Consider the following 72,089-nt stretch of genomic DNA (forward strand, 5'->3'; position numbering starts at 1 on the left):
GCACCCATGTGGCTTCAATCTTCTTTCAAACTTGGGCCTCTTGGTATGAAATGCAAGAAACAAGCCTTGGATCATCTTCTAATACATAATCTCCTACACCCATGTAGCTAAAGTATATCTTGCTTATAATATCTCCATGAATGAATACAAGGCAGCCTTGAACCTCTTGCTTCTAATCTCGTCATTGGACCTTCATATTTGAATGGATCATCTTTAGCCTTGCTAGGTGAAATCCTTACCTTAGTTGCATCATTTTCTTCTTCCTCAAGAGAATTCATCCTCGAATCAAGATCTTCATCAATCTCAAAAGTTTTAGTGAAATCAGGAAGTGAAAGAATAGGAGAAGAAGTAAGTTTATCCTTGAGCATGTCAAATGCTCGTTCTTGAGATTCTCCCCACTTAAACTTCACATCTTTCTTCACAAGCTCATTTAGTGGTGCAGCTATGGTGCTAAAGTTCTTTACAAACCGCCTATAGAAGCTTCCAAGTCCATGGAAACTTCAGACTTCACTAACACTTTTGGATGTTGGCCATTCTTTGATTGTTTCACCTTTTCTTGATCGACTTCAACTCCTTTTGCACTAACAATAAAACCAAGAAACACAAGCTTGTTTGTGCAAAAATCACACTTTTTAAGGTTAGCAAACTTTTGCGTAAGATTTCTAAAACCAAACACACATGTTCTACATCTTCATCATAAGACCGATTATAAATAAGTATATCATCAAAATAAACCACAACGAATTTCCTATATAAGCACGCAAAACATGGTTCATTAATTTCATGAATGTACTAAGTGCATTGGTTAAACCAAATGACATGACTAACCATTCATACAAACCAAACTTAGTTTTAAATGCAGTTTTTCATTCATCTCTCTCTTTCATTCTAATTTGATGATAACCACTTTTCAAGTCAATCTTAGTAAATATGATTGCCCCATACAATTCATCAAGCATATCATCTAACCTAGAAATATGATGATGATATTTAACAGTTATTTTGTTATTGCACGACAATTAAAACATATATGCTAAGAACCATCTCTCTTAAGGACAAGTATAACAGGAACAACATATGGACTTAAACTTTTCCTAACATAACCTTTACTCATGAGGTCTTCAACTTAGTGTTTTAACTCTTTTGTTTCCTTAGGATTAGCCCGATACGCCTGCCTATTAGGTATAATAGAACTAGGTACAAAGTCAATTTGATAATCAATTCTACGAATGGGAGGCAAACCATTTGGAATTTCTTTTGGAAACAAGTCTTCAAACTCCTGTAGAAGAGAAAATAAAACCACTAGGCAAAGAGGGGTTAAGTTCGTTAGTTGAGTACATAAGTGTAAGTACTTGCCTATTTTCGCTCATTGCTTTCCATACATTTCTCTCTCTTACAAGAAAACTCACTTTTCTCTCTTTACTCATCTCTTCTTTTTCTTGCGCATCACATATTAGACTATTCTCCCTTTTGTGCAAACTCTCTTTATTCTCTCCTTTTTCCTCTCTTTTCTCACACCTCTCATTATTTTCCACTCTACTCTCATTTTGCTTGTGGACCTTTTCTTTTTTTCTTTGTGCACTCTCACGCTCTCTTTTCTCTTTTTCATATGCTTCTATATGCTGTTTCAACACCTTTTTAATCTTCAAACACTTCATTAGGTATTAAAGGTACAAGAGTATAGAATTTTCTATGTAAAATGAGTGAGTAAAAATTGGCACGCCCATCGTTCATTATAGACCTATCATACAACCATGGTCTACCTAACAAGTTATGACATGCTTGCATTGGAATCACATCACAAATTACCTCATCATGGAACTTTTTAACTTTGAATGCAATCTTAACTTGCTTAGTCACCCTAATACCCGCATTTTCATTAAGCCAATGTAGAGTGTATGGCCTAGGATGTCTCATAGTTGGTAACTTAAGCTTATCCACCATCATGGTACTTGCAATATTAGTACAACTACCCCCATCTATTATCATGCAACAAATTTTTTCTTGTACTAAACAACGAGTATGGAAGATGTTTTCCTTTTGTACCTATGTAGCAAGTTTAAAGCTCTAAGAGTTACAAGAACGTCACCTTCTTCGCCATCTTGTTGAGCTTCATCATGGTTCATCTCACTTGGATCACAGTCTTCCAATTCAAGCATCTCATCACTATCACTTTATTCATCCCTAGCAAACACCAATTCGCCACCTTTAATCTCCATAGTGTGTTTGTTTAGACATTGAGAGGAGATGTGTCCATAACCCAAGCACTTGAAGCATTGAATCTTCTTGGGCTTGTCACCTTGCGTTTTTCCCTTAGGATTAGTATCAAACTTTGCTTCTCCCTTAGTGTCTTTTGCTACATCTTCCCCCTTGCTATAGGGTTGATTGCCACCTTTCTAATTGGAATTTGTTTTCCAATTTAAAATCTTGGAGGTCTTGCTTTTATTCTTCAATTGCTTCTTAATTTTAATCGCCATTTGCAATATATCTTCCATCTCTATATAATGCTGCAATTCAACAAGGTTAGCAATATCTTTATTCGAACCATGCAAGAATCGAGCCATGGTGGATTCCCTATCTTCCTCTATCCCATGCACATGCATGCAAACCCATGCAAATGTGTTTACACTTATGCACGTGCATGCATAATTCGGCCAAATAAAGGGCAGTCCCATGTGTTATCTCTTTATTAGTCCATGTTGCACCCATGTGGCTTCAATATTCTTTCAAACTTGGTCCTCTTAGTATGAAATGCAAGAAACAAGCCTTGGATCATCTTCTAATGCATAATCTCTCACATTGATGTAGCTAAAGTACATCTTGCTTGTAATATGCTCCATGAATGAATACAAGGCAGCCTTGAACCTCTTGCTTCTAGATCTCATCATTGGACCTTCATACTTCAATGGATCATATTCAGCCTTGCTAGGTGAAGTCCTTGCCTTGGTTGCATCATTATCACCCATCTTCTTAGCTTTCAAACTGTCATAAATCCCATCAAAGCAATACCTAACATAGGCAAACTTGTAGCAAGGATCTGTAACAACAACAACAAATAATAAAAAGTTGAGATTATCATCATTTTCCCAATACTTATCCAACTTCTTCTTCATTTGGACAACCATAGAATCCAAAAGCCAATTCCCACTACTTATTAATGATTGTAACTTATTTATCAATGCCATTAGCTCATAAAAAAAGTACTTGATGTGATATACAAAGAACTAGAAAATTGCGAAGTGACAATATAAAAGAGCCTAAAAAACTTGACCAAAACTCTAGTACTATTCCAATCATCTTTATCTGGAGACCAATGTTCTTGTTTTTATCAAAATAGGAAAGATATTTTGAATCTTCAATCTCTAACTTGTCAAAAGTCTTCTCAAACTTCTCAGCATTTTTTAACATTTTATAGGTGGAATTCCACTTAGTTTCAATATCAAGACAAACAAGGCCCTTGCTTTCTATCTTAACTTTCTCCACACACATCTTAAAAGTTTGATACCTTGAAGGAGATGACCTTACATACCTTATTGCATTTCTAATTTGAGAATTGATTGGTTATATTCATCTAAACCCTCTTTAACAACAAGATTTAGAATATGAGCACAACAACTCACATGTAAGAAATCATGACTCAAGATAGTGTCAGTATCCATTTTCTGAATCTAGATATCGAGGAAATTACAGAAAGCCCCATGATGAAAGTTACTGCCTTCTTGGATCTCGTAGACGAAGGACGGGCAAATCCGACAAAAATCATGTTTTTGAATTTGATTTGGAGTTAATTGTCAAGAAAAATGCAGTTTGAGGGTCAAAACAATAAATTTCACAAGTTCAGAGACTAAATTTTAAACTTTTTACAAACTTCCCATATTTAGAGCCAATCGGCTCTACGTAGAGCTAATCAGCTCTACGTAGAGCTGATCGATAGTGTCGATTTGGTTTTTCTTAGTTCGACGTCTTTTTTTGACACTCTTACATCCAGATATAGATTCTAGAAGGTATTTGACGATAATTGATAGATTTTAATAATATTTATTTGAATTTTAAAGACTTAATTTATTGGATATTAGTAAATGATTATCGATTCTTTAATAATGGAGTTTAAAATAAAATTGAAGTCTATCTGCTCCTCTAGGATTCTCTTAAAACCCTATCTCTATAAGTAAAAAGTGATGACCTCAGAAAAAAAACATCAATTAGAATACTATGATTGCAAACCTACATTTATTTTTTTAAAGCAGAGAGTGTTTTTGGTAACTAAGAAGCAAGGTCACTAAGAAAGAACTCAAAACTTGGAAAGTTTTTTGAAATGAACAAAAGCTTTTCAATACCTCATCCAATACTAGATTCCCAACTGATTTTCGACTCAACTGATTCATTCATGTCCTCAGACTTGTACAACATTCAACAATAGTGACAACCTTAGGGTTACTCAAGATCCATCATCATCATCATCAACATCACTCTCCCATTAAATTGGTTTTCCTATTCTTTTATATTTTTTTTAGAAACATGAATAGGGTTTCTTTCATGTATTATTTTCATGCTTGATGTGATTAGTTTAGGGTTTCTTATGGATTATAATATGTTACTGATTTTATTGGGTTTGGATCTGATAATAAGAACACTAGGGGTTTGAATATGATAATATGTCTACCTTTGGATTTTGAATCTGATTAATCACATGATTAGGATTACATGATTAGATTTGTATTTTCTTTATAATTTTATAATGAGATTAGTTTATTAGGATTATATGATTAATCTGCCATGTTTGTTCACTATATGTTTAGCCTTTTAAGGTCTGCATAACTTTTAGGGTTTCTGGTTTAATATGATATTATTTATATCTTTTATTTTATTTTTATTTTTTTCATGTTCTAATTAATTTTTCTACCTTACGTGCATATGAAATTATTTTTGGGACGTGAGAATTATAAAGAAATTGAAGAAACCAGCCTGAAGAAGCCTTATAGTTGATCACTTAGCTCATCTCAGTCTTGATATTTAGATTTTTACGAGTTTTTGATGTTTTTTTGATGATTTTATGTACTGTAATTTAGTTTTAGGATTTTTCTTTATAATTTTTAGTTGTAGGCCGAATTGTAATAGCTAGATTTACTTTTTGCACTTTATGTTTATTAATTTTTTTGGGTTTAATGTATGTCAAATAACTGTAACATAACTACTCAATCAAAATGGAACACATAGACTTTAGGTTAAAATTAGACCTAATATGAAAACTGTAGTCTATTTGGTTAATCAATATTAATTAGGCTTAAGTTCTAAAATCAAAGTAGACTTAGTGGGCTTCACCATGTTTTAGTTAGGATTGGACCATAATAGAATTATATTCACACAATTGAGCCTTATCATAATTAGTAGTCCATCTAGGATTAAAGGCTTGGTGAAATATAACTTATAATTGGACTAGACTAGGAAGGATTTGTATGTAACTAACTAGCAAGCGAGATTAATAACCTTAATATGGGCTGGGCTTAATAAGAATAGGCTAGACTTATGTGAACTATATTTGTTATTTGGTATGCTTGTATATGAACTGCTATGTTTATAGGGAATGATTTGTTAAATAACAAAATTAAAGGTTAAGATACACTAATAAGAAAGTTGGCTTCTGGATCCATATCTGGATTTGTGGCATAAGCTTTCTTATGGAATATAAGAAACGTCAGTCATTAGTAAAAGTATCTCGGTGAATACCCGGATGGCGACTCCCATCCCTATGCTAGTCTTAATGACTAGCTAGCGTGTTCCTGATTAGGTTGAAAAACCTTATAGTGTCGTAGTCGCTAAAGATACTTAAGTGCACGCCCGAAACTATCGCCCACAGTGGCAAATCCACTAGGGATAAGAGAAGCTGATTCTAGTGTATGTCTGTCTTTAATTTTATTATTTAACGGGTGGTTCTTACATTACTATATTTTCACACATTGTCCATAGGGCCGATTCGCACTGCCCACAGCCGATCGGTTCTATAGGCTAGGGCATGCAATATTTCAATTTTTTCGTAATTTTTATATATTTTAGATAAATAACATGTATATCTAGTGTATAAGTCACATGAAACAAAGTTTAAAGCTAGAAAAATACCTCTTTGATGGCTGAAAACTCCTAGTGGGTGTTCAATTTCGCCAAAAGGGGGAATTTTCTCTCCCTTCACAAGCCCAAAGTTGTTTTGGCGAGAAATTGGAGGAGAAAACTCTCAATTTGGTGTGACTGGGGGTGTGTCCAACAAATCTAAAGGAAGAGCCTGCCATTTCAGGATTGTTTTTGTCGAATTTGGTTAAGAAATCAGAGAAATCAAAGAGTGAAAAAGAATTTGAGAGAAAAGTGAAGAAGTAATATATAAAGTGAATAATATAAAGATAAATACATGTCCTGAAGAGGTAAAAAATGCCGTTTAGGTCCCCGACCTATCAAAATCACATTTTAGTCCAAAAATCGATCAAAGTCTCCAAAACACACATAGAAGGCTAGTTGGCATCCTGAAGAGAAGAGGAATTTTTTAGAAATTATAAATTTGGTCCCTAACCCATCAAAATTACACCATAGTCTCTGATCGGGCTAAGTACTACTATAGCTTCCAAAAGACATCAATACAAATCAAATCGCAGCCTGAGCCGGGAAATTCTAACTAAAAGTATCCAAAATTGAAAAATTACTGAATTGACCTGAAGTGGTAAATGGTCTCCTGAAATGGAAAATAGTCAAAGGAAAGTCTCTGCAATCATGAAATCAACGGGCGTGGTTCCTATGTCAATAGACGTGGTTCCAAAATCAACAGACATGGTTCTAAAATCAACAGACGTGGCTCCGAAATCAACGGATGTGGCTCCAAAATCAACAGACGCAGTCTCGAAATCAATGGATGCGGTTCCCAAATAACAGGCGAAGTCCTAAAAAATTCAAGCAAGCATGGTCTCCATATCAAATTAATAATCAAAGTTTGAGCTTATGAGATGTAGATTTTACAGCTCACAAAGATATCCGTATCCTTCATATTATGATTCATCTCAATTTATTTAAATGCATTGCATGCTTATAAATTTCAACAAACTAAGAGTAGCTGTCAACATCCATTCTCCATATCTAGATATCGAGGGAATTATGAAAAATTCCATGATGAAAGTTACTGCCTTCTTAGGTCTCAAGAGACAAAGGACTGGCAAATTTGACCAAAATCACCTTTTTGAAATCAATTTGGAGTTAATTATCAAGAAAATAAAGTTTGAGGGTGAAAATGATGAATTTCGCAAGTTCAGGGACTAAATTGAAAACTATCACAAACTTCCCATATTTAGAGCCAATCAGCTTTGCATAGAGCCAATCGAATCTGTGTAGAGCTGACCAACTCTATGTTGTGTCGATTTGGTTTTTCTTGGTTCGACTTTTTTTGACACTTTTAGGTCTAGATACAGATTCTAGAAGGTCTTTGACAATAATTGATAAATTTTAATAAATAAAGACTTGAGTTATTGAATATTGGTAAATGATTATCGATCCTTTAAAAAATGATTTTAAAATAAAATTGAAGTCTATTTGCTCCTTTAAGGTTTTCTTAAAAATCTATCTCTATAAATGAAAAGTGATGACCTAAAAAAATTAACAATATCAATTATAATACAGTGATCTAAAAATCTGATAATATGTCTACTTTTGGATTTTGAATCTGATTAGTCACATGATTAGGATTATATGATTAGATTTGTATTCTCTTTAAAGTTCTGTAATGAGATTAGTTTATTAGGGTTATATGATTGATCTGCCATGTTTATTCACTGTATGTTTAGCCTTTTAGGATTTGCATAACTTTTAGGGTTTCTGATTTAATATGATATTATTTATATTTTTTATTTTATTTTATCTTTTCTTTCATGTTCTAATTAATTTTTCTATCTTATGTGCATATGAAATTATTTTTGGAACGTGAGAATTGCAAAGAAATTGAAGAAACCAGCCTGAAGAAACCCTATAGCCGGTAGGCTAAGCTCCCATCAGCCTTGATTTTTAAATTTTTGCAATTTTATGTATTGTAATTTGGTTTTAGGATTTTTATTTATAGTTTTTAGTTATAGGCCGAGTTGTATTAACTAGATTTTTTTTTTGCACTTTATGTTTGTTGATTTCTTGATTTAATATATGTCAAATAACTGTAACATGACTGCTTAATTAAAATGGGATACATAGACTTTAAGATAAAATTGGACCCAACATGAAAACTATATAGTCCATTAGATTAATCAATATTAATTGGGTTTAAGTTCTAAATCCAAATTAGACTTAGTGGGCTTCACCGTGTTTTAATTAGGATTAGGCCATATTAGAATTAGGTTCATAAAATTGGGCCTTATCATAATAACTAGTCCATCTAGAATTAAAGGCTTGATAAAATATAACTTATAATTGGGCTAGACTAGAAAAAACTTATACATAACTAACTAGCAAGCTAGATTAATAACCTTAATATGGGCTGGGCTTAATAAAAATGGGCTAGCCTTAGGTGAACTATATGTGTTATTTGGTATGCCTATATAAGAACTGCTATGTTTATAGGGAATGATTTGTTAAACAATAAAATTAAAGGCTAAGATACACAAATAAGGAAGTTAACTTCCGAATCTATCTCTGGATTTGTAGTGTAAGCTTCCATATAGAATCTGAGAAACGTCACTTATTAGTAAAAGTGTCCTGGTGAATTACTCGAGTGGCGACTCCCATCTCCGCGTTAGCATGTTTCTGATTAAGTTGAAAAGGCTTGCAGTGTCGTAGTCGCTAAAGACACTTGGGTGCGCTCCTGAAACCGTCGCTCATAAATAGTACCCTTTCAATCTTTTGTTTCCCTTTTCAAATACCTAATAGCACCATCATTTTGTCTTGCATTAGGAACTATGAGTGTAAAAACATGATCTATCCCCGAATTTAGCAAGTAATCCTCAACCATCCTACCAATTGTTTCCCCTTTGTGATTTGGAGTCAAACAAAAGTTTAAAATATTTTTATGCTAGTTCCACTCATTATCAATCCAATGGGTAGTCAAACACATACAGTTAAGATTTTGAATTGATGACCGAGTGTCAATGGTAAGACAAACACGTTGAGATTGTAGAATGTGTTTCAATTTTAATCTCTCTTCTTCATAAATCTTTAAACAATCTCTAGCAACAGTTATAGGAGATGGAATCTTAAATCTAGGTTCTAAGGCATGAGAATAGCTTCTAAACCCCTCACCTTCAACAATTCTAAAAGGCAACTCATCAATTATAATCATTTTAGCAAGTTCCCTTCTAAGTTCTTCCATATCAAAGGTCTTTAATTTAGGCTAGTAGCACCAACTACTTCATGTGACTCAGAATGTGCTCCCTTTTGCTTTTTATTTACCTTACAAAAATATTGATTATTTAAATGAGCCCACAAATTACTAGCCCTATAATTTTTGGAGCCACAAGCATAAGTTTTTCCACAATTTACACATGCTGCCCTAGTTTTATCACCATAATCTACAATCTTAAAATGGTCCCAAATAGTTGAAAATCTTCCAAAAGCTTCTTTAGCTCCAATTCTAGAGTAGATTTACTGTTCATCTCTTCCTCCATCTAGAAAAAAAAATAAAAGAAAGTATAATTAATTTGGATTTTGGATAAAGGACACAAATAAAAATTACAATACTTTCATTTTGAAAAGGACACTAGTACTAATTCTACAAGTGATGGAAATAAAGAATAATAAACAAATTATTTTTTTAACCTTAAGAATAAATAATTTAGCAGCAAAGAACACAAATTATAACCAAGTTTATAGATAATGTGCAATTTGCAATGCGATAAACTTTTCTGAGGAAAACTGTAATAGAAACCTTCCATCTACAATAGTAAATAGCAGAAAATGATGGGGTTAAATCAAGCACAAAATAGAAGAAGAAAAAAAAGTCAATGTTGAAAGAAAGAGTTATTATCTTTTATATTAATTGACTTGACATTACGAGATGAGATGAAAGAAATGCATTGCACATGATTTGTCTATCTATTTACAAAACCAAAAGTAAGCTTCAATGCCACAATAACTAAAACTAGACTTTCTCTTTTATATTATTGATTTTTCATTGGATCTTTGATAGACTTTGCATCCACTGTTCCACTTCAAACAATCCCAATACCACCATTTAACTAATTTTTGGAAATATCATCTCGGATGATGCTCCAAAACCATAAATAAAGAAATCAAGTAGTCATGAAGAAATTAAATAGAGAAATCAAATAGTCATGATATACAACTTGACCTTTCAAATATTGCTAAATTTCTCAATTAAATGATACTATATATATATATTAAGCCGCCGAATCAAACAGGTATTCCCGACAAACATTTATTAACCTAAAACTATAATGATTGATTTCTTTAAATTATTTACATGAAATCATATAATACACATTGTTCACAAAATGATTAATTTTTAAGTTCTGCATGCACTATTAATGATTGCTGTAGGCAAAATCTAACTAACCAACTAAAATACGGATGTACCATAAATTAAACCTCACTAACATTCAAGTTCCAATTATACTACATTCAAAACTCAGAGGTGCTCCTATACACTAATACATTGAGTTGTTGGTTAGTCCCATATTTCCCATGTTATAGAAACCAATGGGTTTGGAATCAAAGAGAGGTCTTGTATCTTTTAGGGAAGAACATTATAGAAAATGACACGAAAAGAACATTTCTCCAAGCAGCCATACACAATTTTCAACTGTAGAAAATTTGAACCAATTAGCGCAAAGACACTGGCATGTATATCCTAATCCTCGAATTACACGAGTGTTCCAGTTTGGTTAATGTAAAGTGGGAAAGAGAAACAAGAGCAGCATCAAGCAGTCAAATGAAGAGTAAAACAAAGCAATAAACGTGCCAGACTCAATTGTCTAATGATACTAAAATAATATAAGATATATCTTCAAATTATTGTACGAAAACCCAAGCTATTTTAGAAAATCATGGGGATAAAAGCTTAAATTTGAGTAGATATGTGTGTATCCTGAAAAACTTTAGCACTATATAATATATGGAAGCTGAAAATTAAATATATTTTGCATCCATCTCTATGGTTGATTGTCAATTTGTCTTGCTTGTTAATTAGGCTGCAGCTTCACATGTGAAATTGCTATAATTATCTTATCACCCACTCCCCCGTGTGATTAGCTGACCTGTTCATGGTTGTTCCTATCTATTTAATTTATATATATATCAACTTGACTAACTCATTGGCATTTTCTATTTTTTTTAAATATATTTAACCATATTTTTGAAGGAAGGAGCTTCTAGTGTTTGTTGCTAGTATTTTATTTTTAATCATACATGTCTATATGAACTGCTTAACTGCAATTTCAAAAAAATCTATATTAAACTAAATCATAATCCCAAAATCTCCATGAACAAAATTTGTAATTCTTACAGTGCTTCTGATTTATGTCTAATTAGCCTACTCTTAGTGCAGTTACATAAAGTTGGAACTTACCTATAACATAAACAAAAACTCTAGTGAAAATAGCTTGAAAGATGTGGTCAGTTTCCTGTTACACAACAGCAAATGCCAATAACCCTGCTAGAAGCATCCTTAGACCTCCATTAAGTTCTTTGCACAAGGTTGCGAGCAGGAGCAGCGAGGTTGGAGACTGCGAGTAGGAGTAGCGAGGTTGAAAAGATGATTACAGTTTCAGGTAGTAACTATCTAACTTGAAGAAGAAGAGAAAAGATGACTACTGTGAGGGAGGTGAGGATCAATGAAGGTGAGGGAGGTGAAGGGGTGAGGGGCAAGTTTTAGGATTTCAAATTCATAAACCCTAATTTAGGTTATGAGGTTTTGGTTTAAGATCTCAAACTAACTAATAATTCAATAAATAAGGCTTTGACCCATTAAAATTTGAATTTAAATTCAACCCACCAACCCAACTAAATAATTTAAAATATCTCATTTTATGTTTGGGTTTGGGTTGGGCTGGGTTGGTTAATTAAATTTGATTGGATGTTAGTTTGAACAGCCCTAGTTTTAAGAATGGGTCTCTTAATATTGAACCGAAGTTCATTGGTACTTTTACAATGATTGAGTTGAGTAAATAAATAATTGAAAAGGAAACAAAAGAAGTCAAAATCTTAAAAAAATAATGTAATTTTGTTGTCTTATATATAGAGCTTGGCTGTGATAATGATTTTGGGATGTTCTAAATATTAATAGGCTTAAATATTAAGTAGCATTATACATTTGATGTTTAATAAATAATTTACTTTTGAAATAAAAGATTTTAAGTTCAAGTAATTTTTTCTTACTACACATTATTACTTTACTATTAACTTTTTATATGAACTTGTTTTGCTTTCATAATCTTGGATTTAAGTTACATTCTTCATCTTAAATAAATAAAACAAGATATACATTGCAATTATGCAATCATTGAAATTAATATGAGATAAATTGCATGAATCTTTCTTTCGATTTACTGTAAAATAATTTATTAGTATCCAATACAATATACACTCAACTTGTTGTCAAATAAACAAATTATCAAATTATGTTCCATTTTTATTAATATTTTGATTTATATACTAAATTTTAATTATAATAATTAGTTTAATTGTTTATTATTAGATTATTAAAAAGAATTTTCCTCCTTTACCATAAAAATACCTCCGCATGGTTAATTTAATAGTAAACTAATATAAATGATGTTTCAACCCTATGATATAATTACTATCTTTTTAACCTAATGGGCTATAAATTAAAAGCCAAAGTTCAATTAAAAGCCCTAAGTCAACATGTGCCTTTTTTAATTATTAATCACATAAGCAGACATTTGTCCATCAAATTAAGATCACAAAACATGAAGCAAAAAAAAAAAAAAGCAAAAGTAAAAGACATTAATAAAACTAAGCTATTATAACCCTCATACAACTAATTAACTCGAAAATAAATGAAAATATGCGAAAACGGGCAAAATTCCTTGGGAATAAGTAAAACAAGCGACTAACGGACGAACAACCATTAGCTGTGTCACATAGCAAATCTTTACATACATCCGATCAATTGTTTATAGAGCAGATCGACTTTAGGACTTTTCATAGGCCAGTTTCAACACTTCAATGCTCCAAACTCTCATGCGTCCGAGATCCATGCACAAAAAATATATGAAAAATGATTAATACATGTGCAAAACACAATAAAGCACACCATTGAACTTATTTTTAAAGCAAGAAAACACAAATTAACTAAAAAAAATTTACAGTAAATAAAATTTCCTAAGCATGATAGTTTCCTAAACGCATGAACACTAAGCTAATCATGTGAAATCAATAAAATATAGATCTAATCATACAAACATATGTGAATTATCATCAAAGAAAACTAACATTATGATCTATTCAATATGATTGTCAGATTCGAAACTCAAGAACACAAAAATTATCAAATTCAAAATATAAAAAGAAGAGAAATATAATGAGAAGAACATAAACTTAATGAAATGATCAATTGATAGATCATAAAGTTATACTTATTGTGTTTCATTCCCTTATATTTTGATTGGATATTGTGCTTAATTGTGAAAATTGTGTTTGTTCTGATCTAGGTGGTGAAATATTAAGGATTGAGTGGAATTCAGCCTAAAGACATGTTTTAAAGCATAACTTGTCAAAAACCAAATTTTTTGGAGGAAGAGTGAAAATTTATGCAGAAGGTCATTTTCAATAGGGCATTGACCACGCCCTACAATCTGTGAGCTGCTAGAATCTGTTGAAGAGAATTTTGAATTTTTAGTTAAATTCGTGGTGGACCCACTTTTATGTTATTTTCTTTATTTTGGAAGTGTTGGATAAGGAAAACTGACTCCTATATTATTTAGGATTTTAATTTGTTTAGATTACCCTTTATCTTATCCTTCCTTATAGGATTAAGATCATATAGGAAGTTTATTTCTTTTTAGATAAGGATTATCTTATTAGAATTTAGATTTGACTTCCTACATATGGAGGCTAGTTCTACAAAGTAAAGGACGGCTGAGAGAGCTTTGATTTATTTATTATTTTTCTTCTTCTATTCCCAATAACTCTTATGAATTTTTACTCCACTATGTGTGGCTAAGCTTTTAGTTTCTGATTCAAGAGTGAATAAATTCCAATTGTGATTTTATGAGGCTTTGTGCTTAACAGAATTCTTCTTTAATTCAAGTATTCTTTATTTCTTATTTTTATTATTTATGAATTTTTGATATTGATTGAACTGACGACTTAATTTGATATTGATTTTTCTATTACTAAACTTTGAGTTTATGATCCGTAATTGTCATGAACGATTGACACAAGTAGCAAGGAGCTGGCACATGTGTGTGTGATTGCGGCCTTTTCGAATTACATAGTTTGCATGATAGGCTCTATGGAAATAAAGGAACAAGATTAATTCAATTGCGGCTATCTTGATTAATTAGTGTTGGTTTAGTCATTCTCATTATTCTTAATGCTATCATTTAGTTGATATGGAACGCTATCGTGCCCAATTGAGTAATAGTAAATTTTGATTTGGATGCTGGGTTTGAGTTAATTATATTAGGAGAATTTACACTTGTTGCGGCTTTTTCCGAATAAGTAGACTAAGTACTTAAATAGAAAAATTGATATTTAAGCCTATGATCATGATTACAATTGGATGGAATTAGCACTCTTGAATTGGAAGTTGTTAAGATTGATTTTTATTTACTTTAATTTTTAGCCTTCATTATTTTCTATTTATTTAAAATTTTGATTCAAACATTTAAAATTCTCCCATTTTTATTTAACTTTGAGGAGCTATTCATATTGGTTCCCTTGGAATTCAACCTGGTTTCGCTATTTCTACAAGTTAGTTTAGGAAAATCAGTAATTTATTTTGAAGGGCTTCGACAATCCGTTCAAAACTTGGCGCCGTTGCCGGGGAGCCTATTTTAGTTTCTCATTGTTTAATTTATTTGTTTATGACTCGTTCTTCTCAGGCCATTGATTTGCAGTATAATCCTAAAATTGATAAGACAACGCGTCGATTAAGAAAGGAGACTAGGCAAAGAAAAAGTTGTCTCATAGAGGAATTGGAGATAGATTTGGCTATTGGTGACACATCTATTTTTTAAGAAATTGCAGGAAATATGGCAAACAGAACTCTTAAAGAGCTAGCCGTGCTGGATTTGAATCAACAACCTTTATGCATTACATTTCCTAACATTGCAGTTGATTTTGAACTAAAATCTAGGTTAATTCACTTACTCCCTTCTTTTCATGGATGTGCAGGTGAAGATCCTCATAAACACTTGAAAGAATTCCATATTGTATGCTCCGGAATGAAGCCACATGGTGTGACCGAAGAGTAAATAAATCTTAGAGCTTTTCCCTTTTCTTTGAAGGATAAAGCAAAAGATTGGCTCTATTATCTACCCTCCGGTTCAATAACAACATGGAATGAGATGAAAATATTATTCTTAGATAAGTTTTTCCCTGCAACAAGAGCTGCCATCATCAGAAAAGAAATCTGTGGCATAACACAGTTCATTGGAGAAACAATGTATGAGTATTGGGAGAGGTTCAAGCAACTATGTGCTAGTTGCCCCCATCACCAAATTTCTCAGCAACTCTTATTGTAATACTTCTATAAAGGATTGTCGCCAATGGATAGGAGTATGATTGATGCAACAAGTGGTGGAGCTTTGGTAGACAAGACACCTGAATAAGCTAAGTAATTGATTTCAAACATGGCTGAAAATGCTCAGCAATTTGGTACAAGAGCTGATGGAGCTACTAGGCGAGTTAATGAGGTAAGCACTAAAAATCTTGAAAATCAAATTTCTGATTTAACTGCTTTGGTTCGTCAAATGGTTGTAGGGAAATTGCAAAAAGTTTGTGGAATATGCTCAGTTCAAGGACATCCCACGGATATGTGCCCAACCTTGCAACAAGACTCTATGCAAGAGGCTAATGCTTTAGACGGGTTTACTGGTCAACCTCAAAGGAAGTATGACCCCTTTTACAATCAATATAATCTTGGATGGAGAGATCACCCGAATTTGAACTATGGAAACCAAGGAGGATAACAAAAGTATCCTTCCCAGAATTTCATTAGACCACCTCAAGCTTCAAATTCAGGTATGTCTTTGGAAGATATTGTTAAAAATCTTGCTAATAATGCTCTTTAATTTCAACAGAAAACAAGGTTAAGCATTTAGAATTTAGGCAATCAAATTACTCAATTGGCTACGTCGGTTAGTAAATTGGAGGCTCAAAATTCTAGAAAACTACCTTCACAACTAGAGATAATTCCAAAGGAGAACGTTAGTACAACTTCTCTAAGAAGTGGAAAGGAGATTCCTTTAGGGTAGATTCCACATAAGGAAAGTGAACCGAGCAAGGAAAAAGAAGAAGAAGCTTCCTTTAAAGCATCACTTGGGGTAAAATTTGATCCTCCTCTATCTCTTTCATCTCACACACCATTACCTCCTTTTCCTAGCAGATTAGCAAAGCCAAAAGAAGCTGAGCAAGAAAAAGAGATCTTAGATACATTTAGGAAGGTGCAAATAAATATCCCATTATTAGATGCTATCAAGAAAATTTCTAAGTATGCAAAGTTCTTGAAGGAATTGTGCACAAAAAAAAAAGAAGGATGAAAGAAAAAGAGAAAGTGGTGGTAAGTAAGAATGTGTCGGCTATCTTGCCAAAAAAAAAATGCTAGATAAATGCAAAGATCCAAGTATATTTTCATTACCTTGTGTTATTGGTAATATAAAAATTGAGCATGCCATGTTAGATTTGGGAGCTTTCATTAATGTCATGCCATTTTCTATTTATCAAGAGTTGAAATTAAATGACTTGCAAAAGACTGGTGTAGTGATTCAACTAGCTGATCGTTCTTCTATTCATCCCCTTGGAGTTGTTGAAGATGTTTTGGTGCAAGTTAATGAGCTTATATTTCCTGTCGACTTTTACATTTTAGAAATGGATGGTAATTCTTCATCAAAATTAGCTTTGATTTTGTTAGGATGATGATGGGTTCTTTATACAACCTACACCTAAGGCAGTGAACCTACCGATGCAGCCTAGCACTAGTGAGTATCAAGGTCGTATCCCTGGAGATCGGGTGAACCTAGAGTTACTACTGCTTGCTATGTTATCTAGTCTGAAATAGGGTGTGAAAGTTCTAACATACCAGCTAATGGTTATGAGTGCAATTAAGTAAATGAAGGACAACAATGGACAATTAAAAGACAATTGTAAAGAGAGAAATAAATCCAAAAGGGAGCCTAAGTGATGGAATTCTAAAGATGAATTTTATGGATTGCCGATCTTGCTTACCCGTGCCTAAATCCTGAATTGAATCCCGGTTCCTCTCTCGAGCTTACCGGATTCCTAAACCTGCACTAACCTAATGGAATCTCTTCCTATCAGATTACTACAAATTAGCATTAAGTATGATTTAAGACTATTAAGAGTTGTTAGTTCTTAATCCAGCGAGTAAATCAACCTCATCTCTAAGTGTTAACTACCGGTCCTTACTATTCAAAATCCAGTTGTAACAAGCATTTCTCAATGTCAAGAAACAACCTAATAAACAATTAATCCAACGTCTCAAATTAACTGCATCAAACTTTTATTACTGAATAGCAAGAAGATTGCAAGAATGACAATTATAAAAAACTAACAATTAAGCATAATCCATCAACAAAGGTGAACCCTAATGGATTCAAAAGATCTAGCTGCTCATGTTCATAGTCAAAGCAATTAAAGAACAAAATAAGGAAAAACAAATTAAAGGTATGTACACCCTTCTCTTTCAAGCTGAATGAGAAACCCTAAATTTGCAAATTCAAAATCTCAAACCCTAGTTGCCTCTTGAATGCTCCCAAAGTTTGTCTTGATCTTCAATTCGATGTTGGAATAAGTGGAATCCCCCCTTCAATTGATGAAAATTGATCTCTTCAGGTCTACAATTGAGGTATAGGAAATATTTGATTAAGTGTGTGTCTTGGAATTGAGTCCAAAAATCGTCTTTTTCAATTAGAATTCAAAATCGCCTATATAATTGATTCAAGCCGAGTCCAGTGTCTTGAATCTGCGGAGTCTGTTGTCTTGAGCCACCACAGTACGTGCCCAAGGCGGTCTTGATCCACCACAGGCCGTCTTTGGAGGCCGTGGTAGCTCTGGAAAAGCGTCTTTGAAATGGCACAATTGGGGATAGCCTCTTGATAATTCAGCACGGCCGGAGTCCAGCCGTGCTCAACCCTTGGGGTGCTTGTTCTCGCCCAATTTGATGGATTTTGCTCCGTAATCCCGTGATTTCCCTCGATTCACCGATGGTGTCCTTCGAAATGACACGAAGCGAAAGGGAAACAAAAGACAGTGATTCTAGCATAAAACGGGATAATCATGCATAAAAATGTGAACAATCGGGCATGAAAACATGTGTAGTATGATGCTTATCAAATTACCCCATGCTTAAACTTTTGCTTGTCCTCGAAGCAATTTACAACTCACTCCTCAAAAGATATCAAATAACTCAATCAAACTGCATTGCGGAGGTTAGCTCAAAATAAATTTCAAAACTCCGTAATGATTTTTCCCAAAATCCCCAAATCACTAAATCCTTAAGAGAAAGAGCAAACTTAATAAAGTTGCTAAAGTTAAAATGATAAACCATCTAAATTAAGAAATTGAGAATCATGCCTCACAAGATATCACTCAAAACACACAAGTGTATATAGGTGAAAGAAGATCGCCAAGCTCTCAACGCAAAAATACAGAAAAAGTGCTTACCATAGGCTTGCTTATGGATTCAATCTCCACTACTACGAAATAATCAATAATCATGATCAAAGGGTCTTGAGCCAGGTTGTAATGGGGTTAAGGTAAGGTACGTATAAATATGGAAAGTAGGCTACAAGTTCTTTGGAAGTTAAGCAAGTAATGCAAGAAAGTAATGAAGGATCAAGTCGTACCAAAATGAACACTAAGTTGCTCTAAAAATAAGATGATGCTCGAAATGAACTAAATTAATACTTTCTACTTTTTTTTTTATATATATAAATATATATACTATGTATATATATTACAACAGCTTATGTAGGAGTTGTTGGTTATTGACACATACAATAATTGAAGGAAGCATCTATGAAAAATCTAGCAACTTAGTGAAATATATGAATGCAGATTGATCCAAAGTAAAATGCAGCATAACTTATATAATTTCCAGCAACAATGGTAGAAAGAATGGTCAAATGAATAGAAGTGATAAGATGAGTGTCACTGTTATTATTGTCAAGAAAGGAATGGTTAAGGCTCAAAATTGGTTCACTAAGGGAAAAATAGGGTTAGGCTTTTTTGGCCAAATTGTGTAAATCCTAAGTGCCCAAATCATCTCACGATTATTGACAATTCATGTAATTTCAACAGATATCGTAAAGCAAGTTCTAGAAACAGAGATTCTGTAAAATGCTCACTAATGAAGAAAAAGGGAGCATAATAGTGATGCACCAATTGGCTCAAAATCTCACCATTTGAGTGATTTAAAATTGCATGAATTCTCAACCCAAAGTTTAAATAGTCAATCACAATAATAAGCAGCAATATTAACAGTGTTCTATATCTACGATAAAGTAATATGGAAGAATTAAGGAAAAATACCAGTTTTACCTGGCTGGATTGTAGTTGAGAGATTTATTCATTGCCTTCTTCCGAACAAGGTTCGATAAAAGCTATAAGGGAATCCATTCAAAGGAGAAAAAAGTCATCAACTACTTAATTAAAACAAAACTCAAGATAGGCACAACATCGGTAGGTCCCTACCCCACATTTTAGTATAACACTGTCCACAGTGTTAGAGAGATTTAGACTGAGGAAGCATATGATTCACACATTATGGTTATGGAAGATCATGCTGAAATTTTTTTTTTTTAATTAAAAAGGCATAATGTTCTACTTAACATAAACAAACAAGTGCAAGGAAATAACATAAAAGTAAACAAGCTACAAGCAAGAAAGTAAAAGGAGATAACAAATTGAAAGAAAAAAAAAAAATAAAATAAAATAAAATAAAGAAAAAGGATGGAGGAAAATATCACAAATTTTTTTCTTTCCGCTAGGAGTCTGCTGACGGTGTATCCTCACTGGTTGGATCTGCTGGAAGTTGGGGGGCAGGGAAATTTGTTGAGGGAGGTTGCGGTGGTGGATCAGGGTCTGTGAAGCATGTCGCCAAATCGAACTCCATATCATTAATGAGCCGTTGATTTTGTGCTCCAGCCTCTTGCATCTTTTGAATCTGCACTACTATGAAGTCACATGCGGGTGGCTGTCTTTCTAAACCACTCGGGAATTGTTGAAGTGCTCTTGTTCAAACTTCCCAACTGTGCCTTCGTTTCTTCTTGAAACCGCACAAACTCGCATGTCTTCTGCTGCTGTAGATCGAGACTCGATCTAGACGGTCGGCCAAAAAGCGATCTGGACGCTCGATGGCTCTACCGAATGAGAGGATGAGGCTCCGGATGAAGGTATAAACACTCTAGGCCGGGTTAGGAATCCTAACATCCGGAATCCCGGTAGGCGGATGTTGGGCTCCTCTAGCCTCTAGCTTCCTTGACTATTGTGCTCACGAGCCTATATTCAATACCATGTGGATGTCTAGTGGCCGTGATCATCGCATGTTGATCATTTGTCCGATCCCTAATGGTGTCATGTCACCAATATTTGAAAGCTCAAATGAGCGGTCGTCCAATACATCTAGTCTCTTAGCTAACCTAGTCACATACGGACCGAAACAACAATGCATCTTCTTATGAGCGTCTACTATAAATGAACGGACTTGGCGAGCCAATAAATATCCCAAGTCTAGCTTCTTCCGATGTTGCATAGCCCAGAGAATAAAGACATCAGTCTGTGTGACTGCCCCAAAACTGTCCCCTCGGCCTGTAATGGTGTAAGCTAGTAGGGTATGAACGTATCGGAGATGGTCCGGTAGGCTAGATGCCTTAGACCTGCTTGGGTAGTATGTTTCCGGCCTCATTACCAATGAATCCCACATGGCGTCATATGAAATTGGGTGGATGTAGAGACAACCCTGATACTCCTCCCCCGAGATTTCTTGTTCAGTCCATAATCCCAAATGCATTCCAAATTGTGGGACCGACATCGAGAACTCCCTTACCCCAAGCCTAAAATAAATTGCATCAGGCTGATGCCAGTTTGTGATCTGTTCTTTGCGGGAAGAAGGTCTTTGAGGAACTCGATCGTAAGCTCACGGTAGGTTGGCTCAATGATGTCAAAGAATCTCGCATATGGCAGAGTCTCGATCAGTGTGTGCACATCTTGAGCCAATCCCACTCTCTCTAGGGATGTGAAGTCTATGCAACGGCCCGCCATCACTTGCTTCCATCTCATGACTTGGAATCTACTTTCATTTATACGCATTAGGGAATGTCCACAGTGGATGGCGGCCGGTGTGGATGGATTCAGCAGTGCTCTCCGAGGTCGGACTATTTCTTTGTGGTGGTGGAGGTGGAAGTCTTTGGTGCTGGTTCTAGTCTTTGTGGAGGAAGATGTTCCTTCACCACACGATCGCTTCTTGGTAGCGACGCGTTTGATTGCTTTCTACGAGATTTATCGCGGTCCGTCATATCACACCGAGTTCGCTTAGGAAAGTGAGAAGGGTGAGATAGGGGTATAAGAACAACACCTTTGAGCTAAGAAAAACAAAAGGGAAGCAAAATTTTGAGGCCTCCAATTCTTATAGGCACAATTTCAAAGTACGGGTGAGGGTAAGGCCGTCTTTGATCCTTTAGCCTTCTTTGGATGCTCCTTGGCACGGGCATTAGCAGTGCTTCCAACGACTAGGGGTTGTGTCCGTCGCCTTGAAGCCGTGACAATTGCTCTTTATCCTTCAACACGGTCTTGACTCTGGCCAGTGCTCATCAATGACACGGTGATGCGACCGTGATGGCCATAGAAACCGTGGTGAAACGGAGTTTTTCCTGGGCTTGCCTTTTGCCGACTCGAGTCGCCTTGCCCCCATACCTATAATTAACACATATGCATGTAATTAGATCATTAAACAAGTAGATATGGTCAAACGGAAGAGTTTGTCCTCTTGATTCTATAAGTCCGAAAAATTAAAATTAACCTAATTATTTTTAAGCAACTATAATAAAGTCAAATGAAAATAATGAAACAATCACAACTAATTAAAAACATGAAAGTATAATCCAAGTCGGATATGCGAAGTGCTTATTTGCGAGTCTTAAGCGTGACTCATTCGGATCACCCTTCTGTGCATACAAAGCCAGTCAACTCGTTGCTCACTATCCAACGAGTTACAATGATATCGCTTTAGCCGATGGCCGTTCACTTTGAAGTTCCCCTTCTCCGGATGATGCAACTCTACCACTCCATATGGAAAGACTTGTCCGATCCGAAATGGTCCGGACCAGCGAGTGCAGCAGCTTCCGGGAAGCAGACGAAGGCGAGAGTTGTAAAGCAACACTCGATCCCCAACCTGAAATTCCTTAGGCTCACGAATCCTTTGATCATGCCATTTCTTAGTCCTTGCTTTGTAAGTTGAGGAGTTTTCGTATGCCTGCTGGCGCCACTCATCTAGCTCACTCAACTGCCATTGTCGCTCCTTACCTGCACAATCAATATCAAAGTTACAAGTTCTAAGGGCCCAAAGTGCCCTATGCTCTAACTCAACAGGCAAATGACATGACTTTCCATAAACAAGGCGATAGGGCGTAAAACCTATAGATGTCCTAAAAGCAGTCCTAAACGCCCATAATGCATCATCTAACTTAAGAGTCTAGTCCTTCCTACTGGTACTAACGGTTCTCTCTAAAATACGTTCAATACCCCTATTAGTTACTTCAACTTTGCCCACTAATGCAGGGGTGATAGGGAGTAGAGAACCGATGAGTAACTCCGCTAAGTACTTTCTCTAATTGGGTGTTGCGAAATGTGTTCCTCTATCACTAATAAGCGCCCTAGGTATGCCAAACCTAGCAAACAATCGCTTAAGGAACCTGCAGACAACCCTAGCATCATCAGTGGCTACAGCCTGAGCTTCAGGCCACTTAGAGAAATATTCAACAGCAACCAGAATGTACTTATTACCATACGAAGAGGGAAAGGGTCCCATGAAGTCGATGCCACAGACATCAAAAATCTCAACGACTTGCACACTAGTTTGGGGCATCTCATCACGAGAAGAGATATTACCTGCCGGCAAGGGTCATGAAACCTTAACAAATTTCCGTGCATCTTGGAAGAGCGTAGGCCAATAGAATCCCGCCTCTAGCACCTTCCCTCGCGGTATGGTTTGCTCGCTTGATGACCTCCAAGGTCCCTCATGGCATTGCTTCAATATTTGGAGAGTCTCCTCGCCATATACACAACGTGAATCACCCGATCCGCACATACTTTAAACAAAAGGGATCTTCCCAAATATAGTATTTCAAATCAGTGAAGAATTTCTTCTTTTCGTCGTCATACCCTTTGGTAGAACCCTAGCAACCAAATAGTTAGCATAATCAGAAAACCAGGGAGTATCAGTGTATACCTGAGTGACATACAAATGTTCTTCTGGAAATCGATCATCTATGGTCGTCTCATCAAGTGCATCTAAGTGAGGATTTTCCAATCTCGATAAATGGTCCGCTGCCAGATTCTCCGCGCCTTTCTTATCCTTGATCTCGACGTCAAATTCCTGTAACAAAAGAATCCACCGAATCAATCTCGGTTTTGCATCATTTTTCAGGAATAAGTACCTCAATGCCGAGTGGTCCGTGAAGACAATGGTTTTGGAGAGGTATGATCTAAACTTGTCGAAGGCGTAAACAACCGCCAATAACTCCTTCTCTGTGGTGGTGTAGTGTTCTTGGGCTCCTGTCAAGGTCTTGCTGGCGTAGTAAATGGGTTGAAACTTCTTTTCAATCCTCTGTCCAAGCAGCTCTAACGCATAATCACTAGCATCGCACATCGGTTCAAAGGCGGCCCCAATCGGGAGAAACCATGATTGGGGCTGTAGTTAAAGTTTCTTCAAGAGTAACTCAAAAGTCGCCACGCATGCATCATAAAAAATAAAAGGTACATCCTTAACTAACAATTGAGTGAGGGCCTAGCAATCTTAGAAAAATCTCTAATAAATCTCCTATAAAACCCTGCATGGCCCGGAAAACTCCTAACCTTTTAATAGAACTAGGAGGAGGTAGCTTAGATATTACTTCTACCTTAGCTCTATCCACCTCCATCCCGACTGAGAGATCTTATGCCCTAAAACAATCCCCTCTCACCATGAAATGACATTTTTCCCAGTTTAGTACCAAGTTAGCCTCAATACATCTAGCTAACATGCGCTCAAGGTTTGCCAAACAAAGAGAGAAAGAATTACCAAAAATAGAGAAGTCATCCATAAATACCTCCATAGACTCCTCAATCATGTCCTCAAAAATAGCCATCATGCACCGCTGAAATGTAGCTGGTGCATTGCACAGTCCGAATGGCATCCGTCTATAAGCAAACGTCCCATAAGGGCAGGTGAAGGTAGTCTTCTCTTGGTCCTTAGGTGCAATAGGAATCTGAAAGTAACCTGAAAAGCCATCAAGAAAACAATAAAACATGTGACCTGCTAAACGTTCAATCATCTGATCAATGAAAGGAAGAGGAAAGTGGTCCTTCCGAGTTGCATCATTAAGCCTACGGTAATCAATGCAAACTCGGGCTTTATTCCGTCGAGTCGGGATCAGCTCATCCTTCTCATTCCTTACCACTGTGATGCCTCCTTTCTTGGGTACAACTGCAGGACTAACCCACGAATCGCCGGAAATGGGATATATCAAACCCTGCATCAAGAAGTTTAATTACCTCCTTCTTTACCACTTCTTTCATGTTCGGATTGAGTCGTCTTTGAGGTGACGTGACTGTCCCCCAATGAAATCTTATGAGAGTAGAAACTTGGATTTATGCCCGGGATATCGGCTATATTGAAAGCAAAGGCCTTCTTGTACTTCCTTAGAACTTCCAACAGCATGGCTTGTTCTTCAGGAGTTAGATCGGTACCGCTATGATTACTTGGTAAGCGCTTCTCTTCATCCAGGAAGGCATAAACCAAGTGGCTCGGTAACTCCTTCAGTTCTAAAACTGGTGGGTCCTCGAATGAAGTCTTTACTTTCCGCACCCCAGACTTGTCAAGAAAAAGATAGGGATCAGTTGACAAGCTCGGCTCAGAAGCCAATAAAACAGCGAGTTGCTCCAACACTTGCTCGTTGGACAACTCCTCCTCATCCTCAGCTAATGCTACTTGCAAAGGGTCAGAACATAAAATTTCTTGTAAATGGGACTCAACCACATCATCAATAACATCAATAGAACATACAGTATTATCATAGTCCAGTGACTGTCTCATGGAAGTGGCCAGGTCAAAGGTAATGGTCTCATCATTAACTCTAAGCTTAAGCTTTCCATCGCTTACATCGATAACATCCCTCGATGTAGCTAGGAAAGGCCTACCCAGGATAAGAGGCACAGTGCTATCACCCTCCATATCTATTACCACAAAATCTACAGGAAAGATAAATTTATCTACCTTTACAAGTACATCTTCAACAATACCTCTAGGAATTTTAACAGTCCTATCTGCTAATTGAACACTCATCCTAGTAGGCTTTCGCTCATGCAACCCTAATTTGGCAAATAAACTAGTGGGCATTAAGTTAATACTGGCTCCTAAATCAGCCAATGCACCACTAATTGATAAATCACCAATCATACAAGGGATAGTAAAACTCCCTGGATCTCGTCGCTTGTGTGGCAGTTTGTTCTGGAGAATAGCTGAACACTCCTCATTAAGCACCACCTGACCAAGATCCTCCAACTTCCTCTTGTTGCTCAAAATCTCCTTTAAGAACTTGGCGTATTTCGACATCTGTGAAATTGCCTCAACAAAAGGTAAGTTAATTTTCAGCTGCTTAAATAAGTCAAGAAACTTACTGTATTGCATGTCCACCATATCCTGTCTCAACCTTGCAGGGATATGATGCATGCTCCCTTGTCTTTGCTGCTCTTCTTTCTTTCTCTCATTCTCTACCATCTCAAGGTCTGGTCCTTCCTTAGCTGGCTCGACCTGCACGATTGTATTATCCTTATCAGCTAAAGGCGAAGAACTAGTCAAATTCTTACCTGAACACAAGGTGATAGCTTTGCAATGCTCCCTCGGGTTTGACTCTGTAGTGCTAGGGAGCGATCCTGAAGGTCTCTCTGAAAGCATCTTAGAAATTTGGCCAATTTGAGTCTCCAAGTTCTGAATCGAGGCCCTGCTGATTCCTAAGTGCACTATCAGTCTACTGGAATCTTGTTTGTAGATGTCACAAACTTCATCATGAGCTCCTCTAAATTTGACTTCTTTTCTTGGGAGGAGGAGCTTGTGCAGCCCACCGGTTGTTCTTTGTGGTACGTTGATGAAGTCTTTGGAAACCTGGCGGACCCTGGGCATTATTGTTCCTCCAACTGAAATTGGGGTGATTGCGCCATCCAGGGTTGTATGTATTGCTGTAGGGGTTATTCTGCTGTCTTGGGGCATTCCCCATATAATCAACCTGTTCAACATCAGAAGATATAGTAGAATTAGATGGAAAACTAATAGAAGATGAAGCAAACATACCTCCCGCAGTATAGTTCACACTGTAATGCGGGCCACCATAAAACTTGTAGCCAACGTTCGCTGCGTGAACCGGCATCTGGAGTTAGTCGATCTTCTTGGCTAGAAGCTCCACTTGAGCTGCCAAGGCTGCTGTAGAGTCCACTTGGTTGACCACTCCTTGTCTTCCTGGTCGGCTCCTAGAGGATTGCCATTGATAGTTGTTCATAGCCATTTCCTCTATCAAGTTCTGAGCTTGCTCGGGCGTCTTACTGTTTAGCGCCCCACCTGCTGCAGCATCCACCATCTGCCTCGTTACGAGGTTCAACCCGCTGTAGAAGGTCTGAACCTGCATCCACACTGGCAATCCGTGATGTGGGCAGCATCTCAAAAGATCTTTAAATCTCTCCTATGCATCGTACATGCTTTCATCATCAAACTGCACAAAAGAAGATATGTCATTTCTAAGTTTAGCAGTTTTAGCGGGAGGAAAATACTTATATAAAATTTTTCTGACCAACGCCTTCCGGTAGTGATCATTGTGGAAGAGATTGCAACCATCTCTTTGCTCTGTCCCTCAAGGAAAATGGAAACAATCTCGAATGGCATCATCGGTTGTTCCATTTATTTTGAATGTGTCACAAATCTCCAAAAGTTGGAGATATGGGCATTGGGATCCTCACGGGCAATCCTCCAAACTACACGCTTTGTTGGATCATCCGGATAACATTGGCCTTTATCTCAATATTGTTGGCCTGGTAGTCCGACTATACTAGTTTTCGTCCCATCCAAAGATGGTCGAGCAAACTCGTACATCGTCCTCCCGATCCTCATCGGCGTGGGGGTCATGGTTTTCCATCGTGTCTAGTCTATCCACAGGTATCTCAACCTCAATCTCCTCCTCTTCTAATTGCAACCTCTTCCTTAAGAGTCTGAGGGATCATTCTGGATCAGATAGAGGCTCTATAAGATTCGAGTTTGAGCTCCTGGTCATAAACTACCTGAAACCGAAAGTCCACACAACCACCGATCAACAAAAATAATATAATAATAAATAATAATAAAATTAAAGAATAAATGAATAAAACAAATAATGACTAAATTAACACAAAAACAATTCACTCTAGTTCACCGTTACAGTTCCCCGGCAACGGCGCCAAAAACTTGATGGGTTCTTTATGCAACCTACACCTAAGGCAATGAACCTACCGATGCAGCCTAGCACTAGTGAGTATCAAGGTCGTATCCCTGGAGATCGGGTGAACCTAGAGTTACTACTGCTTGCTATGTTATCTAGTCTGAAATAGGGTGTGAAAGTTCTAACATACCGGTAATGGTTATGAGTGCAATTAAGTAAATGAAGGACAACAATGGACAATTAAAAGACAATTGTAAAGAGAGAAATAAATCCAAAAGGGAGCCTAAGTGATGGAATTCTAAAGATGAATTTTATGGATTGCCGATCTTGCTTACCCGTGCCTAAATCCTGAATTGAATCCCGGTTCCTCTCTCGAGCTTACCGGATTCCTAAACCTGCACTAACCTAATGGAATCTCTTCCTATCAGATTACTACAAATTAGCATTAAGTATGATTTAAGACTATTAAGAGTTGTTAGTTCTTAATCCGGCGAGTAAATCAACCTCATCTCTAAGTGTTAACTACCAGTCCTTACTATTCAAAATCCAGTTGTAACAAGCATTTCTCAATGTCAAGAAACAACCTAATAAACAATTAATCCAACGTCTCAAATTAACTGCATCAAACTTTTATTACTGAATAGCAAGAAGATTGCAAGAATGACAATTATAAAACTAACAATTAAGCATAATCCATCAACAAAGGTGAACCCTAATGGATTCAAAAGATCTAGCTGCTCATGTTCATAGTCAAAGCAATTAAAGAACAAAATAAGGAAAAACAAATTAAAGGTATGTACACCCTTCTCTTTCAAGTTTGAATGAGAAACCCTAAATTTGCAAATTCAAAATCTCAAACCCTAGTTGCCTCTTGAATGCTCCCAAAGTTTGTCTTGATCTTCAATTCGATGTTGGAATAAGTGGAATCCCCCCTTCAATTGATGAAAATTGATCTCTTCAGGTCTACAATTGAGGTATAGGAAATATTTGATTAAGTGTGTGTCTTGGAATTGAGTCCAAAAATCGTCTTTTCAATTAGAATTCAAAATCGCCTATATAATTGATTCAAGACGTACGAGTCCAGGTGTCTGAATCTGTAGTCTGTTGTCCGAGCCACCACAGTGCCCAAGGTCTTGATCCACCACAGTCGCGGCCGGAGGCCGTGGTGGCTTCTGAAGCGGCTTTGAAATGGCACAATTGGGGATAGCCTCTTGATAATTCAGCACGGCCGGAGTCCAGGCCGTGCTCAACCCTTGGGGTGCTTGTTCTCGCCCAATTTGATGGATTTTGCTCCGTAATCCCACGTATTTCCCTCGATTCTCGATGGTGTCCTTGAAAATGACTCAAACGAAAAGGAAACAAAAGACAGTGATTCTAGCATAAAACGGGATAATCATGCATAAAAATGTGAACAATCGGGCATGAAAACATGTGTAGTATGATGCTTATCAAATTACCCCATGCTTAAACTTTTGCTTGTCCTCAAGCAATTTACAACTCACTCCTCAAAAGATATCAAATAACTCAATCAACTGCATTGCAGGAGGTTAGCTCAAAATAAATTTCAAAACTCCGTAATGATTTTTCCCAAAATCCCCAAATCACTAAATCCTTAAGAGAAAGAGCAAACTTAATAAAGTTGCTAAAGTTAAAATGATAAACCATCTAAATTAAGAAATTGAGAATCATACCTCACAAGATATCACTCAAAACACACAAGTGTATATAGGTGAAAGAAGATCGCCAAGCTCTCAACGCAAAAATACGGGAAAAGTGCTTACCATAGGCTTGCTTATGGATTCAATCTCCACTACTACGAAATAATCAATAATCATGATCAAAGGGTCTTGAGCCAGTTGTAATGGGGTTAAGGTAAGGTACGTATAAATATGGAAAGTAGGCTACAAGTTACTGGAAGTTAAGCAAGTAATGCAAGAAAGTAATGAAGGATCAAGTCTTTGTACCAAAATGAACACTAAGTTGCTCTAAAAATAAGATGATGCTCGAAATGAACTAAATTAATACTTTCTACTTTTTTTTTATATATATAAATATATATACTATGTATATATATTACAACGTATGTAGGAGTTGTTGGTTATTGACACATACAATAATTGAAGGAAGCATCTATGAAAAATCTAGCAACTTAGTGAAATATATGAATGCGGATTGATCCAAAGTAAAATGCGTATAACTTATATAATTTCCAAAGCAACAATGGTAGAAAGAATGGTCAAATGAATAGAAGTGATAAGATGAGTGTCACTGTTATTATTGTCAAGAAAGGAATGGTTAAGGCTCAAAATTGGTTCACTAAGGGAAAAATAGGGTTAGGCTTTTTGGCCAAATTGTGTAAATCCTAAGTGCCCAAATCATCTCACGATTATTGACAATTCATGTAATTTCAACAGATATCGTAAAGCAAGTTCTAGAAACAGAGATTCCGTAAAATGCTCACTAATGAAGAAAAGGGAGCATAATAGTGATGCACCAATTGGCTCAAAATCTCACCATTTGAGTGATTTAAAATTGCATGAATTCTCAACCCAAAGTTTAAATAGTCAATCACAATAATAAGCAGCAATATTAATAAAGTGTTCTATATCTACGATAAAGTAATATGGAAGAATTAAGGAAAAATACCAGTTTTACCCGGGCCGGATTGTAGTTGAGAGATTTATTCATTGCCTTCTTCCGAACAAGGTTCGATAAAAGCTATAAGGGAATCCATTCAAAGGAGAAAAAAGTCATCAACTACTTAATTAAAACAAAACTCAAGATAGGCACAACATCGGTAGGTCCCTACCCCATATTTTAGTATAACACTGTCCACAGTGTTAGAGAGATTTAGACTGAGGAAGCATATGATTCACACATTATGGTTATGGAAGATCATGCTGAAATTTTTTTTTTTAATTAAAAGGCATAATGTTCTACTTAACATAAACAAACAAGTGCAAGGAAATAACATAAAAGTAAACAAGCTACAAGCAAGAAAGTAAAAGGAGATAACAAATTGAAAGAAAAAAAAAAAATAAAATAAAATAAAATAAAGAAAAAGGATGGAGGAAAATATCACAAATTTTTTTCTTTCCGCTAGAGTCTCCGACGGTGTATCCTCACCGTTGGATCTGGAAGTTGGTGGAAATTTGTTGAGGGAGGTTGCGGTGGTGGATCAGGGTCTGTGAAGCATGTCGCCAAATCGAACTCCATATCATTAATGAGCCGTTGATTTTGTGCTCCAGCCTCTTGCATCTTTTGAATCTGCACTACTATGAAGTCTGTCTGGGTGGCCTGTCTTTCTAAACCACTCAGGAATTGTTGAAGTGTACTGTTCAAACTTCCCAACTGTGCCTTCGTTTCTTCTTGAAACCGCACAAACTCAGTGTACTGCTGCTGCTGTAGATCGCAGACTCGATCTAGACGGTCGGCCAAAGCACTGATCTGGACGCTCGATGGCTCTACCGAATGAGAGGATGAGGCTCCAGATGAAGGTATAAACACTCTAGCTGGGTTAGGAATCCTAACATCCGGAATCCCAGCCGACGGATGTTGGGCTCCTCTAGCCGCTGCCTCTCTAGCTTCCCTGACTATTGTGCTCACGAGCCTATATTCAATACCATGTGGATGTCTAGTGGCCGTGATCATCTGCATGTTGATCATTTGTCTGATCCCTAATGGTGTCATGTCACCAATATTTGAAAGCTCCGGTCGTCCAATACATCTAGTCTCTTAGCTAACCTAGTCACATACGGACCGGAAACAACAATGCATCTTCTTGCCGAAGCCTACTATAAATGAACGGACTTGGCGAGCCAATAAATATCCCAAGTCTAGCTTCTTCCAGATGTTGCATAGCCCGGAGAATAAAGACATCGATCTGTGGATCGCCCCAAACTGCCCCTCCAGAATGGTGTAAGCTAGTAGGGTATGAACGACGGAGATGGTCCTAGGTAGGCTAGATGCCTTAGACTGCTTGGGTAGTATGTTTCCGGCCTCATTACCAATGAATCCCACATGGCGTCATATGAAATTGGGTGGATGTAGAGACAACCCCGATACTCCTCCCCCGAGATTTCTTGTTCACCCATAATCCCAAATGCATTCCAAATTGTGGGACCGACATCGAGAACTCCCTTACCCCAAGCCTAAAATAAATTGCATCAGCCGATGCCGCCAGGATCTGCTTGCGGGAAGAAGGTGCTGAGGAACTCGATCGTAAGCTCACGGTAGGTTGGCTCAATGATGTCAAAGAATCTCGCATATGGCAGAGTCTCGATCAGTGTGTGCACATCTTGAGCCAATCCCACTCTCTCTAGGGATGTGAAGTCTATGCAACGGCCCGCCATCACTTGCTTCCATCTCATGACTTGGAATCTACTTTCATTGTCTGCATTAGGGAATGTCCACAATGGATGACGGCCAGGTGTGGATGGATTCACAGCAGGTGCTCTCCGAGGTCGGACTATTTGCTGTGGTGGTGGAGGTGGAAGTGCTGGTGCTGGTTCTAGTGCTGTGGAGGAAGATGTTCCTTCACCACACGATCGCTTGCTGGTAGCGACGCGTTTCAGTTGCTTTCTACGAGATTTATCGCGGTCCGTCATATCACCTGAGTTCGCTTAGGAAAGTGAGAAGGGTGAGATAGGGGTATAAGAACAACACCTTTGAGCTAAGAAAAACAAAAGGGAAGCAAAATTTTCGGAGGCCTCCAATTCTTATAGGCACAATTTCAGCACGGGTGAGGGTAAGGCCGTCGACGACGGCTAGGACTCACCGGCCGATCCTTTAGCCTTCTTTGGATGCTCCTTGGCACGGGCATTAACGTACGTGCTTCCCAAAGACGGCTAGGGTTGTGTCCCGTCGCCTTCAAGCCGTGACAATTGCTCTTTATCCTTCAACACGGTCTTGACTCGGCCGTGCTCATCATGACACGGTGATGCGACCCGTGATGGCCATAGAAACCGTGGTGAAACGGAGTTTTTCTGGGCTTGCCTTTTGCCGACTCGAGTCGCCTTGCCCCCATACCTATAATTAACACATATGCATGTAATTAGATCATTAAACAAGTAGATATGGTCAAACGGAAGAGTTTGTCCTCTTCGATTCTATAAGTCCGAAAATTAAAATTAACCTAATTATTTTTAAGCAACTATAATAAAGTCAAATGAAAATAATGAAACAATCACAACTAATTAAAAACATGAAAGTATAATCCAAGTCGAATGTACAGAAGTGCTTATTTGCAGAGTCTTAAGCGTGACTCATTCGGATCACCCTTTCTGTGCATACAAAGCCAGGTCAACTCGTTGCTCACTATCCAACGAGTTACAATGATATCGCTTTAGCCGATGGCCGTTCACTTTGAAGTTCCCTTCTCCGGATGATGCAACTCTACCACTCCATATGGAAAGACTTGTCCGATCCGAAATGGTCCAGACCAACGAGTCTCAGCAGCTTCCGGAAGCAGACGAAGGCGAGAGTTGTAAAGCAACACTCGATCCCCAACCTGAAATTCCTTAGGCTCACGAATCCTTTGATCATGCCATTTCTTAGTCCTTGCTTTGTAAGTTGAGGAGTTTTCGTATGCCTGCTGGCGCCACTCATCTAGCTCACTCAACTGCCATTGTCGCTCCTTACCTGCACAATCAATATCAAAGTTACAAGTTCTAAGGGCCCAAAGTGCCCTATGCTCTAACTCAACAGGCAAATGACATGACTTTCCATAAACAAGGCGATAGGGCGTAAAACCTATAGATGTCCTAAAAGCAGTCCTAAACGCCCATAATGCATCATCTAACTTAAGAGTCTAGTCCTTCCTACTGGTACTAACGGTTCTCTCTAAAATACGTTCAATACCCCTATTAGTTACTTCAACCTGCCCACTAGTCTGGGGGTGATAGGGAGTAGAGAACCGATGAGTAACTCCGTACCGCTTAAGTACTTTCTCTAATTGGGTGTTGCAGAAATGTGTTCCTCTATCACTAATAAGCGCCCTAGGTATGCCAAACCTAGCAAACAATCGCTTAAGGAACCTGCAGACAACCCTAGCATCATCAGTGGCTACAGCCTGAGCTTCAGGCCACTTAGAGAAATATTCAACAGCAACCAGAATGTACTTATTACCATACGAAGAGGGAAAGGGTCCCATGAAGTCGATGCCACAGACATCAAAAATCTCAACGACTTGCACACTAGTTTGGGGCATCTCATCACGAGAAGAGATATTACCTGCGCGCTGGCAAGGGTCACAAACCTTAACAAATTTCCGTGCATCTTGGAAGAGCGTAGGCCAATAGAATCCCGCCTCTAGCACCTTCCTCGCGGTATGGTTTCGCTTGATGACCTCCAAGTGGGTCCCTCATGGCATTGCTTCAATATTTGGAGAGTCTCCTCGCCATATACACAACGGCCGAATCACCCGATCCGCACATACTTTAAACAAAAGGGATCTTCCCAAATATAGTATTTCAAATCGTGAAGAATTTCTTCTTTTCGTCGTCATACCCTTTGGTAGAACCCTAGCAACCAAATAGTTAGCATAATCGGGAAAACCAGGGAGTATCAGTGTATACCGAGTGACATACAAATGTTCTTCCCGGAAATCGATCATCTATGGTCGTCTCATCAAGTGCATCTAAGTGAGGATTTTCCAATCTCGATAAATGGTCCACGCCGGATTCTCCGCTACTTTCTTATCCTTGATCTCGACGTCAAATTCCTCAGAATAAAAGAATCCACCGAATCAATCTCGGTTTTGCATCATTTTCAGGAATAAGTACCTCAATGCCGAGTGGTCCGTGAAGACAATGGTTTTGGAGAGGTATGATCTAAACTTGTCGAAGGCGTAAACAACCGCCAATAACTCCTTCTCTGTGGTGGTGTAGTGTTCTTGGGCTCCTGTCAAGGTCTTGCTGGCGTAGTAAATGGGTTGAAACTTCTTTTCAATCCTCTGTCCAAGCACAGCTCTAACTGCATAATCACTAGCATCGCACATCGTTCAGGCGAGCCCCAATCGGGGAGAAACCATGATTGGGGCTCGAGTTAAGTTTCTTCAAGAACTCAAAAGTCGCCACGCATGCATCATAAAAAATAAAAGGTACATCCTTAACTAACAATTGAGTGAGGGGCCTAGCAATCTTAGAAAAATCTCTAATAAATCTCCTATAAAACCCTGCATGGCCCAGAAAACTCCTAACGACCTAAATTTAAGAACTAGGAGGAGGTAGCTTAGATATTACTTCTACCTTAGCTCTATCCACCTCCATCCCGACTGAGAGATCTTATGCCCTAAAACAATCCCCTCTCTCACCATGAAATGACATTTTCCCGGTTTAGTACCAAGTTAGCCTCAATACATCTAGCTAACATGCGCTCAAGGTTTGCCAAACAAAGAGAGAAAGAATTACCAAAAATAGAGAAGTCATCCATAAATACCTCCATAGACTCCTCAATCATGTCCTCAAAATAGCCATCATGCACTGGCTGAAATGTAGGCCGGTGCATTGCACAGTCCGAATGGCATCCGTCTATAAGCAAACGTCCCATAAGGGCGGTGAAGGTAGTCTTCTCTTGGTCCTTAGGTGCAATAGGAATCCGAAAGTAACCGAAAAGCCATCAAGAAAACAATAAAACATGTGACTGCTAAACGTTCAATCATCCGATCAATGAAAGGAAGAGGAAAGTGGTCCTTCCGAGTTGCATCATTAAGCCTCCAGTAATCAATGCAAACTCGGGCTTCATACCGTCCGAGTCGGGATCAGCTCATCCTTCTCATTCCTTACCACTGTGATGCCTCCTTTCTTGGGTACAACTGCACAGGACTAACCCACGAACCGGCCGGAAATGGGATATATCAAACCCTGCATCAAGAAGTTTAATTACCTCCTTCTTTACCACTTCTTTCATGTTCGGATTGAGTCGTCTTTGAGGCTGAACGACCGTACCGAAAGCCCCCAATGAAATCTTATGAGAGTAGAAACTTGGATTTATGCCCGGGATATCGGCTATATTGAAAGCAAAGGCCTTCTTGTACTTCCTTAGAACTTCCAACAAGCATGGCTTGTTCTTCGGAGTTAGATCTACCGCTATGATTACCGGTAAGCGCTTCTCTTCATCCAGGAAGGCATAAACCAAGTGGCTCAGTAACTCCTTCCGCCTAAAACTGGTGGGTCCTCGAATGAAGTCTTTACTTTCCGCACCCCGGACTTGTCAAGAAAAAGATAGGGATCAGTTGACAAGCTCTACCGGCTTAATAAAACAAATGAGTTGCTCCAACACTTGCTCGTTGGACAACTCCTCCTCATCCCTCGGCCTAATGCTACTTGCAAAGGGTCGGAACATAAAATTTCTTGTAAATGGGACTCAACCACATCATCAATAACATCAATAGAACATACAGTATTATCATAGTCCAAAGGATCGCCCCATGGAAGTGGCCGGTCAAAGGTAATGGTCTCATCATTAACTCTAAGCTTAAGCTTTCCATCGCTTACATCGATAACATCCCTCGATGTAGCTAGGAAAGGCCTACCCAGGGATAAGAGGCACAGTGCTATCACCCTCCATATCTATTACCACAAAATCTACAGGAAAGATAAATTTATCTACCTTTACAAGTACATCTTCAACAATACCTCTAGGAATTTTAACAGTCCTATCTGCTAATTGAACACTCATCCTAGTAGGCTTTCGCTCATGCAACCCTAATTTGGCAAATAAACTAGTGGGCATTAAGTTAATCGGCTCCTAAATCAGCCAATGCACCACTAATTGATAAATCACCAATCATACAAGGGATAGTAAAACTCCCCGGATCTCGCTTGTGTGGCAGTTTGTTCTGGAGAATAGCTGAACACTCCTCATTAAGCACCACCTGACCAAGATCCTCCAACTTCCTCTTGTTGCTCAAAATCTCCTTTAAGAACTTGGCGTATTTCGACATCTGTGAAATTGCCTCAACAAAAGGTAAGTTAATTTTCACCGCTTAAATAAGTCAAGAAACTTCATTGCATGTCCACCATATCTGTCTCAACCTTGCAGGATATGGTACCGGGCCGATGCTCGCACAGGCTCTTTGCCTGTCTTCTTTCTTTCTCTCATTCTCTACCATCTCAAGGTCCGGTCCTTCCTTACCGGCTCGACCGCACGATTGTATTATCCTTATCGGCCTAAAGGCTAAGAACCACCAAATTTTACCCGAACACAAGGTGATAGCTTTGCAATGCTCCCTCGGGTTTGACTCATAGTGCTAGGGAGCGATCCTGAAGGTCTCTCCGAAAGCATCTTAGAAATTTGGCCAATTTGAGTCTCCAAGTTCGAATCGAGGCCTGCCGATTCCTAAGTGCACTATCGGTCTACTGGAATCTTGTTTCATAGATGTCACAAACTTCATCATGAGCTCCTCTAAATTTGACTTCTTTTCTTGGGAGGAGGAGCTTGTGCAGCCCACCGGTTGTTGTATCGTTGATGAAGTCTTTGGAAACTGGCGGACCACGGGCATTATTGTTCCTCCAACTGAAATTGGGGTGATTGCGCCATCCAGGGTTGTATGTATTCTTGTAGGGTTATTCTACTGCATCTTGGGGCATTCCCATATAATCAACTGTTCAACATCGGAAGATATAGTAGAATTAGATGGAAAACTAATAGAAGATGAAGCAAACATACCTCCCGCGTGATATAGTTCACACTGTAATGCGGGCCACCATAAAACTTAGCCAACGTCACTGCGTGAACCCATCCTGGAGTTGGTCGATCTTCTTGGCTAGAAGCTCCACTTGAGCTCGCCAAGGCTCGTAGAGTCCACTTGGTTGACCACTCCTTGTCTTCCTGGTCGGCTCCTAGAGGATTGCCATTGATAGTTGTTCATAGCCATTTCCTCTATCAAGTTCCCGAGCTTGCTCGGGATCCACCATCCGCCTCGTTACGAGGTTCAACCCATTGTAGAAGGTCCGAACTGCATCCACACCGGCAATCCGTGATGTGGGCAGCATCTCAAAAGATCTTTAAATCTCTCCTATGCATCGACATGCTTTCATCATCAAACCGCACAAAAGAAGATATGTCATTTCTAAGTTTAGCGGTTTAGCGGGAGGAAAATACTTATATAAAATTTTTCGTACCAACGCCTTCCGGTGTAGTGATAAATGCATTGTGGAAGAGATTGCAACCATCTCTTTGCTCTGTCCCTCAAGGAAAATGGAAACAATCTCAGCCGAATGGCATCATCGGTTGTTCCATTTATTTTGAATGTGTCACAAATCTCCAAAAAGTTGGAGATATGGGCATTGGGATCCTCGCTGGGCAATCCTCCAAACTACACGCTTTGTTGGATCATCTGGATAACATTGGCCTTTATCTCAATATTGTTGGCCGCTACAGCAGGTCTGACTATACTAGTTTTCGTCCCATCCAAAGATGGTCGAGCAAACTCGTACATCGTCCTCTGATCCTCATCGGCATGGGGGTCATGGTTTTCCATCGTGTCTAGTCTATCCACAGGTATCTCAACCTCAATCTCCTCCTCTTCTAATTGCAACCTCTTCCTTAAGAGTCTGAGGGATCATTCTGGATCAGATAGAGGCTCTATAAGATTCGAGTTTGAGCTCCTGGTCATAAACTACCTGAAACCGAAAGTCCACACAACCACCGATCAACAAAAATAATATAATAATAAATAATAATAAAATTAAAGAATAAATGAATAAAACAAATAATGACTAAATTAACACAAAAACAATTCACTCTAGTTCACCGTTATACCGACAGCAGCGCCAAAAACTTGATGGGTTCTTTATGCAACCTACACCTAAGGCAATGAACCTACCGATGCCTAGCACTAGTGAGTATCAAGGTCGTATCCCCGGAGATCGGGTGAACCTAGAGTTACTACCGCTTGCTATGTTATCTAGTCCGAAATAGGGTGTGAAAGTTCTAACATACCGTGCCTAATGGTTATGAGTGCAATTAAGTAAATGAAGGACAACAATGGACAATTAAAAGACAATTGTAAAGAGAGAAATAAATCCAAAAGGGAGCCTAAGTGATGGAATTCTAAAGATGAATTTTATGGATTGCCGATCTTGCTTACCCGTGCCTAAATCCTGAATTGAATCCCTGCCTCTCTCGAGCTTCGGATTCCTAAACCCTGCACTAACCTAATGGAATCTCTTCCTATCGGGATTACTACAAATTAGCATTAAGTATGATTTAAGACTATTAAGAGTTGTTAGTTCTTAATCCGTGAGTAAATCAACCTCATCTCTAAGTGTTAACTACCAGTCCTTACTATTCAAAATCCAGTTGTAACAAGCATTTCTCAATGTCAAGAAACAACCTAATAAACAATTAATCCAACGCATCAAATTAACCGCATCAAACTTTTATTCACTGAATAGCAAGAAGATTGCAAGAATGACAATTATAAAAACTAACAATTAAGCATAATCCATCAACAAAGGTGAACCCTAATGGATTCAAAAGATCTAGCTGCTCATGTTCATAGTCAAAGCAATTAAAGAACAAAATAAGGAAAAACAAATTAAAGGTATGTACACCCTTCTCTTTCAAGCTGAATGAGAAACCCTAAATTTGCAAATTCAAAATCTCAAACCCTAGTTGCCTCTTGAATGCTCCCAAAGTTTGTCTTGATCTTCAATTCGATGTTGGAATAAGTGGAATCCCCCCTTCAATTGATGAAAATTGATCTCTTCAGGTCTACAATTGAGGTATAGGAAATATTTGATTAAGTGTGTGTCTTGGAATTGAGTCCAAAAATCGTCTTCTTCAATTAGAATTCAAAATCGCCTATATAGTTGATTCAGCACGGCCGGAGTCCAAAGCAGGCCGAATCTGTGGAGTCTCAGAGCCACCACAGCCGTGCCCAATGCGATCCACCACAGCCGTGGTGGCTACTAAGGCGTCTTTGAAATGGCACAATTGGGGATAGCCTCTTGATAATTCAAGACGGCCGGAGTCCGGTAGCCGTGCTCAACCCTCGGGGTGCTTGTTCTCGCCCAATTTGATGGATTTTGCTCCGTAATCCCACGTATTTCCCTCAATTACTGATGGTGTCCTTCGAAAATGACCTGAAACGAAAAGGGAAACAAAAGACGGGTGATTCTAGCATAAAACGGGATAATCATGCATAAAAATGTGAACAATCGGGCATGAAAACATGTGTAGTATGATGCTTATCAGATGACCATTCATGAAAACTGCTAAACAAAGATTAATGTAGATGAGGGTACTCTCTCCGTAGAATTTGATGGAAAGATTATTAAATTTAATATTTTTAATGCAATAAAATATCCTAATGGTGTACATTCTCTTTGCCATATTGATGTGATTGATCCAATTATGCAGGAAGTATTTGCAAAAGAAAGTGTTAGCGATGAGCAAGAATTAGATGCACAATCTAATTTAGAAGGAATTCATTATGAGATTGGTATAGAAGAATTATTTTCAGCAACATTATCTGAACTAATAAATTCCAATGCTGAAATTTCTAATACTAATAACAAGATGTTACCTTCAATTGTGCAGGCACTAAAATTGGAGTTAAAAGCTTTATGAGATCATCTAAAATATTGTATTTAGGTGATGGTGAAACATTGCCTGTCATCATCTCAAAAGGACTAACAATGAAACAGGAAGGAATGTTGGTTAAAGCCTTGAGGGAATACAAGGTTGCAATTGATTAGACTTTGGCTGACATAAAAGGCATTAGTCCATTAATTTGCATGCACAGGATTTTGCTAGAGGATGATGCTAAACCATCAAGGGAACCATAAAGGAGGTTGAATCCAGCTATGAAAGAAGTTGTCATGAAAGAGATACTCAAGTTGTTGGATGCAGGTATAATCTATCCAATCTCAGATAGCAAATGGATAAGTCCGACTCATGTTGTCCCCAAGAAAACTGGAATGACCGTGGTAAGGAATTTGAACAATGAACATGTACCAATGCGTGTGCAAAATGGTTAGAGAATGTGTATAGATTTTAGGAAGCTTAATCAAGTGACTAGAGAAGATCATTTTCCCTCACCTTTTATTGACCAAATGTTAGAATGATTGGCTGGCAAATCTTTCTTTTATTTTCTTGATGGCTTTTTAGGATTTTATCAACTTCCTATTGCATAAGAAGATCAGGAAAAGACAACATTTACTTATCCTTTCAGAACCTATGCTTATAGGCGAATGCCTTTTGGCCTCTGTAATGCCCCAGGTACGTTTCAAAGATGCATGATGAGTATTTTTTCTGAATATATTGAGAAATGCATTAAAGTATTTATGGATGACTTTACTGTGTATGGGGATTCATTTGATGAATGCTTAGATAATTTAACCAAAGTTTTGAAAAGATGCATAGAGAATAACTTGGTTTTAAATTATGAAAAGTGTCATTTTATGGCTACCCAAGGAATTGTATTAGGGCATGTGGTCTCCTCCAAGGGCATAGAGGTTGATAAGGCAAAAGTGGATATAATTGCAAACTTACCATACACTACCAATGTTAGGGGAAGTGCATTCTTTTCTTGTACATGCAGGGTTTTATCACAGGTTTATCAAGGATTTCTCTAAGATTGCCTTGCCATTGACAAATTTACTGCCAAAGGAAGTTCAATTCGAGTTTGGGGAAAAATGTAGAGAGGCGTTTAATAAGCTCAAAGACTTGTTGACAAGCGCATCTATTATTCAACCACCTCAATGGGATTTACCTTTTAAAATCATGTGCGATGCCAGCAATTATGCAGTAGGAGCAGTTCTAGGGCAACGGATTGAGAAGAAAAGTCATGTGATCTATTATGCTTCCAGGACCCTAAATTCCGCCTAATGCAATTATTCTACTATAAAAAAGGAGCTTTTGTCAATTGTTTTTGCTTTGAATAAATTTCGATCTTATGTGCTTGGTTCTAAAGTTATTGTGTATTTTGATCATGCAGCTTTAAAGTATCTTTTAGCAAAGAAAGAATCAAAACCAAGACTAATTCGGTGGATTTTGCTTCTTCAAGAGTTTAACTTGAAAACCAAAGACAGAAAAGGAATGGAGAATTCTGTTGCAGATCACTTGAGTAGGTTGATAAGGGAAGAAGATGATCTACCTTTCAATGACAATTTTCCGGATGAGCATTTGTTCCAACTCAAAGGTATGATTCCTTAGTATGCAGACATGGTCAATTATTTAGTCACAAGAAATCTACCTCATTGTCTCAGTAAGTCTAGGAAAGCAAATGAGTCTAAGTATTATGTTTGGAATGAGCCTTTCTTATGAAAATTTTGTTCCGATCAAGTGATTAGGAGATGTGTGCCTGAAAATGAACTCCAATCTATTTTAACCTTTTGCCATGATTATACATGTGGAGGACACTTTGGACCTAGACGGGCCGCTAAGAAAATCTTAGATTGTGGTTTATATTAGGAAACTTTGTTTGAAGATTGACAAGCTTTTTATCTAGCTATAATCTAAGGTAGTGAACCTATCAATGCAGACTAGCACAAACGATGAGTATCAAGGTCGTATTCTCGGGAAAGGGTGATCCTAGACCTACTGTAGCGTCTTATGTTATATAACCTAAACAAATCAATGAAGTGTTATGCTATGATTAAATATGAATAAACACTTAATTAAATGTCAAATAATCTGAAAGGATTTAGGAAAACTCTCGAAGGAAAAAGCAAACCCTAGGGGACCTACGTTAATTGGATTTTAGTGAAGATAGGGATTAAATTGATTACCCGTGGACAAAGTCTTAACTGAATTCGGTCTCCCTCTTGAGATAACCGAATTCCTAAACCTAATAACCTAAAGTTGGAATCTCTTCCTAACGATCGATTATTTGATTAGCATTAAGGTTTAACCCGCCTCTATTAAGCTTTGTTAATTCTTAATCCGGCTAGTCAATTACCCTTATCTCTTAGTGATTATTAACCAGTTCTTGCTATTCAAATTTTCAATTACTAAACGAATTTCTCAATTATATAAGGCAATCCGTGGTGGCTACGGAAACTGTGCCCAAAGTGCCAATTTCAAGAATCAAAGCCAATGGTTGAGCGCGGCTAGAGTCCAGGCCGTGCTCAATGTATTCATTGCAAGCTCTTGTCCGATCTTGATGAATTCTCGTCCGTTTTCGCACGTATTGATCTATAATTGCTTAAACACCGATGATGGTCCTATAAATGTTCCTGAAATGCCAAAGAACACAAAACACGGGTGATCTGGGAATAAAAGCACAATAATTGCTAAGAACATATGCAATAATATGCAAGCAAATATGTGTAAAACTATGCTCATCAACACTCTAGCTGGGTTAGGAATCCTAACATCCAGAATCCCAGCCGTCAGAACTTGGGCTCCTCTAGCCGCTGTCTCTCTAGCCTCCCTGACTATTGTGTTCACAAGCCTGTATTCTATACCATGTGGATGTCGAGTAGCCGTGATCATTTGCATGTTGATCATTTGTCTGATCCCTAGTGGTATCATATCACCAATCTGTGAAAGCTCTGACAGACAGTCGTCCAATACATCCAGTCTCTTGGCTAACCTAGTTACATACGGGCCAAAACAACAATGCATCTTCTTATGGGCGTCTACTATAAATGAACGGATTTGTCAAGCCAACAAATATCCCAAGTCAAGCTTCTTCTGATGTTGCATAGCCCAGAGGATGAAGACATCAATCTGTGTTACCGCTCCAAAACTATCTCCCCTACCTATAATCGTGTAAGCTAATAAGGTATGGAGATAGCAGAGATGATCCGGAAGGCTAGACGCCTTAGACCTGCTGGGACAGTACGATTCCAGCCTAAGTACTAATGAGTCCCACATGGTGTTATACGATATTGGGTTGATGTAGAGACATCCTTGATACTCCTTCCCCGAGATCTCCTGCTCAGTCCATAATCCCAAGTGCTTACCGAATTATGGGATTGACATTAAGAACTTCCTTCCCCCAAGTCTGAAGTAAATTGCATCAGGCTGATGCCAGTTTGTGATTTGTTGTTGCAGGAAGAAGGTGCTGAGGAATTCAATTGTAAGCTCATAGTGGGTTAGCTCAATGATGTCGAAGAATCATGCATATGGCAGAGTTTCGAACAGAGTGCGCACATCCTGAGCCAATCCCACTCTTTCCAGGGATACGAAGTCGATGCAATGACCCGTCATCACTTGCTTCCATCTCATGACTTGGAATCGAATTTCGTTATCTACATTAGGGAATGTCCATAATGGATGACGACTAGGTGTAGGTGGATTTACAGCTGGTGCTCTTCGGGCTCGGACTAGTTGTTGTTGCAGTGGAGGAGCCGATGCCGGTGCTGGTGCTGGTTCTGGTGCTGGTGAAGTGGAGGAAGATGTTCCTTCACCACGCGAGCGCTTGCTGGTAGCGGCGCATTTCGGTTGCTTTCTATGTGATTGATCGCGGTCCCTCATATTACCTAATGCAATAAATCATTAGTATTGTACAAGAAATCAAGTTAATCATAAATTCTACCGAAAATTAAACAGCATAACAACTATAATTCGACTAACAGAAAAATTTAGACTTAACAAAAGACTAAAGCCTCAATCTCTTGCATAAACTAATTAACAAATCCATTCCAGCCTACTATATAGTGCACCAACTAAAGCAAATTTATGCTAACAATTGTTCCTAATAAAATGCCATAAATAAACTTTATTGCTGCCAAACCCCACACTTATCATTTCATAATCGAATTCACAGTAAACCTGGCAACTAATATAAATTAAATCTAGTTGAGGTCATATGGAAACAGTGTAACAAAGTAAAACTACCAAAACATACTAGCATGTCCTAAATAAAATAAATGCATAAAAGAGAAACCAAATTAAAACAAATAAAAGCAAAAAGCGAAGAGACTTACTTGAAATTGCTGAGAAAGGTAAGAAAAATCAGAGAAATGGAAGAAAACATCACCTTGGAGCTTAGATAGGGGGAGGTAGAATTTTTTTGAAAACTCCCCTTTTTATAGTCACGGGATCAGCACCGGCGAGGGCACGATCGTGCTGATCTGCATGGCCAGGACTCGGCCCGTGCTGAACCTTAAAGCTTCATTATGGCACCATTTGTCACGGGTGGGGGCACGGCCGTGCTGGTCAGTACGGCCTGATGTTGCTGCCCATGGTGCCTTCGGAAACTGTGGTGAACGGCTGAATTCCCAAATTCCATATGTGTTTCCTTATCACGGGCTTGACTTCGGCCATGCTAATGAGCACGGCCTGGTGTTGCAGCCCGTGATGGCCATGAAAATCATAGTGAAAGGGAGGATTCCGGGCTTTTCTTTGTCATCTCGAGTCATTAAACTCCCTACCTGCATTGGACACATATATGCACACATTTAGGCCGTAAATCAAGTAAATAAATCAAACGGGGAAGTCCTTCTTCACCAGTTACCAAAATTCTGACTTAAATTAGTCAAACCCTAGATTCATACAACTATGTTTAATTATTAAGTAAGTGTTCTAACTACCATCAAGCATGCAACCGACTGATAAAATAAAAATGTTAATAAAAGTATAAAATTAAAATTTTGGGGTGCCTCCCAAAAAGCGCTTCTTTTTGGTCGAGTCGCTTAGTTGGACTCTACAGTAGCATCCCTGCCCCGTTGGCAGATTGAGAAGGTGGGTGCATTGTAAGCCGGGGCCTGAGGCATAAAACCGCAAGGAGGCGGTCCAATGGGTGCAATAGATGGCCAAGGAGGTCCTCTCCATACCGAGTTGGGGTGTCCAATCATCCACTCCAAATCCTGTCTAGATGACCTGTCATAAACAAACTTGCAACTACCCTTCTTGGGTGTATCATAACATGAAGTTTCAAATTGATACAAGTTGTTTTCTTTAAAAGAGTGACATACATCAACAGGCAAAGAAGCATACAAAGTAGAATCTATTAGTATATCCTGTGGTGGTTTATCACATGCAAAACCAATCCCGTCAATAGCGCAAATAGCGTGAACATGATTGGCGGGAGGACTCTCTAATGGGGGTAAACTGAAAGTAACACAGTCATCCCCTACATTAAGCTCTAGCTTTCCCTCGAATACATCTATTTTGGCTCTAGCCATGGCAAGGAAAGGTCTCCCTAAAATCAAAGGCACACCATGCTCATTATCCATATCCATAACCACAAAGTCCATAGGAAATATGAATTTATCTACCTTGACTAGCACATTCTCTACAATCCCCCTAGAAAGCTTAACAGAATGATCAGCTAATTGAATACACATCCTAGTGGGTTTTGCTTCCCCTAAACCTAGCATATTAAACATACTTATGGGCATTACATTTATGCTAGCGCCTAAATCAGCTAATGCATCATCAACACAGGTTACCCAAAGTGCAAGGAATAGTAAAACTCCCTAAGTCGTGACGTTTCTCTAGTAACTTGCTCTGAAACACTGCTGAGCACTCTTCATTGAGCTTTACAAATGCTACCTTTTCCAGCTTGCTTTTGTTGCTAAGTATGTCCTTCAAGAATTTGGCATACTTCGGCATTTGCTTCAATACATCAATAAAAGGCAAGTTAATATGCAGTTGTCTAAAAATATCCAAAAGCTTACTGAACTGCTCTTGTGCTTCTACTTGCTTCAGTCTAGTAGGGTAAGGAATTCTGAGTTGATACTCCTTAACTGGGATTGGTTTCACCTTTTTCCTCTCAATTTCCTTAACCTTACTGCTTGCCTCGATCTGCACATCAATAGTGGCATAATCAACAACAGGCTTAGAAGGAGCTGAAACTAACTTAACTGAATGCAAAGTGATGGCATTCACATGCTCCCTCGGGTTAGACTCAGTAGTGCTGGGGAGCGCTCCTTGTTGCCTTTCGGACAACATCTTAAAAATCTGCCCAATCTGATTTTCCAAGTTCTGAATGGATGCTTGCTGATTTTTAGGAGCACTATTGGTCTGCTGGAACCTTGTCTCAGTCGATGTGACAAACTTCATCATTAGCTCCTCTAAGTTAGATTTCTTCTCGGCTGGTGGAGGAAGCTCTGATGGTCTAGCTTGCTGCTGCTGATGTAGTCTCTGAAAGCCTGGTGGACCCTGGGCATTATTGTTATGCCAACTAAAATTGGGGTGATTTGTAACGCCTGCATTTTCTCATCATCCATGTTATGTGCATTTACATTTAATCATTGGGCATATGATGGTATATTAATAATATTTTTATTTTATGAGAACAGATATATATTAATTATAAGTAGAGAATAAGAAGTATGATATTAGATTATTAATTTAGATAAGTTGATTAAGTACTTGGGTTATGTGTATTAAGCCTTAAGACTTAATTGAACCAATAGTTGAAGGTTGGGTAAATAGATTGGACTTAAAAGATACAATTAAAAGTTAGTACCTATATATGGTTAGTAAGAATTAATTTAGGATGATAAAACTAGTTTAAGTAGGTGGTGGCATTGAGAGATGAATCTTGGAAATTGGAACCATGAGCAAGCTCATTTTACCTCTTCATTTCTCTAAAATTCGTACATGGCCAAAAACACAAAATTTGGAATAAGAGAGAGGAGTGGAATACCTAGAAAAACTTAAGATTAAAATAGGATTTTACCAACTATTGAAGGAGCCAAGCTAAAGCTAAAGGATTTAAGCATATTAGCAACTCAAAAGCTGAAATTGGTGAGTTGTTACTTGAGTATTATTAATTTATCATTAGGGTTCTTAATTATAAATTGGGAAAACTTCAATTGATGCTTTCATTGATTAATTAAAGGTCTGATTATCATGAATTAGTAGAGTATTGAATGATTGCATAGAGATTAAGCTTGATTTAAGTTTAAGTATGTCAAGATAGAAAACTGTCAAAATTCCAGCAACCTTGATGTTCTGTATTTTAGGCATAACATGGGTTATATAAGTCCAAATTAAGCTTAATTGGTGTCTATGGAAATTTTGAAGAGTTCTCTATAACTTTGTAGTTTTGTGATTTCGCTATTTTTGCCGTTTTGGTTGCTTAAATTGAGCAAACAGATTTCTGCGCGGGTACAACTAGCTGTACAACCCTTGCTCAGTAATTTGAAGATAATTAAACCTATAGAAGTCGGAATTGAGTAATTCTTATTGGAGATGAAACTAAACGCATAAAAGGATATGTCTATTTAATACGATATTTTTTTATTTAGCCAATTTTTCCCAGCAATAAATATACCTTGGTACTAAATTCTGTCTAGAAAACAGAGATGTTGGAGATTAGTTTTATGCAATTTATTTGATGTTAATTTGAGTTAAATTGGTATTTAACTAGATGGAAAATGTTTTTATGATATTAAAACAATAATTGAGAGTCTTAGAGGAAGAGTTAGACCTATGAATTAGAGAGGGGATGATCTTGTAATGCATTAGAACTAGCATTTACATGAATATTTGGAATATGCATGAAATGTGAATTGATGAATGTGTTGACAGGTACTCAAAGGCCTGGAAAGGAAGTTGTGGAGAAAGGAGGTTCTTATATGCTGAAGGAATAAGTGTATTTTGAGTAAGTAAATAGTTAATATTTGCTATATTCATATATTTAATCAAATGTTCTACGAATGGTTGTGTTTGCTTAATATTGTGTTGTGTTTGAATGAATGAGATGGAAATGATTGGTGTTGAGTGGAACAATTGTTATTGCTTGAATATGATATAAGTGAAATGATTGAATTGTGATGTTAAGTGCATATGTGCATGTAAATGGTGGATTCCCTGTGAAAAGAAATATATATATATAAAGCCTTGGGAGGCTAAAGCCTAGAGAGGCTATAAAAGTGTGTAATGCGAGGATGAGGCGAAGCAGCTTACGTGTGTGATAGGTGAGGATGAGGCGGAGTAGCACATTAAAGGGGATCCACAAGCCGTGAGAACTAACCATAATTGTTGAATTGTATTTTTTTCTATGATGGTTGTAATGAATTGAATAGAATGGTATGAATTTATGCCTAAACTATGAATCATGGTAAGTTATTTGATTGGGTGAAAATTGTATTAAGTGTATATGATATAGATTATGTTGATTATTTATTTACTGAGTTGGAGGCTTACCCCTTTCCAAAATTTTTCTTTTCAGGTTTGTAAATAGTAGTGCATCCGTTGGTTATATCCGAAGTCTAGCTTTTAGCAGTTCTGTCAGGTTGGGCCAATTTTGTAGAGTCTCCTCCTGATGCATTTTGTATGCAGTTATGTGATGTATATGGAAGTGTGCCTTGTAAGGCATAAGAAGATGTTTCGAATACTTGTTAAATGATGTTTAAGTATAACCATATGTTTATATTTTAATAACCTTATGTCTTGATTCTTAAAAATCTGCATATTGACCTATCTACATGTAGTATATAATCTACGACACTTGTATGCTACTTGGCTAATGTCTGTTAGTTAGCATGTAGCAAGGGTGTGAAATGATTTCTACACCCAGGATTGTATGTGCTGCTATAAGGGTTGTTCTACTGTCCGGGTGCGTTCCACATGTAATTAACCTGTTCATGATCAGTAGAAACAATAGATGAAGTAGAGGAACTAGCAAACATACCTCTCACATTATAGTTTGCACCATAATGCAGGCCACTGCAAAACTCTCAGCTTATTTGGGCTGTTGGAACCAGCATCTGAAGCTGGTTTATTTTCTTAGTCAGAAGCTCCACTTGAGCTGCCAAGGCTACTGTGGAGTCTAACTGGTTGACCATTCCTTGTTTGATCGGCCGACTCTGATGAGCATAGTTTTACACATATTTGCTTGCATATTATTGCGTATGTTCTTAGCAATTATTGTGCTTTTATTCCCAGATCATCCGTGTTTTGTGTTCTTTTGCATTTCAGGAACATTTATAGGACCATCATCGGTATTTAAGCAATTATAGATCAATACGTATGGAAACAGATGAGAATTCATCAAGCTCGGACAAGAGCCCACAATGCATACATTGAGCACGGCCTGGACTCTAGCCGTGCTCAACCATTGGCTTTGATTCTTGAAATTGGCACTTTGGGCACGGTTTTCGTAGCCACCACGGCCTTCAGCACGGCCCGTGGTGGATAACACGGGGAGCAACACGGCCCGTGGTGGCCAACACGGGGAGAAACACGGCCGTGGTGAAACCCTACTTGGTGAGATCCATTAGCCAAAGACGGCCTCGACTTCATTGACCAAAGACTACCTTGAACACCACTGCTGAAGTTAAATATATAAGAAAAATGAATTTTTCTTAGAAAGAGAGAGGGAAGAAGTGACATAGAGCCTGGCTACCGGTTCGATTTTTGCACAAGATTGAGTGCAAGAGAGAGTCATGGGAGTAAGAATCCCGGAATCGCAAGGTTCCGAGTGCAAAATAGTAGTGGAAGCAATTCAAGAGGTAGTTTGGGAGATTAATCAAAATGTAGGTCCAGATTTGGAGCTGTTCATCATATTCTAGACAAAAGGGTGTACATGTTTTATTTTCATTATTCTTTCATTGTAATTGATTTCCTAGATTGTTTTAAACATGAACATGTTTAGCTAGACTGATTTAATCCATTGGAATTTCTTTACTATGTTGGCTTGATATTATATTATTGGATTGTTTGAGTTGGTTTTGTATTCTTCTTGTTTTCAGTATTAATAAGATTATGCATTATTCATGAGACGTTGTGAATTGTGATGTTTAGATTGCTTTATGAGATTGAGAAATCCGTTTGGCAATTGGAATTTTGAATAACAAGAACTGGTTAATAATCGCTTAGAGATAAGGATAATTAACTAGCCGGATTAAGAATTAACAAAGCTTAATAGAGGCGGATTAAAGCTTAATGCTAATTTAAGAATCAATCGTTAGGAAGAGATTCCAACTTTAGGTTATTAGGTTTAGGAATTCGGTTATCTCGAGAGAGAAACCGAATTCAGTTAAGAATTCGTCCACGGGTAGCATAATTAGACTCACCGATCCTTTATCTTTTGTTCGGTTGCCAACTAGTTTAGATTCCCTTTGGGTTTGTCTTCTTGTCTTGATTATTTCATTTATCAATTACTCCTGCATCTCCCTCGGAACTTAGCTTGTAGTTAATAGTTAGTTTAGAAATTATTCATTATCCATTTTAGGTTAATATAATAAAGAACAAAGGAGTAACTCTGGGCTTTCACTTTCCCGAGGAATACGACCTTGATACTCGCCATTAGTGCTAGACTGCATCGATAGGTACACTGCCTTAGATTGTAGCTAACACGATTAGCAACCCATCAAGTTTTCTGGCGCCGTTGTCGGGGAATGTTTGAAAACTAGAGTGAAATTTGCTACTTGTTAATTTAGCCATTTTTTTTCTTTCTTATTATTTTATGATTTTTATTTTTATTTGTTTAATTATTTTATTTTATTTGTACATATTTATTTAGTTTAAGTTTTTGATTCAGATAGTGAATGATAAGGAGGTTCAATGCTAAATTCAAACTCTTTGTATGACACATTGGAAAATGGGATCAGGAACCAAGAGAGTGTTAAAAATTGGGATGCTCGAGCATCTTTAGATGCTCGAGTGGAATCGTTTTGCAGGGCTACCGATCAACTCTCTTCTCGTATCCTTTCATCTCAAGTCTTTTGTGAATTTTATTGTGGTTTACATGTGTGTAATGATTGTCCATTGTATAGTGATGTTGCTCATTGTTCTTATAACTGTGAACAGGTGAATTATACGGGAAGTTGGCCAAATGACTCGTATGGAAGAACCTACAATCAAGAGTGGAGCACTCATTCACCCTTTGGATGGAGCTTAGATGGCCAAGAACCACTAGGAATTCAGCAACTACATCAGCAGCCTAATCTTGCACCTTCAACTCAAGATGAAGAGTTAGTGTCAAAGGAGCTGATGATGAGGTTCATAACAAGTATTGAGGAAAGATTCCAACAAACAGAGAGGGTACTTAAAGGTCAACAAGCCTCAATTAAGAACATAGAGCATCAAGTAGGCTTGATCTTTCGCCACTAGCGAACAATGGGGAACTCCATTAAACGCTACTAAATCCGAGGAGCATTTGAGCCATCACTATGCTCAGGTGAGAATTTTCTAGTTTATCTACTATGTTTGACGATAATGCTTCTATGCAGGACGATTTCTTGAACTTGGAGATGGAACCAGAAAAGGAAGAGGCAAACATAATCCCTCTGAAAGACTACCAACTGGAATGTACAGTTGATGATGTTGAGTTGTAGTTAGAGGAATTGTTGGTAGATTTTCCACAAGTCCCTTCGATGATGGAAGATGAGCACGAGTTATCCAATGAAGAAGTCTTGGAGGAGCTCGAGTTTCTCCTAGCAAGTGAACCAAGCCAAGGACTAAAGAAAACCATCAACACTCCTGAAGAAATTGCCCAACCGTCGATCCTTCCAATTGTTGAAACTCTAGTTTTCAAATTGAAAGAGCCCCTAGAGCATCATGACTACGTGCAAATATATGAGGAGCGAGTTTTGCCCATCATACTGGCAGCTTGCTTGACTGTCGGGAAGAGGAAGTTGACGATTATCCCTCTAAGCGGATATTTGAAGCCATTTGCTTGGAAGAAGGATGGATGGTCGCCAATCCCCAACGTTTGCTTTTCACCATGAGTCCAGCTAAGAAGACTCATCACATAAAAAAGAAGAGCTTTTGGGAGACACCCCAAACTTTATCTTTAATCTTTAATATTTTAACCTTTTGTTTTGAAACATTTTATTAGTTTTAGTTTTCATATTTTCAGTTTCAATTTTATTTCTTTATTTTATTATTTTCAGATTCTACCAGGAGGCACTCGAATTTCCACAACATCGGCCCTCGATGGATGATCGTGGTACCCCTAGATCTTTTTATTTTTCTGCATTTATTTACTTTATTTTTCATACATGTCATGCACTTGGATTGTATTGCCTTTGTTCTCTTAGTTGAGCATTCCATGCGGGGTATCCATAACATTTTATATTGAGGACAGTGTGTTCTTCAAGTGTGGGGTGCTTATGGATAAACCTTAATCTCTCATATGGATTTTTAATGTATCTAAAATTGCTATGGCTAGGTGTTGTGTATTTTTAGGGGATGTTAGGACATTGTGTTTTTATGCACTTGAGTATGCTATTTTTGAGCTGATTGATGACTTGATTTATAGAATTGTAGTTACTTTTCTTTACTGTTCATTGTCCTTAGAAAATAATTTATGGTGTTTTACACATCAACCCTGCCGGGTTAAACCGGTGTTATTTAATTGTTTTTTCGAATTGTCGAATTTTAACTTAGAACGTTGATAATATCATATGCATATGTTTCTTAAGTAATGATTCAATTAATGATGTTGCGAACCAACTGCACCTAATACCACACCTGAAAGTGAGATTTTGAACCAGTTGAGCATTCATTATACTTATGCTCTTTATATTTCTTGTTTGAGTGTGCATTGTACTTAACTTTGCTTCTAGAACTTGCTTTGTAATGCGTGTTGAAGTTATATGAATATTGTGAATACCATGAGATGATTTGGGCGATTTAGGATTCACCACATTTGACCAAAAGCTTATCACCTTATGTTTCCATTAGTTAGCCAGTTTTTGAGCCTTAACCTTTTCTTCATAATCTACACCTATACACTTCAATTATACCATTCTTTACATTTATCTTTCCTTTACCCTTATGCTGGAATTTCTTTCTGTGATTTATTCAACTTTATGTGGGATTAAAATGCTAGTTGCTATGTTGGTAAATTCACTAAATCTTTTTGATATTTTAAATGCTCCCTTTGATCCAATTTGTATTTGTTATTCTTTATGTTTATTCGAGTTGTATGCAGCGGTCGCTAATAAGCTGCTAGTTCATTATTATAAAAAAACAAAAAAAAATAAAAAAAAGAGAAAAAATGAAGAAGAAGAAAAAAAAGAATATATAATAAACAAATCTCTTTAATTATTTATCTTTTTATTGGATTTAGAGCATTTGCGAGCGTTATTCTATGAAGTAGGGATTTTAGTGAATGATTCTTTTTGTGATCTTAGGCATTTAATCCTTTGAGCATATACTATTGTTTATCGCACGAATTCCAGCACTTTCACACTTCTATCCAAATCTCCGTACCTTTACCTTAGCCCCATTTCAACCTTGGTAAAGACCCTTTGATTTTGGTATTTACTTATTCACAATAGCGAAGATATGATTTATGAGCAAGCTTATGGTGAGCGGGTCTTGTGCATTTGCTTTGAGGGATTTGTTATTCACCTAATATACACTTTAAGCGACTTTAGTGATCCCTGTGAGGCATTGGTTCATGAAGTTTGTGTTGAGTTATCATTTAAGTTACTCATGCATTAATATTATTTCCATTCTTTGTTAATGATTTGTAATTTGATTTATGATTGAGTATCCTTTGAGATGTGTTGAATACTCTCTGCTGTGGACTAGGGGCATAAACTGAAAGGAATTGCTAACTGTAGTTTTATGAGGTGAGTTGTTAATTGCTTGAGGACAAGCAATAGCTTAAGTGTGGGGTAATTTGATGAGCATAGTTTTACACATATTTGCTTGCATATTATTGCGTATGTTCTTAGCAATTATTGTGCTTTTATTCCCAGATCATCCGTGTTTTGTGTTCTTTTGCATTTCAGGAACATTTATAGGACCATCATCGGTGTTTAAGCAATTATAGATCAATACGTGTGGAAACGGACGAGAATTCATCAAGATCGGACAAGAGCCCGCGAATGCATACATTGAGCACGGCTGGACTCTAGCCTGCTCAACCATTGGCTTTGATTCTTGAAATTGGCACTTTGGGTATGAGCTCGTAGCCACCACAGCCTTCAAAGACGCCTGGTGGATAACACGGAGCAACACGGCCCGTGGTGGCCAACACGGGGAGAAACACTACCGTGGTGAAACCCTACTTGGTAAGATCCACAGCCGACGGCCTGGACTTCTCGCTGAGTTAAATATATAAGAAAAATGAATTTTTCTTAGAAAGAGAGAGGGAAGAAGTGACATAGAGCCCTCAAGCGGCTGGTTCGATTTTTGCACAGTATTGAGTGCAAGAGAGAGTTGCGGGGAGTAAGAATCCCAGAATCGCAAGGTTCCGAGTGCAAAACAGTATGGAAGCAATTCAAGAGGCAGTTTGGGAGATTAATCAAAATGTAGATCCAGATTTGGAGCTGTTCATCCAATTCTAGAGAAAAGGGTGTACATGTTTTATTTTCATTATTCTTTCATTGTAATTGATTTCCTAGATTGTTTTAAACATGAACATGTTTAGCTAGACTGATTTAATCCATTGGGATTTCTTTACTATGTTGGCTTGATATTATATTGTTTGATTGTTTGAGTTGCTTTTGTATTCTTCTTGTTTTCAGTATTAATAAGATTATGCATTATTCATGAGACGTTGTGAATTGTGATGTTTAGATTGCTTTATGAGACACTTCAATTTTTTCTTTTATAATAACCTTTCCTTCCTTTTGTTTTTTGCATCTAATTCATGTCTAGTGGTGGAGCCTTGATTTATGAGTAAGCTTATGGTAATAACATGCTATTTTTTGATTCTGAGAGTAAATGCACTCTAAACACTTTAAGAGTATTGAGTGAAACCATTTTAGGGTGTTAAGTCTTGTTGCTTTGATTTTGATGAATTAGTGAGATACTTGTTCTTTTTTACAAAATTTAGCCTATGAGTGCTACTCTCTTGATTGGATATTATGCTTAATTGTGGAAATTATGTTTGTTCTGATCTAGATGGTGAAATATCAAGGATTGAGTGGAATTCAGCCTAAAGACATGTTTTAAAGCATCACTTGTCAGAAACCAAGTCTTTTGGAGGAAGAGTGAAAATTTATGCAGAAGGTCATTTTTAATAGGACATTGACCACGCCCTACAATCTGTGCGCTACTGGAATCTGTTGAAGAGAATTGATTTATTTCTTATCCTTATGTAGGAAGTCAATCTGTTGAAGTGAAAACTTTTTGTCTTGTTTACATTACCCTTTATCTTATCCTTCCTTATAGGATTAAGATCATATAGGAAGTTTATTTCTTTTTGGATAAGGATTATCTTATTAGGGTTTAGGTTTGACTTTCTACATAAGGAGGCTAGTTCTACAAAGTAAAGGACGGTTGAGAGAGCTTTGATTTATTTATTATTTTTCTTCTTCTATTCTCTACAGCTCTTGTGAATTTTTACTCCACCATGTGTGGCTAAGCTTTTAGTTTCTAATTCAAGAGTGAATAAATTCCAATTGTGATTTTGTGAGGCTTTGTGCTTAACATAATTCTTCTTTAATTCCAGTATTCTTTATTTCTTATTTTTATTATTGATTGAACTGATGACTCAATTTGATATTGATTTTTCTCTTGCTAAACTTTGAGTTTGTGATCCGTAATTGTCATGAACGATTGACATAAGTAGCAAGGAGTTGTCTCATGTGTGTGTGATTACAACCTTTTCGAATTACATAGCTTGCATGATAGGCTCTAGGGAAATAAAGGAACTAGATTAATTCAATTGCATCTATCTCGATTAATTAATGTTGGTTTATTCATTCTCATTATTCTTAATGCAACATTTAGTTAATATGGAATGCTAGCGTGCTCAGTTGACTAATGATAAGTTTTGATCTGGATGCTGGGTTTGAGTCAATTATATTAGGAGAATTTACACTTGTTGCGGCTTTTTCAAATAAGTAGACTAAGTACTTGAATAGAAAAATTGATATTTAAGCCTGCGATCATGATTACAATTGGATAGAATTAGCACCCTTGAATTGGAAGTTTGTTAAGATTGATTTTTATTTACTTTAATATTCGGCCTTCATTATTTTCTATTTATTTATAATTTTGGTTCAAACATTCAAAATCTTCCCATTTTTATTTAATTTTGAGAAGCTATTAACATTGGTTAGGAAAATCAGTAATTTATTTTGAAGGGCTTCAATAATCCGTTCATCATAATAATGCTAGATCTAAGCATATAAAGCATGTTAGATAATTATTAGAAGGTAGTCATAACATAACCATGACATGTCACTAATGATAAAGAAAATCAAAAAAGAAATGGAAGATGATGAGATTATCAGTTTAGGAAGCCTCAAATTGTCACCATATTGTACAGATCCTCGAATCTCATGAGTAGAAGAGGAGGTTGAATCAAAGATTAGATAGGAATTCAGAGTGCTTTGGCTAATTGTTTAGTTTTCAAAAATCACAATATGTTTGCCTCAGAAGCTTACCGATCGTTCTCTGCCAATGATTGCCAACCTCATGGCTTAGGGTTTCCTTTTCTATTTATAGAGGGACTTGAGGAAACCCTAGAGGTAGGATATGCATCTCCTTAATTGTTGATAATTATCAATAATTAGTGAATTTATCAAAACTCTATTTAACAATAGTTATTGGTAAATATTGAATTAATCATAAAAATACTTAAAAATTCGAACAATTATCAATAAAGCCTTCGAGTAGACATATTTTAGTAATTTTTGGCGTTTAGAGTCGAAATATACCTTAAATGATGCAAAAATCCATGTTTTGAGTCAATCTAGATTGTGTAGAGCTAATCCGCTCTATATAGAGCTGATCGACTGTACGTAGAGTCAGTTGTCTCTAGGTTGGCAAATTTTTTAGGAATTTTTTCAATTTAGCCCCTAAACTTTCCAATTATTCCAATTTCACTCGAAAAACTTAATATTTTCTTTTGTCAATTTAGTCCAAATTGATTTCAGAATACGATATTTGTCTTAATTACTTGCAACAATAGCCGGGATCTTGACTTTTCTCAACTCCTCGAGACCCGGGAGAAGCAACAAATTTCATCATTGAATTTTTTGTAATTCCCTCGACATCGAAATTTGAAAACCGGGTGCGTATAGTTTGCCCCCCAATTTATCAAGATTTATAAGCATATTCATGACTGAATAAATTGAGACAAATCATAAATATCAAGGATACAAATAAAAGGATATAAGAGCTGTAGAAGCTTCAGTTCGTAGGCCCGTGATATCTCGAAGACCTCTCTCCAGGTAAACTGTGTGTGGAGAATTCTTCCAGCTTTCGAGTGCAGATTTTCTATCTGGTTTATTCTTAATTTTAGGGACTTCGCCCGTCATATCTTGAAGACTTCCTTTTAAGATAAACATATGCAGATATTTTCCTCTAGCTTCTTGGTTTTTTCTTTTAAAGCCAATATGGTGCAGATTTTCATGTGGCTTTGACTTAGGGACTTCACTCGTTTCTTCAAATTTCTAAGTGATGGCCACTTTCGTTGTTGATTGTTTAGAATTGTCTTAGCCGCCTTCTACTTCTAGAAGCAAAAAGTTGTAATTTCCACTTTGGGTTGTGACTTCGTAAATCTTTCACTTCCGGGTGTTGAACTAGTGTAAACTTTTGCTTTTTATTTTTTGATAATTTTCACTTCGAGATGTAATTTGACTGTTTTTGGCCTGCGGGGAGTAAACTAGTAATTTGCTGCCTATGTTAAAGAGAAGTTAGCTTCAATCCCACTTAGAACTTTTGAGGATTTCAGAGAATGTGCCTCTAATATTGAAGAAATTGAGCAGAAGAAAGGAAGTTACTAGAGAAACGCCCTGAGCAGTTCAGTAGCGAAGGATGTCAATGTATCTCAAGTTAGGGTGAATTTTACAGCTCCATAAAAGAGTTACTCCCAATTTCCAGTGCCTATTTTGTAGGTTATGACTAAGTTGCAACAACTGAATTTGCTAAATGAGGCTCCCTTGCCAACACCTAAGGTCACTTAGATGGGAAATAACTCAACTACTTTTTACCATTATCACCAGATGGCGGGTCATAATACTGACTATTGTAGAAGCGTGAGAAATGAAATACAAACTCTGATTGACAATGGTAAGATCACAGATCCGGAGGTGAAGTGCTCCAATCTTTTGCCAAACTAAAATAGTGTACCACTACCAAACTACAAAACAATGATGATCAGTTTTGGGGTGCCAAAAACCTTTGTGCTGGAGTCCGTGAAAGTAATACCCTAGACCCCTAAGAAAAAAAAAATAAGAGAGGGAAGTAAGAGAGAAAAAATAAGCTAGTGGGAGAAAGAAAATGAGTGTGAAGAAGAAGATGCGCTTATAGCCATCATATATAATTTTTGAAAAAGTTTCTAGACATAACAAGATGTGCCTCTAAACATCAATGTATGGGAAACACTATAGAGGAGAGAAAATCAATCAGCAGGGGGTATAGAGCCGCTAGATATATGGGTAAAAATCTAAGGGTTAACTTCAGAACCAACCAACGAATCATTAGATAGGGTGACTTGAGGTGGAAAGGTGTACAATGATCCCGAAAAGGCAATGTTGAAAAAATCAAAAGAAAAGAAATAAGAAAAACCAGGAGTAGAAAAAGAACTTAAAATGAGCAACTCTAAGAAAACTGTCTCATAAGATGAAGTGAAAAAATAAAAAGAAGAGTAAGTTGCGAGAGCTGAGAAGGAAAGATTGATTATGGAAAAGGTTAGAAGGACCCACGCCAATATTTTAGTTTAGAAACTTCTGAATGTTCATCTGAGTATAGAAATGACATAGCAAGAGCATTACATAAGATTGTAATACCTACTCAGTCTACACCATAGCAATTTACTTTAGCTATCCAAGAGAGAAAGTCGGTACAATCCTTTTCAAATGAAGAATTACCCCCGGAAGGAAGAAGCCACAACCGCCCGCTATACATTTAGGCTACTATAAAAGGAGCGAAAAGTGGATGTATGATGGTTGGTGATGGGTCTAGCATCAACATCTGTCCATTGAAGTTTCTTGGCAAGTATGGCCTTGAGCAAAAAGATTTGGAACCTAGTTCCACCATTATCAAAGCCTACTAAGTGGCGGGAACCTTTCAAGCATGTGTGAAGGTTGGATCGATTGAGTCTATAGCTGAGTTTGTAGTGATTGACATACCAATAGCTTATTTAATCTTATTAGGCCGTCCTTTGTATCATAATATGGGCAGAGTATCCTTTTCTCTTCACCAGATGATGAAGTTTCTTTATAAAGGCGAAAGTGGTGACCATCCAGGCATCCGAAGAAGCTGTAGGGGTAGTTGAGGCCCTAAAGGAAGAGCCCGACTAGGAAGAGCTCAAATTTTCCAACGAAAGTACTACCTACCTTAAAGGGAATGAGGATACGATACGCCCAACGAAAGTACTACCTACCTTAAAGGGAATGAGAAAAGAATAATTAAGTTTTTGAGGGAAGGTCCTGATCCTTATTTTCTTCCAAAAAAGGGCCATGCTGAAGAGCAGGTCAAGATCATAAGGATTGAGAAGGTCCTCCATGTCGAGGCCGATAAGAAGACTGTTGATCAAGCCTAAAAGAAGGCTGCCGAGAAGCGTAAAGCCAAACTTGAAGAGTTCATCCAGGCTACTGATGATGCTCCTGCACAGGCTGACGTTTATACTACTGATTTTGATATTGATGCTTTTATTGAACAACCCATTGTTGATGTCTTTTATGATGATGTTTACATTCCAAATTTATTCGATAAGGTTGATGAGCTCATCACTAATAATGATGTAATGAATAACCAGTCTGCTTATTTGTGTGGTGTTTTATCTAATGATTGCATGCATTCTGATGATTATCCCATGAGCATATTCAATATTGATTCCATGCCATGTCATGCATTTAACCTAGGTACATCTGACTCCTCGAGGGAAGTCGTGATTGAAGCCAGTTTAACTCTTGAAGAAAAAGAGAGGATAACAAAAATATTAATAAAATATAAAAATTGCTTTGTTGAACATAAGATACCTACTTACCTAGATGTAAAGCCAGTGAAGCAAAAATTAAGAAGATTAAGGCTAGAATGTGATCAATTGATAAAAAAGGAGATTAAGAAACATATCGAAGCTCGATTCATTAAAGAGGTTAAATATCCAACTTACGTCTCTAATATCGTGCTAGTGCCATAAAAAGACGAAAGGGTCCGGATGTGCATGGATTATAGAAACCTAAATAAGGCATCATTGAAGGATGATTTCCTACTACCTCATATTGATGTTCTGGTGGATTCAATAGCTTCACACGCAATGTATACTTTTATGGATGGATTTTCAGGTTATAATCAGATCATGATGTCCATAGTTGACAAGCTTTTAACATTTATCATTGAATGAGGTTTATTTTGCTATCCGGTTATGCCATTTGAATTGAAGAATTAATACAGAAGCAACGTCTCAAAGTATGGCAGTTCAAATTTTCTACGATATGATTCACAGAGAACTAAGAGTCTACATGGATGATATGATGGTTAAGATGAAAAATTGAGAAGAGCACTTTGAAGTGTTGGATAAATTTTTAGAAAGAGCAGAAAAGTGCAGCCTTTGATTAAATCCAAAGAAGTGTGCGTTTGGTGTGATTGAAGGAAAGTTGCCTGGGTTTAAATTAAGTGAGTAAGGTATTGAAGTAGACCCCAAGAAGGTGAAAGCTATTAGAGAGATGCGACCTCAAAAGATAGAAAACGAAATCAGAGGCTTCCTAGGTAGAATACAGAATATCAGCTGCTTCATTGGCAAACTTACTATCATTTGCTCACCAATCTATAAGCTGTTAAAAAAAGACTAAAAATAGAATGGATGAGAAATGTTAAGAGGCCTTCAAGAGAATAGAAGAATATCTAATGAATCCACCAATATCGAGGCCTCCATAATCGGATAGAGGCTTGATTCTTTATTTATCGGTAGAAGCAAAAGTAGTTGGGGCTATGTTGGCCTAGGCAACTGAAGCTAGAGCGGAGCATGAGATTTATTTATATCAATAAGAAACTATTGCCATATAAGATGAAGTACAATGAGGTAGAGCAAACCTGTTTAGCCATGGTATGATCTTACGAAAAAGCTAAGGCATTATTTTCAGTCATACATAATACAAGTTGTATCTAGACATGTTCCTATGAAATATTTATAGGAAATGCCATCCTTAGTTGGTAAACATAGGGTATTGTTGATAAACATTTAGAAGAGGGCATATACCCTGAGTCTGTTGATAAACATGATCGAGAAGTTCTTAAAAAATTGGCGGTCAGATTCATCACTCATCATATGGGGTATTGTACAAAAGAGGCTCGTATGGTATTCACCTTAGATGCGTGGATGAGAAGGAGGCATAATGTAAAATAGAGCAAATTCACACAGGCATTTGTAGTAGTCACATGAGCAGACCATCATTATCCAAGAAGATCATAAGGGAGGTATACTTTTGGCTAACAATGCTGGATGACTGCAATCGATTTGCTAGGAGATGTTATCAGTGTCAAGTTCATGGCAATTTGATGCATCTGCCACCATCTCAATTATACATAATGAAATCTCCATGGTTGTTTTTAGCCTAGGGGATAGAATTAATAGGCGAGATCAAGCCGCCATCTAGCAATGGAAATCAGTACATTATATTAACAACTGATTACTTTTCCAAGTGGCTAGAGGCGAAATTCTTTACCAAGATAGAAGCTAAGCAAATGGCAAAATTTATCGAGAAAAACCTAATTTTTCAGTATAGGTTACCACACCACATAGTGTTTGATAATGGTATTCAATTCCAAGGAGAGTTAAAAAAAATGATTGAAAAGTACATAATTTAACACCATAAATCTTCTCCCTATAGACCCTAAGCAAATGGAGTTGTTAAGACGGCTAATAAGAGCGCAAAGAAGATGTTGGCTAAGATAATTGACAGGTCAAGGGATTGAGCGGAGAAGTTGTCATATGCTTTATGTGGATATCAGACTACTATGAGGAGTCCTACTAGAGCAACTCCTTATTCCTTAGTTTATGGGATGGAGGCGGTGCTGCTAATAGAAATGGAGATCAAGTCATCAAGGGTAATGATGGAAGCTGAGATAACGGAGGCTGGATGGTCAAGAGATCGGTATGATCTGCTTAACTTAATTGATGACACCAGGATGAGAGCTATGTATCACACATAACTTTATTAATAGAGAAATGCTTAAGTGTTTGACAAGCATGTTAAGCTTCAACCTTTGAAAGTGGGTGATCTGGTCCTTAGGGAAGGCAAGCTTGTGGATCTGGATCATTTAAGTAAATTCTGGCCTAATTTGGAAGGGTCGTATCTTGTTAAGAAGATATTCTCTGAAGGAGCGGCAATACTATAAAATATTGAGGGTAATGAGTTTAGCCAGCCAGTCAACATAGACAGGCTTAAGCGATATTACATATAAAAGAAAAAATATAATAAAATAATAAAAAGAAGAAATGATGAATAAGCCTGTTGGATTGAAAACCCGTAAAGGGTGGTCCAAGTAAAAATTAGGGCAGTTCGTTAAGGTGAAAACCGAAAGACACATTAGGCAAAAATAAGAACCAAATAAAAGGAGAGATAATGCTCGATTAGTTAGAAAACCTAAAAGGGATGACTGATCATAGGAGTTAGCTTGATTCTAATATGTATTTTGGTTAAAATGATCAATGACATGACTTTAAAGTACAATGGATATGCTTTTGAGATTTTATATCAATATGTTCTACAATTTTTAAATTGCATCAAGCAAATATAGCAATCTTCTCCTTTTTTTCCAATGTTCTAACCTATAGTCATTGGTCAATATAGGGATAATACAATATCAAAACAAAACATCAGTGAGCCTGAGCAGCTACCCAAGCCTTATAGGCGTCATCGATAGTAGAATCACTCGACTCTAGGAGGTTCTGAAAAATGGTCCGACGGCTCCAAGTGCAGTGGACATAGTCAAGAAACCGAACAAAGACTGGCCCTGACTCGAACTCTGGCAGAGTGGAGAGAATCCTCTGTGGTCCCTCATAGTGACAGATGAGTCGGGAGGGCTTGTTAAAAGAGCTAAAATCCAACCTCGATAGTATGACACAAGAGGTGTACGTCTGCAGAGTGACGTAAGTCAGAAGTCACCAAGGGCACATCTTCCTTATCAGGAAAAGTACTCAACCACTCATAGTTACCGGTAGGTCATTAGCTCACACGGCTAAGGACGCGTTGAGAGTTATATTTTACAGGAGACATGCACGGAGCATTGATATAGCTTAATCTCTCATTTAACCATATCTAAAAAGAAGAAGAATGAATAAAAAAAAGATTAAAAAGCAAGTCTGTCGAGTTAAAAACCCTAAAGAGGGACTTAGGCAAAAAATTAAGACAAGCTTGCTAGGTTGAAAACCCTAAAATCGGCAACCTAGGCAAAAAGTATAGCACAAAATTAAAAAGTAATACAAATATCAGATATGGAGCATATAAAATACCTACAGGATAATCATACTGCCTTTGAAGACGGTCATTTTGACCTCTTCAAACACGGTCAAATCTTATCAGAGTCTTTGCTAGGATGAGTGGAGCAAGAATAGTAGGAGTAATCAGCTAAGGAAGTAAGCTCACGATCCTCAAGTCGCTTAAACTATCCTCTCGAACCAACAAAAACTGTGTCTTCAAGTAAAAATGCTAAATCTACTGCCAAGTCAATGTGGCCGGGTAATTCAATCCCAATAGCCTTAGCAATGAAAGGAGGTCAAGCCCAAATCCTTTGTAATGTGGTACCAAACTTTGAATGGGGAGGTAATAAAAGCATGGAACCTCTTAAGGTGTCAAAGGCTCGGTGGAAGGTAGAATGACTGCATATGTGGACTGTGCTGGAGCGTCCAAGATAACAGCAAATTCCTCCTATAGGAGGCGAAACTCCAAAATGCGAAAGCGGAACATATGGATGTCTGCATCCTAGAAACTTAAAGCAGTATGAATGAAGGCGGGGTCCACTCTCATGTCACATAGAAATAAGAGACAGGCTAGTAGGGATCATTGGATCCACATCCTAGAAACTTCACACATGGTTTTCTCTCTTTGAAGAATCTAGTGGAATGTGAAAAATGAGCCAAAATGGCAAAATTAGACCTTTCATAGGCCAATTTAAAGCCTTAGCACACGTGGGCTAAGCTTACTCCACGTGGGCTAAGCTTTAGGCCATATGGGCTGAGCCTTAGGCCATGCGACTTAAGCCTTACCCTACGTGGGTTTAGACCCTATTCAAGGAACACAAGAGCAAGGATGTGCCCTCACCGTTATCATACAAGAGCAACGATTTGAGAATCTTATATAAAATGTTTGAGTGTAATTTACATTTACAATAAGTCTCCATGATTCATTTAACAGTTTATGTTTAACGTGATTTCTGTTTCAGATTGATAAACTACATACATCTTACCATCAATTAAAATGAGAAAAGAAAATGAATAAATGAAGCATAAATCCAAAATTCAGTATACACAAGGTCAAAAGAAGAAAAATCTAGACTAAAAGAGGTCACACATGGCCATCTAAAAAAAAGGAAGTCTGAAATAGAAGAGAAAATATAAAGCAAATCAGGATGTGCCCTCACCGTTATCACCATCATCATGGTCATCACCTAGCAAGTCGACGGCATCAAGGGTGTCATAAAGACTTGGGTCCGCAATCTAGTGATATTCTCCTCGGAATCAGCCCCTTTAAGGCCCACTTGTCGTGCTCCTCATTAAAGCTGGTATAGGTGGCATCCCATTGAGCTTGAGTCTCTTGCCACTGCGTTTGCTGCTCATGCCAAGAGGCTTGCGGAGCATTCCATCGTGCCACATTTGACTCCTTAAGCAAACACACATAACATGATCATGCATCATTACATATAAGGCATATATACAATACATAAAATAAATAGGAACAAAAAGCTACATGGTGATGCTACGAAGTCTCTAAGGTCATGGCTCACAATGCGTCATAGACCCAACTCACATAATCCATGGAAGCTCAGGGACTTACATGTGAATAAGAGGGTGAAAACAACAAAAGACACAATAACAAACAAATAGAATAATAGAATGAAAGATTTATGTGGATCATGTCATGTGGTCGATACTCTAGTATAAAAGACTTATTGAGGCGAGTGTATAGGGATATATAGTCACTCTCAAACGACATCATCACAACAGCTGATATTAGATGTAACAAGTCTCCATATACAACACCCTTTGGAGCAGTCATCTAAGGAGGAGGCATGGGTGGCTCAAGCGTAGGAGCAGAGGTCGAAGAAGAGGATCTTGAGACTTGCCCCCTCTTATGGTCGAAGCAGCCTTGATTGGTGCTAACCATCTGATCGATAGAAGCGGGTGAACCCCCATCTCAACCCGGGCAGTGGTAAACATGCTGGTAAAGTCCTTGTAGATCATGGCGGGTGCCTCACCCTCCTCAACCAACTCATTATAGGAGAAGCCTGCTTGGGCCTGCTCAACCTTAACAGTCGGCATCTGCCTCACTCAGGTCAATCCATAATAATGGTAGGGGAATGAGTCGACCAAATGGGCCAAACCTCTAATCCCTCAATCGATTGCCCATGTACTAATGGATATCCTAGTAAGGTGTGGTCCAAGCAAGATCCTCTATATATGGAAAGTAGTCCAATCACAAGAGCAAGAGCCAAGAAGATTAAGGATGGAATGGCCCTCACATTATGGAAGAACAAGCCTCAAACAAGCCCAATGAGCCGGATTGTGTCTTGATGATTCAAGTTAATGAGAATGGCTTCAAGAAGATTGACTCGTTATTAATTTCCCTTTGGGCCGAAACTACTCCTTGTTTAACTTCTTATGTATTTCGGTTGTTGATTGTTTTATTACTTTAAAACTCTAATTCTTTGGGCCTTTAGTTAAATTTACTAGGTTTATTCTAAGTTTGGATCGCCCCTTACATTTTGCACCACACTCATTAGTTTGTTTAAATTCTAAGTATTCACTATAAATACTTAAGTATTATCGTCTTGTAAGACTTTATCTTGGATTTTTAATATTATTGAGAGTGTTCTCTTTCTAAGTTCTTGGGAGGGCTTATTGTTTGAACATTGCAACTTTATTGAATGTTCATTGATAGCTAAGGATTGCTTTAATAGATTATTGCAAATTCTTAGTTTCGTATCCTTTATCTTGTGCTTAATAGATCCTCAAAACATATTGACAAATAGATTGTCTAGGGTCATATCGGTTTTGCTATTAGAGCTTAGGCTCAAGTTCAAGATTGTAGTTATTTTGTTAGTTCTTTTGTTTCCGCAAATTAGTTTAAAGAAAAGAAGAGTGAAAAAAATTCTTCCAAAACTGAAACATACACATACAGTCAACCCTAGCTGCCCTACCTAGAGGAACAAAACTCCTCTTTTCCCTTTCTTCTCTTGCCTAGCTGACACCCCAACACCTTTGCACAACATACCAAAAGAAATTTACTTCTTTTCTTTACCTAGCCGAAACATACCTTACCACTACACAACACCATCGCTTCTTGCTTGTGAATTACATGCCATACACCAACTACCCCAAACACAATTCAATCATTCTTACCTCTCTAACCGAAACCATTCTTACCCAAAGACTTTAAAATATAATTATCTTTCTTACGTATTTTCTTCTAATCAAGATACAATAACAATCAAAACAAAACAAAAACCAAAATACAAATTTTTTTCTTCTTTTTCTTTTCTAACCGAAAACCTTAAACACATAAAAACCAAAACTTATCTTCTTTCCTCCTTTCCTTATTATTCAAGAATAAAATCAACCTTCATTTCTTAACCTAGCCACCAACCTCAATCCAAAAATGAAGGATTAAGGTATCTTCTTTCTCTTCTTTCTTCTAGCCGAACCTAGTATCAAGGAAAGGTTCAAAGTTTCTTTCTTCTTTCCATTCTAATTCTAGTTGAATCTCTACTCCATTCATTTTTTCTTTTCTTTTCTAGCCGAACCTAACACTAAACAAGGGTTCAATTCTACTTCTTCTTCTTCTTTCATTCTAACTGAACTCCTTAACCTTAATTCTTTTCTTTTCATTTCAAAAACAACCCTTAAGTTTTCTTTGATCACTTGCAAGTTGTGATTGGTAGAGTGATAAGTGTTTGCAAGAGCCAAAGGAAGAGACGAGTTGTGTGAGATAGTGAGTGCAATTGAGGGTGTATGCATAAACACTTGAGAAGAAATACATTAGGGAGATTTCTTTTAAGTAGTTGTCATGGACACTCATGATGATGATAAGTTGTGGAAGAAGTCCGTGCAAGATACTTTCACAAGAATCTTGACGCAACTGGATGAATTAAGGCTTGAAGGGATGAGAGACAGAACTGCATACCTCCTCCTAGGAGACATAATCGGATTGATGATGATGATGAGGATAATGGTGCCTCCAACCAAAACTTTGGACAAGGAAGGAGGGATGGAAACTTGGGATCCATTAAGTTAAGGATTTCTAGTTTTCAAGGAAAAGGAGATCTAGAGGTCTATTTGGAATGGGAAAAGAAAGTCAAACACGTATTTGAATGTCATAACTTCACAGAAGAAAAAAAGGTAAAACTTACTTCTATTGAGCTTACTAATTATGCTAGTGCATGGTGGGATGAATTAGTTACAACTCGAAGGCGCAGTGATGATGATCTAATTCATCATGGAGAGAGATCAACATAATCATGCGCAAACGGTTTGTTCTTTCACCACTATAGGGAATTGTACAATAATCTCCAAAAGCTTGTACAAGGAACTAATTTTATGAATGAATACTACCAAGAGATGGATGTAGTAGTGACCTAGGCCAACATTCATAAGAATAGGGAGGTAAGATGACAAGGTTTCTAAATAGACTCAATTGAGATATTGCCAATCTAGTTGAATTGCAACCTTTTGTAGATATGGAAGATCTGCTTCATGTCGGAATCAAGGTTGAAAAAGAACTTCGGACTTCAGTCAAAGGTAACTGAAGCACTGCATATGCAACTACAACTAAAGTAGTGAACCTATCGATGTAGCCTAGCACAACGACAAGTATTAAAATATTGTATCCCTCGGGAAAGTGAAATCCTAGAGTTACTAATCGTTCTTTGTTATCTAGCCTAAAATTAATGACAGATGGTTTATAGATTTACTAATGAATAAAAGCTAAGTTCTAAATGGAATACGAAAATGAATGACTAAATAGAACAATTAAGACAAGAAAGCAAACCCAAAGGAGACATAGACTAGTTGGCAATCAAGCAAAAGATAACAGATTATTGAGTCCGATTATGCTACCCATGGATGGATTCTTAACTGAATTTGGTTTCCCTCTCGAGACAACCGAATTCCTAAACCTAAGAATCTAAAGTTGAAATCTCTTCCTAACAATTGATTATCACGTTAGCCTTAAGCTTTAATTCGCCTCTATTAAGCTGAGTTAATTCTTAATCCGACAAATTAATTAAACTGATCTCTAACTGAAAATGAACTTGATCTTGCAATTAAATTTCCAAACTCAATTAGAATTTCTCAATTGCTAAAAAAATTCTATGAACAGTAATCAACACATTCAATATAAAGAAAACTAGATTTAATAATTAATTGCAAAAAGAATATAAGAAAGGAAACTCAACCAATCTCAACAATTTAGCACAAAGCCAACATAGCAAGAAACCCCAATGGGTTCAACCAATCTAGCTACACATGTTCAAGTATAAAACAAATAGAAATTCAATTACAATGAAAGAGTAAGAAACTAAATTCAATCTAAGCCCATGCGGGCTTAAGCTTAGTCCACGTGGAAAGTTAAAATTCACAAAGCTCATTCTCCAAACTAAGGGGGCAAAAGTGCCTGTGCTAGAAACAAAACTAGTACACAATATCAAAAAACTTAAACATCAACAAGATGGTGTCTCCTACAATAAGTGCAGACGGTGAGGTGGTGCTCCATGTTCTACCAAGTAACTCAATCAAAATAGCGAGATGGTGTCTCCTACGATATCAATAAATTTAGTGATATATGTCTACCGTATCTGAGCAAATAGCAAGGTGGTGCCTTTTATCTTGGGAGCAAGGTGGTGTCTTCTCTACAGGGGCTTATTTATCAATGCAATAGTGAGATGGCGTCCCCCATAGTTGGAGCAAATAGCAAGGTGGTGCCTTCTATCATGGAGGCAAGATAGTGTCTTCCCTAGAAGGGCTTATTTAACAGTAGCGAACCAGCTTCCTACCTCAATCAAAGTAGTGAGATGGTATCTCCTATGACTTCAACAAAATCGGTGAGATGATGTCTCCCGAGGAATATTTAAGCAACAAACTGGTGCCTTCTGTTTCATAAATTGAAACTATGGAAAATGGCGAGATGCTGTCTCCTATCATAAGATGAATTATTAAAAAGTATATACAGAGGCAAGATGGTGTCTTCCTCTAACAAACCAAACTCCAAAACAAAAAATCAAGCTAATTAGGTGTTACTTGATAATTTTTGCTTTGATTCAAACTTATTTTGCATGTAAAACCAATTTCTAAAAGAACTCATTTTACAAAGGAGGGAAAAACTATTATTACTTAACTTTTGCTCATCCGTTATATAAGCTTGATGATGAGAATAGGATAAATCCGATGGAGTGAGCTTTGAGAAAAGAAGGAAAAGGCTCTAAAATACACGAACGGATGCCCGAAAGCCCTAGAATGGATTGATGAAACCCTGTAAACCTTGACAGAAGCCTAAAACCTTATTTGAAATCCTAGAGACCCCAAATGAAGCATAAAACCCTAACTGAGACCGTAAAACCTCGAAAGCCTTAAACTGAGACGTCTAAAACCTCAAAACCCTCGAAAAGCCTCATTATGCCATGTGGAATAAAGGATAAAACACATGGACTTTCCCTTAGCCCACATGGACTAAAGGCCCATAATGCAATCTTAATAGAAGATGGAAACTTAAGAGGCACATTTCCTCCTAGGAATGTGTGCCATATTGATGTGTGCTACTCGTGTTAGCTACAATCTAAGGCAGTGTACCTATCGATGCAGTCTAGCACTAATGGCGAGTATCAAGGTCGTATTCCTCGGGAAAGCGAAAGCCCAGAGTTACTCCTTTGTTCTTTGTTATATTAACCTAAAATGGATGATGAATAAATTCTAAACTAACTATTAACTACGAGCTAAGTTCTAAGGGAGATGCAGGAGTAATTGATAAGTGAAATAATCAAGACAAGAAGACAAACCCAAAGGGAATCTAAATTAGTTAGCAATTAAATAAAAGATAAAGGATCGGTGAGTCTAATTATGCTACCTGTGGACGAATTCTTAACCGAATTCGGTTTCTCTCTCGAGATAACCGAATTCCTAAACATAATAACCTAAAGTTGGAATCTCTTCCTAACGATTGATTCTTAAATTAGCATTAAGCTTTAATCCGCCTCTAGTAAGCTTTGTTAATTCTTAATCCGGCTAATTAATTATCCTTATCTCTAAGCGATTATTAACCAGTTCTTGTTATTCAAAATTCCAATTGCCAAACGGATTTCTCAATCTCATAAAGCAATCTAAACATCACAATTCACAACGTCTCATGAATAATGCATAATCTTATTCATACTGAAAACAAGAAGAATACAAAACCAACTCGAACAATCCAACAATATAATATCAAGCCAACATATTAAAGAAATCCCAATGGATTAAATCAATCTAGCTAATCATGTTCATGTTTAAAACAATCTAGGAAATCAATCACAATGAAAGAATAATGAAAATAAAACATGTACACCCTTTTCTCTCGAATTGGATGAATGCTCCAAACTGGATCTACACTTTGATTAATCTCCCAAACTGCCTCTTGAATTGCTTCCACTACTATTTTGCACTCGGAACCTTGCGATTCCGGGATTCTTACTCCCCGCAACTCTCTCTTGCACTCAATACTGTGCAAAAATCGAACCAGCCGCCAGGGCTCTATGTCACTTCTTCCCCTCTTTCTCTAAGAAAAATGAATTTTTCTTATATATTTAACTCAGCACGGCCGGAGTCCATGCCGTGCTGAAACTGTGGATCTCACCAACTAGGGTTTCACCATGACCGTGTTGCTCAGGCCGGCCACCACGTCGGCTTGAGGCCGTGGTGGCTACGGAAACCGTGCCCAAACTATTGTTTTGAAGACCAAGTTTTGATGGTTGGTCACGGCCAGAGTCTAGGCCGTGATGGTCAGCACGGCCTTGACTCAGGCCGTGCTCAATATGTGCAACGCGGGCTCTTGTCCGATCTTGATGAATTCTCTTCCGTTTTCGCACGTATTGATCTATAATTCTTAAACACCGATGATGGTCCTATAAATGTTCCTGAAATGCAAAAGAACATAAAACACGGGTGATCTGGGAATAGAAGCACAATAATTGCTAAGAACATACGCAATAATATGCAAGCAAATATGTGTAAAACTATGCTCATCAAATTACCTCACACTTAAGCTATTGCTTGTCCTCAAGCAATTAATAACTCAA

General features: G+C 37.5%; 1 protein-coding gene, 1 long non-coding RNA gene and 2 other non-coding genes across 4 annotated transcripts; 2 read left to right on the top strand and 2 right to left on the bottom strand.

Moving 5' to 3' along the window:
* Nucleotides 1–9,369: 9,369 nt before the first annotated feature.
* LOC125371058 lies at nt 9,370–11,949 on the bottom strand. The gene is made up of 2 exons (XR_007217260.1): nt 11,540–11,949; nt 9,370–9,620 (listed from the first exon to the last, which is right to left on the bottom strand). It is a non-coding gene; the product is annotated as an uncharacterized LOC125371058 (long non-coding RNA).
* Nucleotides 11,950–21,948: 9,999 nt separating this feature from the next.
* LOC125371189 lies at nt 21,949–26,329 on the bottom strand. Its single transcript, XM_048379721.1, has 5 exons — nt 26,053–26,329; nt 25,439–25,623; nt 24,940–25,246; nt 22,337–22,698; nt 21,949–22,089 (listed from the first exon to the last, which is right to left on the bottom strand). Exons 1-5 carry the CDS (start codon nt 26,327–26,329, stop codon nt 21,949–21,951), a joined length of 1,272 nt encoding a protein of 423 aa, XP_048235678.1.
* A 734-nt stretch (nt 26,330–27,063) lies between these two features.
* LOC125371239 lies at nt 27,064–27,170 on the top strand. Its single transcript, XR_007217536.1, has one exon. It is a non-coding gene; the product is annotated as a small nucleolar RNA R71 (small nucleolar RNA).
* Nucleotides 27,171–37,810: 10,640 nt separating this feature from the next.
* LOC125371247 lies at nt 37,811–37,916 on the top strand. The gene has a single exon (XR_007217547.1). It is a non-coding gene; the product is annotated as a small nucleolar RNA R71 (small nucleolar RNA).
* Nucleotides 37,917–72,089: the final 34,173 nt, after the last annotated feature.

Source organism: Ricinus communis, chromosome 9 (genome assembly GCF_019578655.1).
Source record: "Ricinus communis isolate WT05 ecotype wild-type chromosome 9, ASM1957865v1, whole genome shotgun sequence".
Classification (NCBI taxonomy): Eukaryota; Viridiplantae; Streptophyta; class Magnoliopsida; order Malpighiales; family Euphorbiaceae; genus Ricinus; species Ricinus communis.

Coding starts and splice junctions, on each gene's coding strand:
- LOC125371189 (XM_048379721.1), bottom strand. CDS start 26,329: ATGCTTTCAGAGAGACCTTCAGGATCGCTCCCTAGCACTACAGAGTCA. Junction 25,247..25,438: donor CACTGGACTATGATAATACT/GTATGTTCTATT, acceptor TTTCTTGACAAG/TCTGGGGTGCGGAAAGTAAA. Junction 22,090..22,336: donor GGCTTTGTATGCACAGAAGG/GTGATCCGAATG, acceptor TGTTAATTATAG/GTATGGGGGCAAGGCGACTC.